This window comes from Oncorhynchus clarkii, chromosome 18 (assembly GCF_045791955.1).
Source record: "Oncorhynchus clarkii lewisi isolate Uvic-CL-2024 chromosome 18, UVic_Ocla_1.0, whole genome shotgun sequence".
NCBI lineage: Eukaryota > Metazoa > Chordata > Actinopteri > Salmoniformes > Salmonidae > Oncorhynchus > Oncorhynchus clarkii.
In genome coordinates, this window is record NC_092164.1 from 4,461,216 (window position 1) to 4,533,304 (window position 72,089).

Consider the following 72,089-nt stretch of genomic DNA (forward strand, 5'->3'; position numbering starts at 1 on the left):
CGTCCTCTCCTCTATCTACACTCTGACCCCGTCCTCTCCTCTATCTACACTCTGACCCCGTCCTCTCCTCTATCTACACTCTGACCCCGTCCTCTCCTCTATCTACACTCTGACCCCGTCCTCTCCTCTATCTACACTTTGACCCCATCCTCTCCATGTCCTCTCCTCTGGCTGTGACCCCGTCTTCTCCATGTCATCTCCTCTGGCTGTGACCCAGTCCTCTCCATGTCCTCTCCTCTGGCTGTGACCCCATTCTCTCTTTCTATCTACACTATCTACACTCTGACCCCGTCCTCTCCTCTATCTACACTCTGACCCCGTCCTCTCCTCTATCTACACTCTGACCCCGTCCTCTCCTCTATCTACACTATGACCCCATCCTCTCCTCTGGCTGTGACCCCATTCTCTCCATGTCCTCTCTTTCTATCTACACTCTGACCCCGTCCTCTCCATGTCATCTCCTCTGGCTGTGACCCCATTCTCCATGTCATCTCCTCTGGCTGTGACCCTGTCCTCTCCATGTCCTCTCTTTCTATCTACACTCTGACCCAGTCCTCTCCATGTCATCTCCTCTGGCTGTGACCCCATTCTCTCCATGTCATCTCCTCTGGCTGTGACCCCATCCTCTCCATGTCCTCTCTTTCTATCTACACTCTGACCCCGTCCTCTCCTTGTCCTCTCCTCTGGCTGTGACCCCGTCCTCTCCATGTCCTCTCTTTCTATCTACACTCTGACCCCATCCACTCCATGTCCTCTCCTCTGGCTGTGACCCCATTCTCTCCATGTCATCTCCTCTGGCTGTGACCCCGTCCTCTCCTCTGGCTGTGGAGAGAGTGATCTCTGGGATGAAGTTGACATGTTCTGTCCATTAGGGCTGGTATGACAGTCTGTCACAGCATCAGTATTGTCATGACTGTCTTGTGAGGATACAAATACAGTAGGTCAGATCAGCTTTGCAGAGGGGGACGAGGGAACTGGTTGGGGTTAACACCTCACACCCTGTTGTAAATCAAGTACAGGACATTCAGCATCTCCCTCTCCAATGTTCACCAGAGGAATGTGCCTTTGTTTTCAAATAAATCGTCTTCAGGATCCGACACTTTTTTAAAAATTTTCGCCTATCATGGCATACCCAAATCTAATTGCCTATAACTCAGGCCCTGAAGCAAGAATATGCATTTTCTTGGTATCATTTGAAAGGAAACACTTTGAAGTTTGTGGAAATGGTAAAGGAATGTAGGAGAATATAACACAGTAGATCTGGTAAAAGATAATACCAAGAAAAAAACAATCTTTCTTTTGTATTTTTTTTGTACCATCATATTTTAAATGCAAGAGAAAGGCCATAATGTATTATTCCAGTCCAGCTGCAATTTAGATTTTGGCCACTAGATGGCAGCAGTGTATGTGCAAAGTTTTAGACTGATCCGATGAACCATTGCATTTCTGTTCAGAATGTTGTATCAAGACCGCCCAAATGTGCCAAATTTGTTTATTAATAACTGTTCATGTTTAAAACTGTGCCTCTCCTCAAACAATAGCATGGTATTATTTCACTGTAATAGGTACTGGAAATTAGACAGTGTAGTTAGATTAACAAGAATTTAAGCTTTCTGCCAATATGAGATATTTTTTTATTTATTTAACCTTTATTTAACCAGGTAGGCTAGTTGAGAAAAAGTTCTCATTTGCAACTGTGATTCTGGCCAAGATAAAGCATAGCAGTTCGACACATACAACAACACAGAGTTACACATGGAATAAACAAAACATACAGTCAATAACACAGTAGAAAAAAAAGTACAGTGAGTGCAAATTAGGTCAAATAAGGGAGTTAAGGCAATAAATAGGCCATGGTGGCGAAGTAATTACAATATGGCAATTAAACACTGGAATGGTAGATGTACAAAAGATGAATGTGCAAGTAGAGATACTGTGGTGCAAAAGGAGCTAAATAAATAAATACAGTATGGGGATGAGGTAGATAGTCGGGCTGTATACAGATGGGCTATGAACAGGTGCAGTGATCTGTGATATGTCTATGTCCTGGGAAATGTTCTTGTTACATACAACCTCATGCTAATTGCATTAGCCTACGTTAGCTCAACTGTCCCGTGGAAGGTACACCGATCCTGAAGAAGAGGCGGTGGGGAGCGATGATATTGCAGATGACCTTCCGCGCTGTATCACAACCGGCCGTGATTGGGAATCCCATAGGGCGGCGCACAATTGGCCCAGGGTCGTCCGAGGTTGGCCAAGGTAGGCCGTCATTGTAAATAAGAATGTGTTCTTAACTGACTTACTGAGTTAAATATATATATATATTTAAATCCGACCTGCTCCTTAAAGTTTGCAGTTTTGTTTAAAAACAATTATTTGCTCAAAACGTATTGTTTTACCACTAAGTGTGTGTACATTACTGTAATTATACTTGGGATATTGTTTTACCATTAAGTGTGTGTACATTACTGTAATTATACTTGGGATATTGTTTTACCATTAAGTGTGTGTACATTACTGTAATTATACTTGGGATATTGTTTTACCATTAAGTGTGTGTACATTACTGTAATTATACTTGGGATATTGTTTTACCATTAAGTGTGTGTACATTACTGTAATTATACTTGGGATATTGTTTTACCATTAAGTGTGTGTACATTACTGTAATTATACTTGGGATATTGTTTTACCATTAAGTGTGTGTACATTACTGTAATTATACTTGGGATATTGTTTTACCACTAAGTGTGTGTACATTACTGTAATTATACTTGGGATATTGTTTTACCATTAAGTGTGTGTACATTACTGTAATTATACTTGGGATATTGTTTTACCATTAAGTGTGTGTACATTACTGTAATTATACTTGGGATATTGTTTTACCATTAAGTGTGTGTACATTACTGTAATTATACTTGGGATATTGTTTTACCAGTAAGTGTGTGTACATTACTGTAATTATACTTGGGATATTGTTTTACCATTAAGTGTGTGTACATTACTGTAATTATACTTGGGATATTGTTTTACCATTAAGTGTGTGTACATTACTGTAATTATACTTGGGATATTGTTTTACCACTAAGTGTGTGTACATTACTGTAATTATACTTGGGATATTGTTTTACCATTAAGTGTGTGTACATTACTGTAATTATACTTGGGATATTGTTTTACCATTAAGTGTGTGTACATTACTGTAATTATACTTGGGATATTGTTTTACCACTAAGTGTGTGTACATTACTGTAATTATACTTGGGATATTGTTTTACCATTAAGTGTGTGTACATTACTGTAATTATACTTGGGATATTGTTTTACCATTAAGTGTGTGTACATTACTGTAATTATACTTGGGATATTGTTTTACAACAAGAAAAGTAAATACATTGCTGGAAGTGTTTGGAAATGAAAGGCTTGTCTGAGGTGAGTCTGGCTGGGTGGTGGTGGTGTCAGGAGAATGAGACTGTCTGGGTGGTGGTGGTGTCAGGAGAATGAGACTGTCTGGGTGGTGGTGGTGTCAGGAGAATGAGACTGTCTGGGTGGTGGTGGTGTCAGGAGAATGAGACTGTCTGCCATGGAACAATGGATCTCTCAACGGGAGAATGAGACTGTCTACCATGGAATAATGGATCTCTCACCAGGAGAATGAGACTGTCTGGGTGGTGGTGGTGTCAGGAGAATGAGACTGGCTGGGTGGTGGTGGTGTCAGGAGAATGAGACTGTCTGGGTGGTGGTGGTGTCAGGAGAATGAGACTGTCTGGGTGGTGGTGGTGTCAGGAGAATGAGACTGTCTGGGTGGTGGTGGTGTCAGGAGAATGAGACTGTCTGCCATGGAACAATGGATCTCTCACCAGGAGAATGAGACTGGCTGGGTGGTGGTGGTGTCAGGAGAATGAGACTGTCTGGGTGGTGGTGGTGTCAGGAGAATGAGACTGTCTGGGTGGTGGTGGTGTCAGGAGAATGAGACTGTCTGCCATGGAACAATGGATCTCTCACCAGGAGAATGAGACTGTCTGCCATGGAACAATGGATCTCTCACCAGGAGAATGAGACTGTCTGCCATGGAACAATGGATCTCTCACCAGGAGAATGAGACTGTCTACCATGAAACAATGGATCTCTCACCAGGAGAATGAGACTGTCTGCCATGGAACAATGGATCTCTCACCAGGAGAATGAGACTGTCTGCCATAGAACAATGGATCTCTCAACGGGAGAATGAGACTGTCTACCATGGAATAATGGATCTCTCACCAGGAGAATGAGACTGTCTACCATGGAATAATGGATCTCTCACCAGGAGAATGAGACTGTCTACCATGGAATAATGGATCTCTCACCAGGAGAATGAGACTGTCTGGGTGGTGGTGGTGTCAGGAGAATGAGACTGTCTGCCATGGAACAATGGATCTCTCACCAGGAGAATGAGACTGTCTACCATGGAATAATGGATCTCTCACCAGGAGAATGAGACTGTCTGGGTGGTGGTGGTGTCAGGAGAATGAGACTGTCTGTGTGGTGGTGGTGTCAGGAGAATGAGACTGGCTGGGTGGTGGTGGTGTCAGGAGAATGAGACTGTCTGGGTGGTGGTGGTGTCAGGAGAATGAGACTGTCTGGGTGGTGGTGGTGTCAGGAGAATGAGACTGTCTGGGTGGTGGTGGTGTCAGGAGAATGAGACTGTCTGCCATGGAACAATGGATCTCTCACCAGGAGAATGAGACTGTCTGCCATGGAACAATGGATCTCTCAACGGGAGAATGAGACTGTCTGCCATGGAACAATGGATCTCTCACCAGGAGAATGAGACTGTCTACCATGAAACAATGGATCTCTCACCAGGAGAATGAGACTGTCTGCCATGGAACAATGGATCTCTCACCAGGAGAATGAGACTGGCTGGGTGGTGGTGGTGTCAGGAGAATGAGACTGTCTGGGTGGTGGTGGTGTCAGGAGAATGAGACTGTCTGGGTGGTGGTGGTGTCAGGAGAATGAGACTGTCTGCCATGGAACAATGGATCTCTCACCAGGAGAATGAGACTGTCTGCCATGGAACAATGGATCTCTCACCAGGAGAATGAGACTGTCTGCCATGGAACAATGGATCTCTCACCAGGAGAATGAGACTGTCTGCCATGGAACAATGGATCTCTCACCAGGAGAATGAGACTGTCTGCCATAGAACAATGGATCTCTCAACGGGAGAATGAGACTGTCTACCATGGAATAATGGATCTCTCACCAGGAGAATGAGACTGTCTACCATGGAATAATGGATCTCTCACCAGGAGAATGAGACTGTCTACCATGGAATAATGGATCTCTCACCAGGAGAATGAGACTGTCTGGGTGGTGGTGGTGTCAGGAGAATGAGACTGTCTGCCATGGAACAATGGATCTCTCACCAGGAGAATGAGACTGTCTACCATGGAATAATGGATCTCTCACCAGGAGAATGAGACTGTCTGGGTGGTGGTGGTGTCAGGAGAATGAGACTGTCTGTGTGGTGGTGGTGTCAGGAGAATGAGACTGTCTGGGTGGTGGTGGTGTCAGGAGAATGAGACTGTCTGGGTGGTGGTGGTGTCAGGAGAATGAGACTGTCTGCCATGGAACAATGGATCTCTCACCAGGAGAATGAGACTGTCTGCCATGGAATAATGGATCTCTCACCAGGAGAATGAGACTGTCTACCATGGAATAATGGATCTCTCACCAGGAGAATGAGACTGTCTACCATGAAACAATGGATCTCTCAACAGGAGAATGAGACTGTCTACCATGAAACAATGGACGAATGGATCTCTCAACAGGAGAATGAGACTGTCTACCATGAAACAATGGAAGAATGGATCTCTCAACAGGAGAATGAGACTGTCTGCCATGAAACAATGGAAGAATGGATCTCTCAACAGGAGAATGAGACTGTCTACCATGAAACAATGGAAGAATGGATCTCTCAACAGGAGAATGAGACTGTCTGCCATGAAACAATGGAAGAATGGATCTCTCAACAGGAGAATGAGACTGTCTACCATGAAACAATGGATCTCTCAACAGGAGAATGAGACTGTCTACCATGAAACAATGGAATAATTCACCTCTCAACAGGAGAATGAGACTGTCTACATGAAACAATGGAATAATTCACCTCTCAACAGGAGAATGAGAATGTCTACCATGAAATAATGGATCTCTCACCAGGAGAATGAGACTGTCTACCATGAAATAATGGAAGAATTCACCTCTCAACAGGAGAATGAGACTGTCTACCATGAAATAATGGAATAATGGATCTCTCAACAGGAGAATGAGACTGTCTACCATGAAACAATGGAAGAATTCACCTCTCAACAGGAGAATGAGACTGTCTACCATGAAACAATGGAAGAATTCACCTCTCAACAGGAGAATGAGACTGTCTACCATGAAACAATGGAACAATTCACCTCTCAACAGGAGAATGAGACTGTCTACCATGAAACAATGGAATAATTCACCTCTCAACAGGAGAATGAGACTGTCTACCATGAAACAATGGAATAATTCACCTATCAACAGGAGAATGAGACCGTCTGCCATGAAACAATGGAATAATTCACCTCAACAGGAGAATGAGAATGTCTACCATGAAACAATGGAAGAATTCACCTCTCAACAGGAGAATGAGACTGTCTACCATGAAACAATGGAATAATTAACCTCTCAACGGGAGAATGAGACTGTCTGCCATTAAACAATGGAACAATTCACCTCTCAACAGGAGAATGAGACTGTCTACCATGAAACAATGGAAGAATTAACCTCTCAACAGGAGAATGAGACTGTCTACCATGAAACAATGGAATAATTAACCTCTCAACGGGAGAATGAGACTGTCTGCCATTAAACAATGGAACAATTCACCTCTCAACAGGAGAATGAGACTGTCTACCATGAAACAATGGAAGAATTAACCTCTCAACAGGAGAATGAGACTGTCTACCATGAAACAATGGAATAATTAACCTCTCAACGGGAGAATGAGACTGTCTGCCATTAAACAATGGAGCAATTCACCTCTCAACAGGAGAGCTCAGTGTTTAGAAACAGGCTTGAAGTGGTATGAGGTGGCTGGTTGAGTGGAGTGGTACCAGGTGAAGGATACTTGTCTGTTGTAGTCTGAGTGGTTTGTGGAATGATTGCGTAGGTTTGCATTATATGGAACAATACCCCCATCCCTCTAAAGGCCAGAGAGAATGTTATGCTCAGTGGTTAGAAACACGACTGCAGTGGTAACTGATGGTGTCAGAGTGGTGTGTGGATGGATAGATAACACTGAAGCCTGCTGCACCCTACTGTCATAGATAACACTGAAGCCTGCTGGACCCTACTGTCAGAGTGGTGTGTGGATGGATAGATAACACTGAAGCCTGCTGCACCCTACTGTCATAGATAACACTGAAGCCTGCTGGACCCTACTGTCAGAGTGGTGTGTGGATGGATAGATAACACTGAAGCCTGCTGGACCCTACTGTCAGAGTGGTGTGTGGATGGATAGACAACACTGAAGCCTGCTGGACCCTACTGTCAGAGTGGTGTGTGGATGGATAGATGTCTGTCTGAGTGTATGGAACTAAACACTATTAAACTGGATAGATGTCTGTCTGAGTGTGTGGAACTAAACACTATTAAACTGGATAGATGTCTGTCTGAGTATGGAACTAAACACTATTAAACTAGATAGATGTCTGTCTGAGTGTATGGAACTAAACACTATTAAACTAGATAGATGTCTGTCTGAGTGTATGGAACTAAACACTATTAAACTGGATAGATGTCTGTCTCAGTATGGAACTAAACACTATTAAACTGGATAGATCTCTGTCTGAGTGTATGGAACTAAACACTATTAAACTAGATAGATGTCTGTCTCAGTATGGAACCAATCACTATTAAACTAGATAGATGTCTGTCTGAGTGTGTGGAACTAAACAGGAACTAAACACTATTAAACTAGATAGATGTCTGTCTGAGTGTATGGAACTAAACACTATTAAACTAGATAGATGTCTGTCTCAGTGTGGAACTAAACACTATTAAACTGGATAGATGTCTGTCTGAGTGTATGGAACTAAACACTATTAAACTAGATAGATGTCTGTCTCAGTATGGAACTAAACACTATTAAACTGGATAGATGTCTGTCTGAGTATGGAACTAAACACTATTAAACTAGATAGATGTCTGTCTCAGATGTAAACACTATTAAACTAGATAGATGGAACTAAACACTATTAAACTGGATAGATGTCTGTCTGAGTGTATGGAACTAAACACTATTAAACTAGATAGATGTCTGTCTGAGTGTATGGAACTAAACACTATTAAACTAGATAGATGTCTGTCTCAGTATGGAACTAAACACTATTAAACTAGATAGATGTCTGTCTGAGTATGGAACTAAACACTATTAAACTGGATAGATGTCTGTCTGAGTGTGGAACTAAACACTATTAAACTGGATAGATGTCTGTCTGAGTGTATGGAACTAAACACTATTAAACTGGATAGATGTCTGTCTCAGTGTGGAACTAAACACTATTAAACTAGATAGATGTCTGTCTCAGTATGGAACTAAACACTATTAAACTGGATAGATGTCTGTCTGAGTGTGGAACTAAACACTATTAAACTAGATAGAACTAAACACTATTAAACTGGATAGATGTCTGTCTGAGATGTAAATACTATTAAACTGTAGATGTCTGTCTGAGTGTGGAACTAAACACTATTAAACTAGATAGATGTCTGTCTGAGTGTATGGAACTAAACACTATTAAACTAGATAGATGTCTGTCTGAGTGTATGGAACTAAACACTATTAAACTAGATAGATGTCTGTCTGAGTGAGGAACTAAACACTATTAAACTAGATAGATGTCTGTCTGAGTGTATGGAACTAAACACTATTAAACTGGATAGATGTCTGTCTGAGTGAGGAACTAAACACTATTAAACTAGATAGATGTCTGTCTGAGTGTATGGAACTAAACACTATTAAACTGGATAGATGTCTGTCTGAGTGTATGGAACTAAACACTATTAAACTAGATAGATGTCTGTCTGAGTGTGGAACTAAACACTATTAAACTAGATAGATGTCTGTCTCAGTATGGAACTAAACACTATTAAACTAGATAGATGTCTGTCTGAGTATGGAACTAAACACTATTAAACTGGATAGATGTCTGTCTGAGTGTGGAACTAAACACTATTAAACTGGATAGATGTCTGTCTGAGTGTATGGAACTAAACACTATTAAACTGGATAGATGTCTGTCTCAGTGTGGAACTAAACACTATTAAACTAGATAGATGTCTGTCTCAGTATGGAACTAAACACTATTAAACTGGATAGATGTCTGTCTGAGTGTGGAACTAAACACTATTAAACTAGATAGATGTCTGTCTGAGTGTGGAACTAAACACTATTAAACTGGATAGATGTCTGTCTGAGTGTATGGAACTAAATACTATTAAACTGGATAGATGTCTGTCTGAGTGTGGAACTAAACACTATTAAACTAGATAGATGTCTGTCTGAGTGTATGGAACTAAACACTATTAAACTAGATAGATGTCTGTCTGAGTGTATGGAACTAAACACTATTAAACTAGATAGATGTCTGTCTGAGTGAGGAACTAAACACTATTAAACTAGATAGATGTCTGTCTGAGTGTATGGAACTAAACACTATTAAACTGGATAGATGTCTGTCTGAGTGAGGAACTAAACACTATTAAACTAGATAGATGTCTGTCTGAGTGTATGGAACTAAACACTATTAAACTAGATAGATGTCTGTCTGAGTGTGGAACTAAACACTATTAAACTAGAGAGATGTCTGTCTGAGTGTATGGAACTAAACACTATTAAACTAGATAGATGTCTGTCTGAGTGTGGAACTAAACACTATTAAACTAGATAGATGTCTGTCTCAGTATGGAACTAAACACTATTAAACTAGATAGATGTCTGTCTCAGTATGGAACTAAACACTATTAAACTGGATAGATGTCTGTCTGAGTGTATGGAACTAAACACTATTAAACTAGATAGATGTCTGTCTGAGTGTATGGAACTAAACACTATTAAACTAGATAGATGTCTGTCTGAGTGTATGGAACTAAACACTATTAAACTAGATAGATGTCTGTCTGAGTGTGGAACTAAACACTATTAAACTAGAGAGATGTCTGTCTGAGTGTATGGAACTAAACACTATTAAACTGGATAGATGTCTGTCTGAGTGTATGGAACTAAACACTATTAAACTAGATAGATGTCTGTCTCAGTGTGGAACTAAACACTATTAAACTGGATAGATGTCTGTCTGAGTGTATGGAACTAAACACTATTAAACTAGATAGATGTCTGTCTCAGTGTGGAACTAAACACTATTAAACTGGATAGATGTCTGTCTGAGTGTATGGAACTAAACACTATTCAACTAGATAGATGTCTGTCTGAGTGTGGAACTAAACACTATTAAACTGGATAGATGTCTGTCTGAGTGTATGGAACTAAACACTATTAAACTAGATAGATGTCTGTCTGAGTGTGGAACTAAACACTATTAAACTAGATAGATGTCTGTCTCAGTATGGAACTAAACACTATTAAACTGGATAGATGTCTGTCTGAGTGTATGGAACTAAACACTATTAAACTAGATAGATGTCTGTCTCAGTGTGGAACTAAACACTATTAAACTGGATAGATGTCTGTCTGAGTGTATGGAACTAAACACTATTAAACTAGATAGATGTCTGTCTGAGTGTGGAACTAAACACTATTAAACTAGATAGATGTCTGTCTCAGTATGGAACTAAACACTATTAAACTGGATAGATGTCTGTCTCAGTATGGAACTAAACACTATTAAACTGGATAGATGTCTGTCTGAGTGTGGAACTAAACACTATTAAACTGGATAGATGTCTGTCTGAGTGTATGGAACTAAACACTATTAAACTGGATAGATGTCTGTCTGAGTGTGGAACTAAACACTATTAAACTAGATAGATGTCTGTCTCAGTATGGAACTAAACACTATTAAACTGGATAGATGTCTGTCTGAGTGTGGAACTAAACACTATTAAAATAGATAGATGTCTGTCTGAGTGTGGAACTAAACACTATTAAACTGGATAGATGTCTGTCTGAGTATGGAACTAAAGTGAGGAACTAAACACTATTAAACTAGATAGATGTCTGTCTGAGTGTATGGAACTAAACACTATTAAACTGGATAGATGTCTGTCTGAGTGAGGAACTAAACACTATTAAACTAGATAGATGTCTGTCTGAGTGTATGGAACTAAACACTATTAAACTGGATAGATGTCTGTCTGAGTGTATGGAACTAAACACTATTAAACTAGATAGATGTCTGTCTCAGTATGGAACTAAACACTATTAAACTAGATAGATGTCTGTCTCAGTATGGAACTAAACACTATTAAACTAGATAGATGTCTGTCTGAGTGTGGAACTAAACACTATTAAACTAGATAGATGTCTGTCTGAGTGAGGAACTAAACACTATTAAACTAGATAGATGTCTGTCTGAGTGTGGAACTAAACACTATTAAACTAGATAGATGTCTGTCTGAGTGTGGAACTAAACACTATTAAACTAGATAGATGTCTGTCTGAGTGTGGAACTAAACACTATTAAACTAGAGAGATGTCTGTCTGAGTGTATGGAACTAAACACTATTAAACTAGATAGATGTCTGTCTGAGTGTGGAACTAAACACTATTAAACTAGATAGATGTCTGTCTCAGTATGGAACTAAACACTATTAAACTAGATAGATGTCTGTCTCAGTATGGAACTAAACACTATTAAACTGGATAGATGTCTGTCTGAGTGTATGGAACTAAACACTATTAAACTAGATAGATGTCTGTCTGAGTGTATGGAACTAAACACTATTAAACTAGATAGATGTCTGTCTGAGTGTGGAACTAAACACTATTAAACTAGAGAGATGTCTGTCTGAGTGTATGGAACTAAACACTATTAAACTGGATAGATGTCTGTCTGAGTGTATGGAACTAAACACTATTAAACTAGATAGATGTCTGTCTCAGTGTGGAACTAAACACTATTAAACTGGATAGATGTCTGTCTGAGTGTATGGAACTAAACACTATTAAACTAGATAGATGTCTGTCTCAGTGTGGAACTAAACACTATTAAACTGGATAGATGTCTGTCTGAGTGTATGGAACTAAACACTATTCAACTAGATAGATGTCTGTCTGAGTGTGGAACTAAACACTATTAAACTGGATAGATGTCTGTCTGAGTGTATGGAACTAAACACTATTAAACTAGATAGATGTCTGTCTGAGTGTGGAACTAAACACTATTAAACTAGATAGATGTCTGTCTCAGTATGGAACTAAACACTATTAAACTGGATAGATGTCTGTCTGAGTGTATGGAACTAAACACTATTAAACTAGATAGATGTCTGTCTGAGTGTGGAACTAAACACTATTAAACTGGATAGATGTCTGTCTGAGTGTATGGAACTAAACACTATTAAACTAGATAGATGTCTGTCTGAGTGTGGAACTAAACACTATTAAACTAGATAGATGTCTGTCTCAGTATGGAACTAAACACTATTAAACTGGATAGATGTCTGTCTCAGTATGGAACTAAACACTATTAAACTGGATAGATGTCTGTCTGAGTGTGGAACTAAACACTATTAAACTGGATAGATGTCTGTCTGAGTGTATGGAACTAAACACTATTAAACTGGATAGATGTCTGTCTGAGTGTGGAACTAAACACTATTAAACTAGATAGATGTCTGTCTCAGTATGGAACTAAACACTATTAAACTGGATAGATGTCTGTCTGAGTGTGGAACTAAACACTATTAAACTAGATAGATGTCTGTCTGAGTGTGGAACTAAACACTATTAAACTGGATAGATGTCTGTCTCAGTATGGAACTAAACACTATTAAACTAGATAGATGTCTGTCTCAGTATGGAACTAAACACTATTAAACTAGATAGATGTCTCTGTCTGAGTGTGGAACTAAACACTATTAAACTAGATAGATGTCTGTCTGAGTATGGAACTAAACACTGTGCAAAGAGGCAGAGCTAACACAGTTCTTTAGAAGTGCACCTGGTTTGTTTTTCCAAATGTGTTATTCTGCCTAAGGGAGAGACAGGATTAGAGAGGGAGAGACAGGAAGAGAGAGGGAGAGACAGGAAGAGAGAGGATGAGAGAGGGAGAGACAGGAAGAGAGAGGGAGAGACAGGAAGAGAGAGGGAGAGACAAGATGAGAGAGGGAGAGAGGATGAGAGAGGGAGAGACAGGATGAGAGAGGGAGAGAGGATGAGAGAGGGAGAAAACAGAGGGAGACAGGATGAGAGGGAGAGACAGGAAGAGAGAGGGAGAGACAGGATGAGAGAGGGAGAAAACAGAGAGGGAGAGACAGGATGAGAGAGGGAGAGACAGGATGAGAGAGGGAGAGACAGGAAGAGAGAGGGAGAGACAGGAAGAGAGAGGGAGAGACAGGATGAGAGAAGGAGAGACAGGATGAGAGAGGGAGAGACAGGATGAGAGAGGGAGAGACAGGAAGAGAGAGGGATAGACAGGAAGAGAGAGGGAGAGACAGGAAGAGAGAGGGAGAGACAGGAAGAGAGAGGGAGAGACAGGAAGAGAGGGAGAGACAGGATGAGAGAGGGAGAGACAGGAAGAGAGAGGGAGAGACAGGATGAGAGAGGGAGAGACAGGAGAGAGAGGGAGAGACAGGAAGAGAGAGGGAGAGACAGGAAGAGAGAGGGAGAGACAGGATGAGAGAGGGAGAGACAGGATGAGAGAGGGAGAGAGGATGAGAGAGGGAGAAAACAGAGGGAGACAGGATGAGAGGGAGAGACAGGAAGAGAGAGGGAGAGACAGGAAGAGAGAAGGAGAGACAGGATGAGAGAGGGAGAGACAGGGTGAGAGAGGGAGAGACAGGAAGAGAGAGGGAGAGACAGGAAGAGAGAGGGAGAGACAGGATGAGAGAGGGAGAGACAGGAAGAGAGAGGGAGACACAGGAAGAGAGGGAGAGACAGGATGAGAGAGGGAGAGACAGGATGAGAGAGGGAGAGACAGGATGAGAGAGGGAGAGGCAGGAGGAGAGAGGGAGAGACAGGATGAGAGAGGGAGAGACAGGAAGAGAGAGGGAGAGACAGGAAGAGAGAGGGAGATACAGGATGATAGAGACAGGATGAGAGAGGGAGAGACAGGATGAGAGAGTGAGAGACAGGATGAGAGAGGGAGAGACAGGATGAGAGAGGGAGAAAACAGAGGGAGACAGGATGAGAGAGGGAGAGACAGGATGAGAGAGGGAGAGACAGGATGAGAGAGGGAGAAAACAGAGAGGGAGAGACAGGATGAGAGAGGGAGAAAACAGAGGGAGAAACAGGATGAGAGAGGGAGAGACAGGATGAGAGAGGGAGAAAACAGAGAGGGAGAGACAGGATGAGAGAGGGAGAAACAGGATGAGAGACAGGATGGGAGAGGGAGAAACAGGATGAGAGAGGGAGAAAACAGAGGGAGAAAACAGGGAGAGACAGGATGAGAGAGGGAGAAAACAGAGGGAGAAACAGGATGAGAGACAGGATGAGAGAGGGAGAAACAGGATGAGAGAGGGAGAGACAGGATGAGAGAGGGAGAAACAGGATGAGAGAGGGAGAAACAGGATGAGAGAGGGAGAGACAGGATGAGAGGGGGAGAGAGGATGAGAGAGGGAGAAAACAGAGAGATACACTCCCCGAGGCTTTCCATGCAGGAGGCTGGTACTGTAACAGTGGTGCGTGCGTCTGTTTATCATTATATTCCTCCCCCCTCTTCTCCTCCCTCCATCCACCCTTCTCTCCATCATCATCTTCCCCTCTTACCTCCAGACCACCCACCACCCACACAGAGAGAGAACCACTTCATTTCACTTCCATTAGGGAGAATATTCATGAACACATTAACAATTACTGTTTTCTTCTTCTCTCACTCATTTTCCCCGCCTGAGGTAGATTTTGATAGCTTGTGAAAACCGGGGAAATAATGTTGTCTTTCTTTCTCCTGTGTGCGAAGCGTGTCGACGGACCAATTAAATGGAAATACGTTGAAATAATTGTTGTGGGTTTGAGTTGGGAAACAGGAGTCTGATAAGAGGGTGTTTTTCTGAGTAGCTGGCCAAGCCTTCTGGACTGAGACGATCTGGGAACCTATTATGATTGACAAGTGATGTGAATGGCTTTCTCCCCTCTAGGGAGAAACTCTATCTCTCTCCTGTCTCCCCTCTAGGGAGAAACACGTTCAAATAATTGTTGTGGGTTTGAGTTGGGAAACAGGAGTCTGATAAGAGGGTGTTTTTCTGAGTAGCTGGCCAAGCCTTCTGGACTGAGACGATTTGGGAACCTATTATGATTGACAAGTGATGTGAATGGCTTCGTCCCCTCTAGGGAGAAACTCTATCTCTCTCCTGTCTCCCCTCTAGGGAGAAACTCTATCTCTCTCCTGTCTCCCCTCTAGGGAGAAACTCTGTCTCTCTCCTGTCTCCCCTCTAGGGAGAAACTCTATCTCTCTCCTGTCTCCCCTCTAGGGAGAAACTCTGTCTCTCCCTGTCTCCCCTCTAGGGAGAAACTCTGTCTCTCTCCTGTCTCCCCTCTAGGGAGAAACTCTATCTCTCTCCTGTCTCCCCTCTAGGGAGAAACTCTATCTCTCTCCTGTCTCCCCTCTAGGGAGAAACTCTATCTCTCTCCTGTCTCCCCTCTAGGGAGAAACTCTGTCTCTCTCCTGTCTCCCCTCTAGGGAGAAACTCTATCTCTCTCCTGTCTCCCCTCTAGGGAGAAACTCTATCTCTCTCCTGTCTCCCCTCTAGGGAGAAACTCTGTCTCTCTCCTGTCTCCCCTCTAGAGAGAAACTCTATCTCTCTCCTGTCTCCCCTCTAGGGAGAAACTCTGTCTCTCTCCTGTCTCCCCTCTAGGGAGAAACTCTGTCTCTCTCCTGTCTCCCCTCTAGGGAGAAACTCTATCTCTCTCCTGTCTCCCCTCTAGGGAGAAACTCTATCTCTCTCCTGTCTCCCCTCTAGGGAGAAACTCTATCTCTCTCCTGTCTCCCCTCTAGGGAGAAACTCTATCTCTCTCCTGTCTCCCCTCTAGGGAGAAACTCTATCTCTCTCCTGTCTCCCCTCTAGGGATAAACTCTATCTCTCTCCTGTCTCCCCTCTAGGGATAAACTCTATCTCTCTCCTGTCTCCCCTCTAGGGAGAAACTCTATCTCTCTCCTGTCTCCCCTCTAGGGAGAAACTCTGTCTCTCTCCTGTCTCCCCTCTAGGGAGAAACTCTATCTCTCTCCTGTCTCCCAGGCACTTTCCCTCTCATTCTATATCTCTCTCCTGTCTCCCAGGCACTCTCTCTCTCATTCTATTCTCTCTCCTGTCTCCCAGGCACTCTCTCTCTCATTCTATTCTCTCTCCTGTCTCCCAGGCACTCTCCCTCTCATTCTATATCTCTCTCCTGTCTCCCAGGCACTCTCTCTCTCATTCTATTCTCTCTCCTGTCTCCCAGGCACTCTCTCTCTCATTCTATTCTCTCTCCTGTCTCCCAGGTACTCTCTCTCTCATTCTATTCTCTCTCCTGTCTCCCAGGCACTCTCTCTCTCATTATATTCTCTCTCCTGTCTCCCAGGCACTCTCTCTCTCATTCTATTCTCTCTCCTGTCTCCCAGGCACTCTCTCTCTCATTCTATTCTCTCTCCTGTCTCCCAGGCACTCTCTCTCTCATTCTATTCTCTCTCCTGTCTCCCAGGCACTCTCCCTCTCATTCTATATCTCTCTCCTGTCTCCCAGGCACTCTCTCTCTCATTCTATTCTCTCTCCTGTCTCCCAGGCACTCTCTCTCTCATTCTATTTCTCTCTCTCATTCTATTTCTCTCTCATTCTATTTCTCTCTCTCATTCTATTTCTCTCTCTCTCATTCTATTTCTCTCTCTCTCATTCTATTTCTCTCTCATTCTATTTCTCTCTCTCATTCTATTTCTCTCTCATTCTATTTCTCTCTCATTCTATTTCTCTCTCTCTCATTCTATTTCTCTCTCTCATTCTATGTTTCTCTCTCTCATTCTATTTCTCTCTCTCATTCTATTTCTCTCTCTCATTCTATTTCTCTCTCATTCTATTTCTCTCTCTCATTCTATTTCTCTCTCTCATTCTATTTCTCTCTTTCATTCTATTTCTCTCTCTCATTCTATTTCTCTCTCTCATTCTATTTCTCTCTCTCATTCTATTTCTCTCTCTCATTCTATTTCTCTCTCTCATTCTATTTCTCTCTCTCATTCTATTTCTCTCTCTCATTCTATTTCTCTCTCTCATTCTATTTCTCTCTCTTCTATTTCTCTCTCTCATTCTATTTCTCTCTCTCATTCTATTTCTCTCTCATTCTATTTCTCTCTCATTCTATTTCTCTCTCATTCTATTTCTCTCTCATTCTATTTCTCTCTCATTCTATTTCTCTCTCTCATTCTATTTCTCTCTCTCATTCTATTTCTCTCTCTCATTCTATTTCTCTCTCTCATTCTATTTCTCTCTCTCATTCTATTTCTCTCTCATTCTATTTCTCTCTCTCATTCTATTTCTCTCTCTCATTCTATTTCTCTCTCTCATTCTATTTCTCTCTCATTCTATTTCTCTCTCTCATTCTATTTCTCTCTCTCATTCTATTTCTCTCTCTCATTCTATTTCTCTCTCTTCTATTTCTCTCTCTCATTCTATTTCTCTCTCATTCTATTTCTCTCTCTCATTCTATTTCTCTCTCTCATTCTATTTCTCTCTCATTCTATTTCTCCCTCTCATTCTATTTCTCTCTCATTCTATTTCTCTCTCATTCTATTTCTCCCTCTCATTCTATTTCTCTCTCATTCTATTTCTCTCTCATTCTATTTCTCCCTCTCATTCTATTTCTCTCTCATTCTATTTCTCTCTCTCATTCTATTTCTCGTTCTTTCTCTCCAGAAGATAAAAAGAGTGAGGTCACATAAGTGACAAGAGGATAGAATGATAGAATGTTCTAATAACCAATTTCTGTGTTCATGCAAGTGACTGACTGAACGAATCCTCACTTACCAGTATCTGCAATTTGGCAGTAGGCACAGACCTTGTTTTGAGAAGGAAAGGTGTCTCCGTTTATAATCTCATTACAGAGGTACAGATCAGGGAGTCAGAGGGTTAATCCTCAGGGAGAAATCCCCACCATCCAGCAGACCCAATCTGGTGACGTGTGTTATTGGAGCAGGACAAAAACAAAGACAAGAAAACAAGAGCAGTACAACATCTCACTATCAATACACATCATCTCACTGGAGGTGGGAAAACTTCAGATCATGTGGAGTAACTGTCATCCATTACCAACATATTTTATTCCTTTTGCTGACAGGCATGTGAAGAAAACATTTAGCATATTTACCAAAGGGCCCCAGGGGACCGGTACTTCCCCCTTTGGACACATGACTCACATCATGATGGGTGGATAGAGAGAGAGGTGTCTTTGTAGAGCAGATGTCTCTATCTCCTGGTGGTTCTGGCTCCTATCTCCTGGTGATTCTGGCTGCTATCTCCTGGTGGTTCTGACTGCTATCTCCTGGTGGTTCTGGCTGCTATCTATCTCCTGCATGGTGGTTCTGTCTGCTATCTCTTGGTGGTTCTGGCTGCCATCTCCTGGTGGTTCTGTCTGCTATCTCCTGGTGGTTCTGTCTGCTATCTCCTGGTGGTTCTGACTGCTATCTCCTGGTGGTTCTGGCTGCTATCTCCTGCATGGTGGTTCTGTCTGCTATCTCCTGGTGGTTCTGGCTGCCATCTCCTGGTGGTTCTGGCTCCTATCTCCTGCATGGTGGTTCTGTCTGCTATCTCCTGCATGGTGGTTCTGGCTGCTATCTCCTGCATGGTGGTTCTGGCTGCTATCTCCTGGTGGTTCTGTCTGCTATCTCCTGGTGGTTCTGGCTCCTATCTCCTGGTGGTTCTGTCTGCTATCTCCTGCATGGTGGTTCTGTCTGCTATCTCCTGCATGGTGGTTCTGTCTGCTATCTCCTGCATGGTGGTTCTGGCTGCTATCTCCTGGTGGTTCTGTCTGCTATCTCCTGGTGGTTCTGGCTGCTGTCTGCTATCTCCTGGTGGTTCTGGCTCCTATCTCCTGGTGGTTCTGGCTCCTATCTCCTGGTGGTCCTGGCTGCTATCTCCTGGTGGTTCTGGCTGCTATCTCCTGGTGGTTCTGGCTCCTATCTCCTGGTGGTTCTGGCTCCTATCTCCTGGTGGTTCTGGCTCCTATCTCCTGGTGGTTCTGTCTCCTATCTCCTGGTGGTTCTGGCTGCCATCTAATGCATGGTGGTGAGAAACACACTAGAGTGGAAATGATGAATGCTTCATGGGAGCAGAGAGGAAGGAGGGAGGGGAGTAGAGGGGAGTAGAGGGGGAGGGGAGTAGAGGGGAGGGGGAGGGGAGTAGAGGGGGAGGGGAGTAGAGGGGGAGGGGAGTAGAGGGAGGGGAGTAGAGGGGAGTAGAGGGAGGGGAGTAGATGGGAGTAGACGGGAGTAGAGGGGGAGGGGAGTAGAGGGGAAGGAGGGAGGGGAGGGGAGCAGAGAGGACGGAGGGAATGGGAGGGGAGTAGAGGGGAAGGAGGGAGAGGGAGGGGAGTAGATGGGAAGGAAGAGAAGAGAGTTGTGAATGGGGAAGAGGCGGGAAGGGGAGGGGAGAGAGAGTGAGAGGGAAGGAGGAATTGGTGGATGGGAGGGAAGAGAGGGGTGGCAAGGTCAATGAACTACACTGTTGACAGTGAGGTAACATTGTACTGCATTTATCCTATATCTCTACTGTACTGTATAAATCCTATATCTCTACTGTACTGTATTAATCCTATATCTCTATTGTACTGTATTAATCCTATATCTCTACTGTTGATAGTGAGGTAATATTGTACTGTATTACTCCTAGATCTCTACTGTACTGTATTACTCCTATATCTCTACTGTACTGTATCAATCCTATATCTCTACTGTACTGTATTAATCCTATATATCTACTGTACTGTATTAATCCTATATCTCTACTGTTGACAGTGAGGTAATATTGTACTGTATTAATCCTATACAGTGCCTTGCGAAAGTATTCGGCCCCCTTGAACTTTGCGACCTTTTGCCACATTTCAGGCTTCAAACATAAAGATATAAAACTGTATTTTTTTGTGAAGAATCAACAACAAGTGGGACACAATCATGAAGTGGAACGACATTTATTGGATATTTCAAACTTTTTTAACAAATCAAAAACTGAAAAATTGGGGGTGCAAAATTATTCAGCCCCTTTACTTTCAGTGCAGCAAACTCTCTCCAGAAGTTCAGTGAGGATCTCTGAATGATCCAATGTTGACCTAAATGACTAATGATGATAAATACAATCCACCTGTGTGTAATCAAGTCTCCCTATAAATGCACCTGCACTGTGATAGTCTCAGAGGTCCGTTAAAAGCGCAGAGAACATCATGAAGAACAAGGAACACACCAGGCAGGTCCGAGATACTGTTGTGAAGAAGTTTAAAGCCGGATTTGGATACAAAAAGATTTCCCAAGCTTTAAACATCCCAAGGAGCACTGTGCAAGCGATAATATTGAAATGGAAGGAGTATCAGACCACTGCAAATCTACCAAGACCTGGCCGTCCCTCTAAACTTTCAGCTCATACAAGGAGAAGACTGATCAGAGATGCAGCCAAGAGGCCCATGATCACTCTGGATGAACTGCAGAGATCTACAGCTGAGGTGGGAGACTCTGTCCATAGGACAACAATCAGTCGTATAATGCACAAATCTGGCCTTTATGGAAGAGTGGCAAGAAGAAAGCCATTTCTTAAAGATATCCATAAAAAGTGTCGTTTAAAGTTTGCCACAAGCCACCTGGGAGACACACCAAACATGTGGAAGAAGGTGCTCTGGTCAGATGAAACCAAAATTGAACTTTTTGGCAACAATGCAAAACGTTATGTTAGGCGTAAAAGCAACACAGCTCATCACCCTGAACACACCATCCCCACTGTCAAACATGGTGGTGGCAGCATCATGGTTTGGGCTTGCTTTTCTTCAGCAGGGACAGGGAAGATGGTTAAAATTGATGGGAAGATGGATGGAGCCAAATACAGGACCATTCTGGAAGAAAACCTGATGGAGTCTGCAAAAGACCTGAGACTGGGACGGAGATTTGTCTTCCACCAAGACTATGATCCAAAACATAAAGCAAAATCTACAATGGAATGGTTCAAAAATAAACATATCCAGGTGTTAGAATGGCCAAGTCAAAGTCCAGACCTGAATCCAATCGAGAATCTGTGGAAAGAACTGAAAACTGCTGTTCACAAATGCTCTCCATCCAACCTCACTGAGCTCGAGCTGTTTTGCAAGGAGGAATGGGAAAAGGTCGCAAAGTTCAAGGGGGCCGAATACTTTCGCAAGGCACTGTATCTCTACTGTTGACAGTGAGGTAATATTGTACTGTATTAATCCTATATATCTACTGTACTGTATCAATCCTATATCTCTACTGTACTGTATTAATCCTATATCTCTACTGTACTGTATTAATCCTATATCTCTACTGTTGACAGTGAGGTAATATTGTACTGTATTTATCCTATATCTCTACTGTACTGTATTAATCCTATATCTCTACTGTTGACAGTGAGGTAATATTGTACTGTATTAATCCTATATCTCTACTGTTGACAGTGAGGTAATATTGTACTGTATTAATCCTATATCTCTACTGCACTGTATTAATCCTATATCGCTACTGTTGACAGTGAGGTAATATTGTACTGTATTACTCCTATATCTCTACTGTACTGTATTAATCCTATATCTCTACTGTTGACAGTGAGGTCATATTGTACTGTATTAATCCTATATCTCTACTGTACTGTATTAATCCTATATCTCTACTGTTGACAGTGAGGTAATACTGTACTGTATTAATCCTATATCTCTACTGTTGACAGTGAGGTAATACTGTACTGTATTAATCCTATATCTCTACTGTTGACAGTGAGGTAATATTGTACTGTATTACTCCTTTGTCTCTACTGTTTCTGATGGATGTATTGTAATGCTGTTTTAGAGATACATGCTGATAGAAATGTGAAAATGACAAACTCACTTCTTGGGACTCAATCACCACACAAAACACACAAGGCAGCCTCTTTTTAGTGAAAACATTTATTAGAAAAATCAGATCATGGTTTGCTTGATATTCCCTCTGTAATATGTGATCATTTGACTGTATGTGTACAGATGTAGGATCTTCATTTGAGCCAGTTTGCTACAGTATGAAATGAACCCTGCATCAACAGGAAATGTGAATTATTACGTGGATTTGAATGAATTTACATTTTTGTCGGGGTTGATAGATGTCTGACATTTCAAAGTGGAAATTAGAAACTTCAGAAGCCTTTTAAAACCTCAAATACACTACAAGTTGTATATTTCCTGCATTGCAGGAAAGTTGTCCTGCAACACGGTGATCAAATTAAGATCCTGCATCTGTATTTACAGTGATGTTTTAAAGCGTATATTTTTTTTTATCCCTGATGTTACGATTCTCTTTCAATCAGAGAGGAATAGAAATTCACCCACAAAGCGTGTATATATATGCGTGTTTGTGTGCGTGTGTGTGTGTCTATAGTTTCTGTGTGTTAACAGATCAGAAAGGTGTGCTTTGTTCAAGACCCTCGACATGTGATTGGAGCAATCATTTAGAGACGGACAAGACACACAGCGGGTCTTGTTGTTGTTGTTTTGTCGTGGTCAGAACAATGTCCTAGTCCCACTGCTACTGCTCTGCATTGTGTCTGTAATACACTGAGATTTCCTGTCCTGGGCTGTGACTCCTCAGGCAGTTACATGTACAGGGTCTATGTTCACACTTCAGATATAGTCAGATGATTGTCAGAAAGCCTTGGCAGGACACTGGGTGTGTCTGGACGCTGTAACCCTTCCTCCACCGGTGTAGATAAGTAGTGCACTACTCCCTATGGGCCCTGGTCTAAAGTAGTGCACTATCCCCTATGGGCCCTGGTCTAAAGTAGTGCACTATCCCCTATGGGCCCTGGTCTAAAGTAGTGCACTACTCCCTATGGGCCCTGGTCTAAAGTAGTGCACTATCCCCTATGGGCCCTGGTCTAAAGTAGTGCACTATCCCCTATGGGCCCTGGTCTAAAGTAGTGCACTATCCCCTATGGGCCCTGGTCTAAAGTAGTGCACTATCCCCTATGGGCCCTGGTCTAAAGTAGTGCACTATCCCCTATGGGCCATAGTCTAAAGTAGTGCACTATCCCCTATGGGCCCTGGTCTTAAGTAGTGCACTATCCCCTATGGGCCCTGGTCTAAAGTAGTGCACTATCCCCTATGGGCCCTGGTCTAAAGTAGTGCACTATCCCCTATGGGCCATAGTCTAAAGTAGTGCACTATCCCCTATGGGCCCCTGGTCTAAAGTAGTGCACTATCCCCTATGGGCCCTGGTCTTAAGTAGTGCACTATCCCCTATGGGCCCTGGTCTAAAGTAGTGCACTATCCCCTATGGGCCCTGGTCTAAAGTAGTGCACTATCCCCTATGGGCCCTGGTCTAAAGTAGTGCACTATATAGATAATAGGGTGCCATTTGGGTTTCAACCTTGATTGTTGTGTAAAAAGCAGTAGCCTCATGACTTAGAATCCTCAGAATGTGTTTGGTCACTTCGTGCTCTTCTTTTAGTGTGTTGGGTCATGGACTAGATCACATTCACTGATTCCTACATTTGTGCTCTTGTTCATTTGTGGGTTTTTTTCAGCTGACTACTGGTCTGGAAAGATAAGTGAAATCCCTCCAGAGTAGAATGCGTTCGGTACACCATGCTATAAAAGGGTGAAAGGTCGTAGGTAACCATGCTATAACAGGGTGAAAGGTCATAGAGAACCATGCTATAACAGGTGAAAGGTCAAAGTTCATAGGTAACAGGTCACTGTTTTGATGTTGTACGATTAGTATAAGTTAGAGGAACGTTGACAGGCTAGTGTGTGTGTGTGTGTGTGTGTGTGTGTGTGTGTGTGTGTGTGTGTGTGTGGCTCTAAGCTGAACCGGCTAGATCACCTTCTCATCGTCTCCATTTCAACGCGACAGTGCAAGTTGTCTCACACAGTTGTCTCGATCTTCTCAATAATCTCCACCATAGACTTGGACGGAGAGAGCAGAGAACACTCATCTTGATTCCACATACTTAGTGGACTAGACTCTCCATCACTACTTAACTCTTCATCCTCCTCCTCCACTTCCTCCTCGTCTTCCTCCTCTTCCTCAGAACCCTCGTCACATGACTCCATGTAATGGCCGCCCAGCGCATTTATCCCAGAATCCTCAGAGCTGGACGGGGAGGAGCAGTGGTCTATTTTGGGGGTGGTGACCTTGTCCCCCAGGGCACTGGGCTTGGTGCCCTGGGGGTGTGGTCTGGGCTGGGGGTGTGGGTGGTGTCTGGGGGTCCGTTGGGGGTGGGGTTTGGACCAGGGGTGAGGGGGATGTGATTGAGGCGGGCTGGGCATGGTCGAAGGTTGAGGTCTCTGGACATAGCACATCTTCCCATTGATGCGTTTCACCATGTAGTCGTCCACAAAGAGGTCTGAGATGATGCAGAACTTTGGCGACTCCAGGCAGGGCGGGGCTTGGAAGGCGGGGGCGGTCATGAGGAAGCGTTCGGCCAATGAGACTGTCAGGTCCATGGTATGGGGGTGGTCTGTGGGCGTGGCAGGCACTGGGGTGCTGGGGAGGCGGCACACGTTGGTCATCGGCTGGTACACATATTTACCTAGAGAAGGGAAGGGAGAGGGAGAGGGAGAGGGAGAGAGAAGGGGAGAGAGAGAGAGAGAGAGAGAGAGAGAGAGAGGAGAGAGAGAGAGAGAGAGGGGAGAGAGAGAGAGAGAGAGAGAGAGAGAGAGAGAGAGAGAGAGAGACAGAGAGAGAGAGAGAGAGAGAGAGAGAGAGAGAGAGACAGAGAGAGAGAGAGAGAGAGAGAGAGAGAGAGAGAGGAGGAGAGAGAGGTACAGAGACAGGGTTACTTTATGTAACAAATACAGAACTGAAATACGTGGGTATTCAATCACAAAGATAAAGGCATTACAAGGGAAGCAGTAAGAATGACAAGCCAGATACTCATATACAGCAGTATGAGGACACCCCTTCAAATGATACTCATATACAGCAGTATGAGGACGCCCCTTCAAATGATACTCATATACAGCAGTATGTGGACACCCCTTCAAATGATACTCATATACAGCAGTATGAGGACACCCCTTCAAATGATACTCATATACAGCAGTATGTGGACACCCCTTCAAATGATACTCATATACAGCAGTATGTGGACACCCCTTCAAATGATACTCATATACAGCAGTATGAGGACACCCCTTCAAATGATACTCATATACAGCAGTATGTGGACACCCCTTCAAATGATACTCATATACAGCAGTATGAGGACACCCCTTCAAATGATACTCATATACAGCAGTATGTGGACACCCCTTCAAATGATACTCATATACAGCAGTATGAGGACACCCCTTCAAATGATACTCATATACAGCAGTATGAGGACACCCCTTCAAATGATACTCATATACAGCAGTATGAGGACACCCCTTCAAATGATACTCATATACAGCAGTATGAGGACACCCCTTCAAATGATACTCATATACAGCAGTATGTGGACACCCCTTCAAATGATACTCATATACAGCAGTATGTGGACACCCCTTCAAATGATACTCATATACAGCAGTATGTGGACGCCCCTTCAAATGATACTCATATACAGCAGTATGTGGACGCCCCTTCAAATGAGTGGATTCCACTATTTCAGCCACACCCGTTGCTGACAGATGTATCAAATCGAGCACACCGCCATGCAATCTCTATAGACAAACATTGGCAGTAGAATGGCCTTACTGAAGAGCTGAGTGACTTTCAACGTGGCACCGTCATAGGATGCCACCTTTCCAACAAGTCAGTTTGTAAAATGTCTGCCCTGCTAGAGCTGCCCCCTAGTCAACTGTAAGTGCTGTTATTGTGAAAACATCTAGGAGCAACAACGGCTCAGCCGCGAAAGTGGTAGGCCACACAAGCTGAAGCGCGTAGCGCATAAAAATTGTCTGTCCTTGGTTGCAACACTCACTACCGACTTCCAAACTGCCTCTGGAAGCAACGTCAGCACAAGAACTGTTTGTCGGGAGCTTCATGAAATGGGTTTTCATGGTCGAGCAGCCGCACACAAGCCTAAGATCACCATGCGCAATACTAAGTGTTGGCTGCAGTGGTGTAAAGCTCGCCGCTATTGGACTCGGTAGCAGTGGAAACGCGTTCTCTGGACTGATGAATCACGCTTCACCATCTGGAAGCCCGACGGACAAATCTGGGTTTGGCGGATGCAAGGAGAACGCTACCTGCCCCAATGCATAGTGCCAACTGTAAAGTTTGGTGGATGAGGTCTGGGGCTGTTGTTCACGGTTCGGGCTACGCCTCTTAGTTCCAGTGAAGCGAAATCTTAATGCTTTTATTTACTTAATCCATTTTAGAATACGGCTGTAAAATATCAAAATGTGGAATATTCTGTCCACCCTACTGTGTGTTACCATGGGAATCTCCAGTATAACACGTTCTCCTCTTCCCTCCCTCATCTGCTCCCCTCCCTAACTCCCTCCCTCTCTCTCTTCCCTTTCTCTCCTTCCTTCCTCCCTCCCTCTCTCTCTCTCTCTCTTCCCTCTCTCCTTCCTCCCTCCCTCCCTCTACCCTATCTCTCTCTCCTTCCTCCTCTCCTCCACTGAGAACTGGAGCGTCACAAACACACAAGAGGATGAGATTCTACAAGAGGAGAATATTCTAGAGGAGGAGGAGATTCTACAGGAGGTGATTCTACAGGAGGAGGAGATTCTATAAGATGAGGAGTTCTACTGGAGGCGGAGATTCTACAGGAGCAGGATATTCTAGAGGAGATTCTACAGGAGGGGGATATTCTAGAGGAGGAGGAGATTCTACAGGAGCAGGATATTCTACAGGAGGAGGAGATTCTACAGGAGGGGGAGATTCTACAGGAGGAGGGGATAAAAGAGGGTAGAAAATATAGACTATATCCAATATCAAAGTCACTGTGATGTAGTTGGTACAGAAATTAAATGAAACGTGGGTACAGAGAACAGACAGGGGAAGTGGTAAAATCAAGGTTACAACATGACATCAAATCAAGGTTACAACATGACATCAAATCAAGGTTACAACATGACATCAAATCAAGGTCACAACATGACATCAGATCAAGGTCACAACATGACATCAGATCAAGGTCACAACATGACATCAGATCAAGGTCACAACATGACATCAGATCAAGGTCACAACATGACATAAGGACTCTTTTTCTCTCAGTATTTTCTTTAGTGAAGTGGCCCTCCTGGAGAGCTGTGCCTGTTTCAAGATGTATGTCCTTATGAGAGATCAGACTAGAAAAGAGAGTAGGGGAGGAGAGGGGCAGTGGGTAAGATTCTGCCTTCTAAAGATGTAAGGAAAAGAACATTAGAGAGCTTTAGCTTTTAGTCTCTGTAGCTAGAGAGAGAGAGTGAGAGAGAGAGAGACATAGAGAGATAGAGACACACACACAGAGAGAGATAGAGAGAGACACACACAGAGAGTAGTCTCTGTAGCTAGAGAGAGACAGGGGTTTGTCCTTTAGTCTCTGTAGCTAGAGAGAGACAGGGGTTTGTCCTTTAGTATCTGTAGCTAGAGAGAGACAGGGGTTTGTCCTTTAGTCTCTGTAGCTAGAGAGATACAGAGGTTTGTCCTTTAGTCTCTGTAGCTAGAGAGAGACAGAGGTTTGTCCTTTCGTCTCTGTAGCTAGAGAGAGAGACAGGGGTTTGTCCTTTAGTCTCTGTAGCTAGAGAGAGACAGAGGTTTGTCCTTTAGTCTCTGTAGCTAGAGAGAGACAGAGACTTGTCCTTTAGTCTCTGTAGCTAGAGAAATACAGGGGTTTGTCCTTTAGTATCTGTAGCTAGAGAGATACAGGGGTTTGTCCTTTAGTCTCTGTAGCTAGAGAGAGACAGGGGTTTGTCCTTTAGTATCTGTAGCTAGAGAAATACAGGGGTTTGTCCTTTAGTATCTGTAGCTAGTGAGATACAGGGGTTTGTCCTTTAGTCTCTGTAGCTAGAGAGAGACAGGGGTTTGTCCTTTAGTATCTGTAGCTAGAGAGAGACAGGGGTTTGTCCTTTAGTCTCTGTAGCTAGAGAGAGACAGAGGTTTGTCCTTTCGTCTCTGTAGCTAGAGAGAGAGACAGGGGTTTGTCATTTAGTCTCTGTAGCTAGAGAGAGACAGAAACTTGTCCTTTAGTCTCTGTAGCTAGAGAGATACAGGGGTTTGTCCTTTAGTATCTGTAGCTAGAGAGATACAGAGGTTTGTCCTTTAGTCTCTGTAGCTAGAGAGAGACAGAGGTTTGTCCTTTCGTCTCTGTAGCTAGAGAGAGAGACAGGGGTTTGTCCTTTCGTCTCTGTAGCTAGAGAGAGAGACAGGGGTTTGTCCTTTAGTCTCTGTAGCTAGAGAGAGACAGAGACTTGTCATTTAGTCTCTGTAGCTAGAGAGAGACAGAGACTTGTCATTTAGTCTCTGTAGCTAGACAGAGACAGAGGTTTGTCCTTTAGTCTCTGTAGCTAGAGAGAGAGAGAGACAGAGGTTTGTCCTTTAGTCTCTGTAGCTAGAGAGAGACAGAGGTTTGTCCTTTAGTCTCTGTAGCTAGAGAGAGACAGAGACAGAGCTGTGTCCTTTAGTCTCTGTAGCTAAAGAGAGACAGAGACAGAGGTTTGTCCTTTAGTCTCTGTAGCTAGAGAGAGACAGGGGTTTGTCCTTTAGTCTCTGTAGCTAGAGAGAGACAGAGGTTTGTCCTTTAGTCTCTGTAGCTAGAGAGAGACAGAGACTTGTCCTTTAGTCTCTGTAGCTAGAGAGAGACAGAGGTTTGTCCTTTAGTCTCTGTAGCTAGAGAGAGACAGAGGTTTGTCCTTTAGTCTCTGTAGCTAGAGAGAGACAGAGGTTTGTCCTTTAGTCTCTGTAGCTAGAGAGAGACAGAGGTTTGTCCTTTAGTCTCTGTAGCTAGAGAGAGACAGGGGTTTGTCCTTTAGTCTCTGTAGCTAGAGAGAGACAGAGGTTTGTCCTTTAGTCTCTGTAGCTAGAGAGAGACAGAGACTTGTCCTTTAGTCTCTGTAGCTAGAGAGAGACAGAGGTTTGTCCTTTAGTCTCTGTAGCTAGAGAGAGACAGAGGTTTGTCCTTTAGTCTCTGTAGCTAGAGAGAGACAGAGGTTTGTCCTTTAGTCTCTGTAGCTAGTGCCTGTTGGAGGGAATGCAGTTCATCCCTGCATCATCATGGTGAAGGGAGAGTGATTTTGATCCACTTGGAGAGATCGATAGAGCCAGCTTTGTAGTTACTGTATCTTAGTAGCTACAGTATCTTAGTAGTTACTGTATCTTAGTAGTTACAGTATCTTAGTAGTTACTGTATCTTAGTAGTTACAGTATCTTAGTAGTTACTGTATCTTAGTAGTTACTGTATCTTAGTAGTTACTGTATCTTAGTAGTTACTGTATCTTAGTAGTTACAGTATCATTGTAGTTACAGTATCTTAGTAGTTACTGTATTTTTGCAATATTAAATCGCTATCAGTTAGCATGTGGAACGTTCAAGGCCTCCACTAGTGAACCTTTGGACTGTAGTTGTAAATGTCATCATTCTGAAGGAGACATGGTGTAAGACAGACATTGTTACTCACTGTCCCACAGGCTACAGAGAGGTAATCATGATGTCACTGTCCCACAGGCTACAGAGAGGTAATCATGCTGTCACTGTTCCACAGGTTACAGAGAGGTAATCATGCTGTCACTGTCCCACAGGCTACAGAGAGGTAATCATGCTGTCACTGTTCCACAGGTTACAGAGAGGTAATCATGCTGTCACTGTTCCACAGGTTACAGAGAGGTAATCATGCTGTCACTGTTCCACAGGTTACAGAGAGGTAATCATGCTGTCACTGTCCCACAGGCTACAGAGAGGTAATCATGCTGTCACTGTTCCACAGGTTACAGAGAGGTAATCATGCTGTCACTGTCCCACAGGCTACAGAGAGGTAATCATGCTGTCCCCGTTCCACAGGCTACAGAGAGGTAATCATGCTGTCACTGTTCCACATGCTACAAAGAGGTAATCATGCTGTCACTGCTCCACAGGCTACAGAGAGGTAATCATGCTGTTACTGTCCCACGGGCTACAGAGAGGTAATCATGATGTCACTGTCCCACAGGCTACAGAGAGGTAATCATGATGTCACTGTCCCACAGGCTACAGAGAGGTAATCATGATGTCACTGTCCCACAGGCTACAGAGAGGTAATCATGCTGTCACCGTCCCACAGGCTACAGAGAGGTAATCATGCTGTCACCGTCAAACAGGCTACAGAGAGGTAATCATGATGTCACTGTCCCACAGGCTACAGAGAGGTAATCATGATGTCACTGTCCCAGGCTACAGAGAGGTAATCATGATGTCACTGTCCCACAGGCTACAGAGAGGTAATCATGATGTCACTGTCCCACAGGCTACAGAGAGGTAATCATGATGTCACTGTCCCACAGGCTACAGAGAGGTAATCATGATGTCACCGTCCCACAGGCTACAGAGAGGTAATCATGCTGTCACCGTCCCACAGGCTACAGAGAGGTAATCATGCTGTCACCGTCAAACAGGCTACAGAGAGGTAATCATGCTGTCACCGTCAAACAGGCTACAGAGAGGTAATCATGCTGTCACCGTCCCACAGGCTACAGAGAGGTAATCATGCTGTCACCGTCCCACAGGCTACAGAGAGGTAATCATGCTGTCACCGTCAAACAGGCTACAGAGAGGTAATCATGCTGTCACCGTCAAACAGGCTACAGAGAGGTAATCATGCTGTCACCGTCCCACAGGCTACAGAGAGGTAATCATGAGTTTGGCAGATGATTACAGATGGGTAATCATACAGGACTGTTTTACAAAGTTATTGAAAGCAGTAAATCAATGTACAGTGCATTGAAAAAGTATTCAGACCCCTTGACTTTTTCCACTTTGTTACATTAGTCTCATTCTACAATTGTTTACAATTATTTTTTTCCTCATGAATCTACACACAACCGATTTTTTGGTGCAAATGAAATACGTTATTTACATAAGTATTCAGACCCTTTGCTATGAGAAGCTAAATTGAGCTCAGGTGCATCCTGTTTCCATTGATCATCGTTGAGTTGTTTCTACAACTTGATTGGAGTCCATCTGTGGTAAATTCAATTGATTGGATATGATTTGGAAAGACACACACCTGTCTATACAAGGTCCCACAGCTGACAGTGCATGTCAGAGCAAAAACCAGGTGATGATGTCAAAGGAATTGTCCGTAGAGCTCAGAGACAGGATTGTGTCGAGGCACAGATCTGGGGGTACCAACATTTTTTGCAGCATTGAAGGTCCCCAAGAACAACTTGACCTCTATCATTCTTAAATGGAAGAGGTTTGGAACCACCAAGACTCTTCCTGGATCTGGCCTCTCAGTCAAACTGAGCAAATGGAGGAGAAGGGCCAATGGTCACTCTGACAGAGCTTCAGAGTTCCTCTGTGGCGATGGGAGAACGTTCCAGAAGGACAACCATCTCTGCAGCACTCCAAAAGTCCTTTATGGCAGAGTGGCCAGACAGAAGCCACTCCTCAGTAAAAGGCACATGACAGCCCGCTTGGAGTTTGCCAAAGCACCTAAAGGCATCTCAGACCATGAGAAACAACACTCCCCATCTAACCTGACAGAGCTTGAGAGGATCTGTAGAGAAGAATGGGAGAAACTCCCCGAATACAGGTGTGCCAAGCTTGTGGCATCATATCCAAGAGGACTCGAGGCTGTAATCACTGCCAAAGGTGCTTCAACAAAGTACAGAGTAAACGGTCTGAATGCTTATGTAAATTTGAATATATTTTCTTAACACATTTGCTCAAATTCCTTAAAACCTGTTTACGCTGTGTCATTATGGGGTATTGTGTATAGATTGAGGAGAAAAAAACTATTTAAATCAATTTTAGAATAAGGCAGTAACCTAACAAAATGTGCAAAAAGTCAAGGGGTCTGAATACTTTCCGAAGGCACTATATATCAATGACTTGGCCACTATTCTAGATAAATCCTCAGCCCCGTGTTAGTCTCCACAATTCAGAGGTTAAATGCCTGCTCTACCCAGATGCCCCGTGCCTGCTGTCACCCACAGCACATGGCCTACAGCAGAGCCTGGACCTGTCAGACCTGGACCCTGGTAGTAAATACCCACACACTACAATTACTCAGGTTTATAAAAGAAGCTCAACTGGAGACCTAAATTAGGCAGTAAATGAACAGAGAGAAAGCAAGCAGGGTATTCTACACCATTAAAACACAAATACAAATGAATAAACCTGGACAAATGTGGCTAAAACTAATTGCACTTTATGGCAGCGAGGTGTGGGGTCCACTTGCAAAACAAGATGTCACCCAATGGGACAAACACCCCATTGAAACCCTGCATGCAGAGTTCTGTAAGATTCTCCTACATGTCCAGAGGAAAACTACATAGAATGCATGCAGGGCAGAATTAGGCCAATATCCACCAATAATAAAGACTCAAAAAAGAGCAATTACGTTTTGGAAACATCATTACATCAAACGCTGTGATGAAACTGTCTCTCATCAGGACCGCCACAGGAAAGGAAGACCCAGAGTTACCTCTGCTATGATGAAACTGTCTCTCATCAGGACCGCCACAGGAAAGGAAGACCCAGAGTTACCTCTGCTGTGATGAAACTGTCTCTCATCAGGACCGCCACAGGAAAGGAAGGCCCAGAGTTACCTCTGCTATGATGAAACTGTCTCTCATCAGGACCGCCACAGGAAAGGAAGACCCAGAGTTACCTCTGCTGTGATGAAACTGGCTCTCATCAGGACCACCACAGGAAAGGAAGACCCAGAGTTACCTCTGCTATGATGAAACTGGCTCTCATCAGGACCACCACAGGAAAGGAAGACCCAGAGTTACCTCTGCTGTGATGAAACTGGCTCTCATCAGGACCACCACAGGAAAGGAAGACCCAGAGTTACCTCTGCTATGATGAAACTGTCTCTCATCAGGACCGCCACAGGAAAGGAAGACCCAGAGTTACCTCTGCTATGATGAAACTGTCTCTCATCAGGACCACCACAGGAAAGGAAGGCCCAGAGTTACCTCTGCTATGATGAAACTGTCTCTCATCAGGACCGCCACAGGAAAGGAAGACCCAGAGTTACCTCTGCTGTGATGAAACTGTCTCTCATCAGGACCGCCACAGGAAAGGAAGACCCAGAGTTACCTCTGCTATGATGAAACTGTCTCTCATCAGGACCGCCACAGGAAAGGAAGACCCAGAGGTACCTCTGCTGTGATGAAACTGGCTCTCATCAGGACCGCCACAGGAAGGGAAGACCCAGAGTTACCTCTGCTATGATGAAACTGTCTCTCATCAGGACCGCCACAGGAAAGGAAGACCCAGAGTTACCTCTGCTATGATGAAACTGTCTCTCATCAGGACCGCCACAGGAAAGGAAGACCCAGAGTTACCTCTGCTGTGATGAAACTGTCTCTCATCAGGACCGCCACAGGAAAGGAAGACCCAGAGTTACCTCTGCTATGATGAAACTGTCTCTCATCAGGACCGCCACAGGAAAGGAAGACCCAGAGTTACCTCTGCTATGATGAAACTGTCTCTCATCAGGACCGCCACAGGAAAGGAAGACCCAGAGTTACCTCTGCTATGATGAAACTGTCTCTCATCAGGACCGCCACAGGAAAGGAAGACCCAGAGTTACCTCTGCTATGATGAAACTGGCTCTCATCAGGACCGCCACAGGAAAGGAAGGCCCAGAGTTACCTCTGCTATGATGAAACTGGCTCTCATCAGGACCGCCACAGGAAAGGAAGACCCAGAGTTACCTCTGCTATGATGAAACTGTCTCTCATCAGGACCGCCACAGGAAAGGAAGACCCAGAGTTACCTCTGCTATGATGAAACTGGCTCTCATCAGGACCGCCACAGGAAGGGAAGACCCAGAGTTACCTCTGCTATGATGAAACTGGCTCTCATCAGGACCGCCACAGGAAAGGAAGGCCCAGAGTTACCTCTGCTATGATGAAACTGTCTCTCATCAGGACCGCCACAGGAAAGGAAGACCCAGAGTTACCTCTGCTATGATGAAACTGGCTCTCATCAGGACCGCCACAGGAAGGGAAGACCCAGAGTTACCTCTGCTATGATGAAACTGGCTCTCATCAGGACCGCCACAGGAAAGGAAGGCCCAGAGTTACCTCTGCTATGATGAAACTGGCTCTCATCAGGACCGCCACAGGAAAGGAAGACCCAGAGTTACCTCTGCTATGATGAAACTGTCTCTCATCAGGACCGCCACAGGAAAGGAAGACCCAGAGTTACCTCTGCTATGATGAAACTGGCTCTCATCAGGACCGCCACAGGAAAGGAAGACCCAGAGTTACCTCTGCTATGATGAAACTGGCTCTCATCAGGACCGCCACAGGAAAGGAAGGCCCAGAGTTACCTCTGCTATGATGAAACTGGCTCTCATCAGGACCGCCACAGGAAAGGAAGACCCAGAGTTACCTCTGCTATGATGAAACTGGCTCTCATCAGGACCGCCACAGGAAGGGAAGACCCAGAGTTACCTCTGCTATGATGAAACTGGCTCTCATCAGGACCGCCACAGGAAAGGAAGGCCCAGAGTTACCTCTGCTATGATGAAACTGTCTCTCATCAGGACCGCCACAGGAAAGGAAGGCCCAGAGTTACCTCTGCTATGATGAAACTGTCTCTCATCAGGACCGCCACAGGAAAGGAAGGCCCAGAGTTACCTCTGCTATGATGAAACTGTCTCTCATCAGGACCGCCACAGGAAAGGAAGGCCCAGAGTTACCTCTGCTATGATGAAACTGTCTCTCATCAGGACCGCCACAGGAAAGGAAGGCCCAGAGTTACCTCTGCTATGATGAAACTGTCTCTCATCAGGACCGCCACAGGAAAGGAAGGCCCAGAGTTACCTCTGCTATGATGAAACTGGCTCTCATCAGGACCGCCACAGGAAAGGAAGACCCAGAGTTACCTCTGCTATGATGAAACTGGCTCTCATCAGGACCGCCACAGGAAAGGAAGGCCCAGAGTTACCTCTGCTATGATGAAACTGTCTCTCATCAGGACCGCCACAGGAAAGGAAGGCCCAGAGTTACCTCTGCTATGATGAAACTGTCTCTCATCAGGACCGCCACAGGAAAGGAAGGCCCAGAGTTACCTCTGCTATGATGAAACTGTCTCTCATCAGGACCGCCACAGGAAAGGAAGGCCCAGAGTTACCTCTGCTATGATGAAACTGGCTCTCATCAGGACCGCCACAGGAAAGGAAGGCCCAGAGGTACCTCTGCTGTGATGAAACTGGCTCTCATCAGGACCGCCACAGGAAAGGAAGGCCCAGAGTTACCTCTGCTATGATGAAACTGGCTCTCATCAGGACCGCCACAGGAAGGGAAGACCCAGAGTTACCTCTGCTATGATGAAACTGGCTCTCATCAGGACCGCCACAGGAAAGGAAGGCCCAGAGTTACCTCTGCTATGATGAAACTGGCTCTCATCAGGACCGCCACAGGAAGGGAAGACCCAGAGTTACCTCTGCTATGATGAAACTGGCTCTCATCAGGACCGCCACAGGAAAGGAAGGCCCAGAGTTACTTCTGCTATGATGAAACTGGCTCTCATCAGGACCGCCACAGGAAAGGAAGGCCCAGAGTTACCTCTGCTATGATGAAACTGGCTCTCATCAGGACCGCCACAGGAAAGGAAGGCCCAGAGTTACCTCTGCTATGATGAAACTGGCTCTCATCAGGACCGCCACAGGAAAGGAAGGCCCAGAGTTACCTCTGCTATGATGAAACTGGCTCTCATCAGGACCGCCACAGGAAAGGAAGGCCCAGAGTTACCTCTGCTATGATGAAACTGTCTCTCATCAGGACCGCCACAGGAAAGGAAGACCCAGAGTTACCTCTGCTATGATGAAACTGGCTCTCATCAGGACCGCCACAGGAAAGGAAGGCCCAGAGTTACCTCTGCTGTGATGAAACTGGCTCTCATCAGGACCGCCACAGGAAAGGAAGGCCCAGAGTTACCTCTGCTATGATGAAACTGGCTCTCATCAGGACCGCCACAGGAAAGGAAGGCCCAGAGTTACCTCTGCTGCAGAGGATACGTTCATTAGAGTTACCAGCCTCAGAAATTGCAGCCCAAATGAATGCTTCACAGAGTTCAAGTAACAGACACCTCTCAACATCATCTGTTCAGAGGAGACTGTGAATCAGGCCTTCATGGTCAAATTGCTGCAAAGAAACCACTACTAAAGGAACCACTACTAAAGGAACCACTACCAAAGGACACCAATAAGAAGAAGAGACTTGCTTGGGCCAAGAAACATGAGCAATGGACATTAGACCGGTGGAGATCTGTCCTTTGGTCTGAGATTTTTTTAATTTTTGGTTCCAACCGCCATGTCTTTGTGAGACGAAGAGTAGGTGAGCAGATAATCTCTGCATGTGTAGTTCCCACTATAAAGCATGGAGGAGGAGGTGTGATGGTATGGGGGTGCTTTGCTGGTGACACTGTCTGTGATTTATTTAGGATTCAAGGCACACTATACCAGCATGGCTACCACATCATTCTGCAGCGATACGCCATCCCATCTGGTTTGAGCTTAGTGGGACTATCTTTAGTTTTTCAACAGGACAATGACCCAACATACCTCCAGGCTGTGTAAGGTCTATTTGACAAAGAAGGAGAGTTATGGAGTGCTGCATCAGATGACCTGGCCTCCACAATCACCCGAACTCAACCCAATTGAGATGGTTTGGGATGAGTTGGACTGCAGAGTGAAGGAAAAGCAGTGCTCAGCATATGTGGGAACTCCTTCAAGCCTGTTGTAAAAGCATTCCAGGTGAAGCTGGTTGAGAGAATGCCAAGTGTGTGCAAAGCTGTCATCAAGGCAAAGGGGTGGCTACTTTGAAGAATCTAAAATATATTTAGATTTGTTTAACACTTTTTTGGTTACTACTTAATCCCATGTGTGTTATTTCATAGTTTTGATGTCTTTGATGTCTACAATGTAGAAAATGGTTTAAAAAAATGAAGAAAAACCTTTGAATGAGTCGGTGTGTCCAAACCTTATGACTGGTGCTGTACATCGTTACGGCATGCCAATAAAACAATTTGAATTGAAAAGAAATTGAGCGAGAGAGCTCATGTCTGTCAGCACGACTGCCCACCATGTTGTCCCCAGTCCACCTGGCCGTGCTGCTGCTCCAGTTTCAAATGTTCTGCCTGTGGTTATTATTATTCGACCATGCTGGTCATTCATGAACATTTGAACATCTTGGCCATGTACTGTTATAATCTCCACCCGGCACAGCCAGAAGAGGACTGGCCACCCCACATAGCCTGTTTCCTCTCTAGGTTTCTTCCTAGGTTCCTCTCTAGGTTTCTTCCTAGGTTTTGGCCTTTCTAGGGAGTTTTTCCTAGCCACCGTGCTTCTACACCTGCATTGCTTGCTGTTTAGGGTTTTAGGCTGGGTTTCTATACAGCACTTTGAGATATCAGCTGATGTACGAAGGGCTATATAAATACATTTGATTTGATTTTGATTACTGTACCAGTACCTCATGCACAGTCACACTCACTGCCCACATGTTAACATTATGTGTGAGAGCAGCACACGTCTGGCTGACTGGCTGGCTGATTGGATGACTGGCTGATTGGCTGGCTGATTGGCTGGATGACTAATTGTCTGGCTGACAGATTGGCTGACTGACTGGCTGGCTGGCTGGCTGACTGACTAGCAGCACAGTGATACAATCACACCCACCCTTCTCTAGCCTGATCTATTGTAAAAAATAAATAAGATTCAAATTCAATTAAATAAAAAGTATTTCAAGGCCTGAATCCCCAAAATAATGTATTTCCCATCCATCCATGCACTCGGTGTGAGGATGGCCCTCTCAGGGATTTTCCTCTGACAGGAAGCTCCAAGGCTGGGACTGTTTCAGTGACCACTGTTTGTGTTGAAGGACAAGGCATGGAGATGTTTGTGTGTTATTGTACTGTATAGTGTGGAAGGTTGTTAATGTACTGTATATTGTGGAAGGTTGTTAATGTACTGTATATTGTGGAAGGTTGTTAATGTACTGTATATTGTGGATCTGTGTGGAAGGTTGTTAATGTACTGTATATTGTGGAAGGTTGTTATTGTACTGTATATTGTGGAAGGTTGTTAATGTACTGTATATTGTGGAAGGTTGTTAATGTACTGTATATTGTGGATCTGTGTGGAAGGTTGTTAATGTACTGTATATTGTGGAAAGTTGTTAATGTCCTGTATATTGTGGAAGGTTGTTAATGTACTGTATATTGTGGAAGGTTGTTAATGTACTGTATATTGTGGAAGGTTGTTAATGTACTGTATATTGTGGATCTGTGTGGAAGGTTGTTAATGTACTGTATATTGTGGATCTGTGTGGAAGGTTGTTAATGTACTGTATATTGTGGAAGGTTGTTAATGTACTGTATATTGTGGATCTGTGTGGAAGGTTGTTAATGTACTGTATATTGTGGAAGGTTGTTATTGTATTGTATATTGTGGAAGGTTGTTAATGTACTGTATATTGTGGAAGGTTGTTAATGTACTGTATATTGTGGAAGGTTGTTTATGTCCTGTATATTGTGGAAGGTTGTTATTGTACTGTATATTGTGGAAGGTTGTTAATGTACTGTATATTGTGGAAGGTTGTTAATGTACTGTATATTGTGGAAGGTTGTTTATGTCCTGTATATTGTGGAAGGTTGTTAATGTACTGTATATTGTGGAAGGTTGTTAATGTACTGTATATTGTGGAAGGTTGTTAATGTACTGTATATTGTGGAAGGTTGTTAATGTACTGTATATTGTGGATCTGTGTGGAAGGTTGTTAATGTACTGTATATTGTGGATCTGTGTGGAAGGTTGTTAATGTACTGTATATTGTGGAAGTTTGTTAATGTACTGTATATTGTGGAAGGTTGTTATTGTACTGTATATTGTGGATCTGTGTGGAAGGTTGTTAATGTACTGTATATTGTGGAAGGTTGTTAATGTACTGTATATTGTGGATCTGTGTGGAAGGTTGTTAATGTACTGTATATTGTGGAAGGTTGTTAATGTACTGTATATTGTGGATCTGTGTGGAAGGTTGTTATTGTACTGTATATTGTGGAAGGTTGTTAATGTGCTGTATATTGTGGAAGGTTGTTAATGTACTGTATATTGTGGATCTGTGTGGAAGGTTGTTAATGTACTGTATATTGTGGAAGGTTGTTAATGTACTGTATAGTGTGGAAGGTTGTTAATGTACTGGATATTGTAGATGTGTGTGGAAGGTTGTTATTGTACTGTATATTGTGGAAGGTTGTTAATGTACTGTATATTGTGGAAGGTTGTTAATGTACTGTACATTGTGGATCTGTGTGGAAGGTTGTCAATGTACTGTATATTGTGGAAGGTTGTTAATGTACTGTATATTGTGGATCTGTGTGAAAGGTTGTTAATGTACTGTATATTGTGGATATGTGTGGAAGGTTGATAATGTACTGGATATTGTGGAAGGTTGTTAATGTACTGGATAGTGTGGAAGGTTGTTAATGTACTGGATAGTGTGGAAGGTTGTTAATGTACTGGATATTGTGGAAGGTTGTTAATGTACTGGATATTGTTAATGTACTGGATAGTGTGAAAGGTTGTTAATGTACTGTATATTGTGGATATGTGTGGAAGGTTGATAATGTACTGTATAGTGTGGAAGGTTGTTAATGTACTGGATATTGTGGAAGATTGTTAATGTACTGGATATTGTGGAAGGTTGTTAATGTACTGGATAGTGTGGAAGGTTGTTAATGTACTGGATAGTGTGGAAGGTTGTTAATGTACTGGATATTGTGGAAGGTTGTTAATGTACTGGATATTGTTAATGTACTGGATAGTGTGGAAGGTTGTTAATGTACTGGATAGTGTGGATGTGTGTGGAAGGTTGTTAATGTACTGGATATTGTGGAAGGTTGTTAATGTACTGGATATTGTGGAAGGTTGTTAATGTACTGTATATTGTGGATGTGTGTGGAAGGTTGTTAATGTACTGGATATTGTGGAAGGTTGTTAATGTACTGGATAGTGTGGAAGGTTGTTAATGTACTGTATATTGTGGAAGGTTGTTAATGTACTGGATAGTGTGGAAGGTTGTTAATGTACTGGATAGTGTGGAAGGTTGTTAATGTACTGGATAGTGTGGAAGGTTGTTAATGTACTGTATATTGTGGATGTGTGTGGAAGGTTGAAGACTGGCTTTTCGCTCCACTTTGCAAATGTCCTCGTCTGGGCTGAATGTGCTGCGACGTTTCAGGGTTGCTGCTGTGTGTGTGTGTGTGTGTGTGTGTGTGTGTGGTTTCAGGGCTGTAGAGTAGCTGTAAGATGGATGAAAGGCTAAAACACTAGTTTACCAGGATCAGAGTCAGTCACACACAGAGAGACACGGATGGCAGGCAGGCAGGCAGGAAGGAAGGAAGGAAGGCAGCATTCCAGGGTCTTAGCCTCAATTCATATAAGTTGAGATGGGATGTAAAGGTTGGATATGAAGTTTGGGTTTCAGCACTATAGGAAGACTCATAGCCTGCTAAAGAAGCATTTCAGATGGTTCACTGAAGACTTCCTGAGGCTGTTTCAGTGTTGTTAGCTTAGCTACACTTTAGCCTTCAAAAGGGCTTTTAACCCACATAAAGGGGTGCATGGCTAGCGATGTAATACATGATATAACATCCTAATGTCATACTAAAGACACTACATACAGAGACAGTTCCCCTAAACAGGGAGTTTCCTGGTCGTCAACCTCCCTCCCACCTGATTGGATGTTATGTCATGAATAATGAATTCACAGAGATGCTGTGAAGAGATGCATCATGGGGACTGGTGGTATTTAGAGACATTTACAGATGATTAGGCTGAGCTCTCAAGCACAGCTGGGAATCTACCTCTGCTAATCACACGCACACGCCAATAAACTTTGATTCAACACATACATACGCACTCTCGAATGAGAGATGACATACATTATTGGCTCTGGCAGCGACATTAAACAGATAAGTCCCAGTAATATGCAGATCTGGTGACATGACTAACACCACTAGCTGGGACTGATTGTCCCTTTTCTATCTAACACCACTGTCTGTGACTGATTGTCCCTTTCTAGCTAACACCACTAGCTGTGACTGATTGTCCCTTTCTAACACCACTAGCTGTGACAGATAGAAAGGGGACAATCAGTTACAGCTAGTGGTGTCAGATAGAAAGGGGACAATCAGTCACAGCTAGTGGTGTTAGATAGAAAGGGGACAATCAAACACCACTAGCTGTGACTGATTGTCCCCTTTCTATCTGACACCACTAGCTGTAACTGATTGTCTCTTTCTATCTAACACCACTAGCTGGGACTGATTGTCCCTTTCTAACACCACTAGCTGGGACTGATTGTCCTGTTCCATCTAACACCACTAGCTGGGACTGATTGTCCCTTTAACACCACTAGCTGTGACTGATTGTCTCTTTCTATCTAACACCACTAGCTGGGACTGATTGTCCCTTTCTAACACCACTAGCTGGGACTGATTGTCTCTTTCTATCTAACACCACTAGCTGGGACTGATTGTCTCTTTCTATCTAACACCACTAGCTGTGACTGATTGTCTCTTTCTATCTAACACCACTAGCTGTGACTGATTGTCTCTTTCTATCTAACACCACTAGCTGGGACTGATTGTCTCTTTCTATCTAACACCACTAGCTGTGACTGATTGTCCCTTTCTAACACCACTAGCTGTGACAGATTGTCTCTTTCTATCTAACACCACTAGCTGGGACTGATTGTCCTGTTCCATCTAACACCACTAGCTGGGACTGATTGTCCCTTTCTAACACCACTAGCTGTGACTGATTGTCTCTTTCTATCTAACACCACTAGCTGGGACTGATTGTCCCTTTCTAACACCACTAGCTGGGACTGATTGTCCTTCACCAATGGTCCCTTTCCATCTCAGCAACAGTCATGAACATTTCACAACATATTAAGTTGTGGAGGAAACACCTCTGGAGCGCATGTAGAGACAGAACGTATTGTATGTCATATTGTAGAGTACAAACAGTATAAGAATACTTACGATACTGTCAGAATTGTCGCATCATACAGGTTTCATAAAACTACAGTTGTGTAGCGACTGTTTTCAGGATGAAAAACATTTCAGCTACTAATGTAAAATGAGGCCACTGGTTTTGAAGAGGGGTAGAAAACCTGTTTTCAGAATGAAACATGTCAGCCACTCTGATGTAAAATGAGGCCACTGGTTTTGAAGAGGGGTAGAAAACCTGTTTTCAGAATGAAACATTTCAGCCACTCTGATGTAAAATGAGGCCACTGGTTTTTTTGCATTTTTAATAAAAAATTCACAAAAACCACGAGTGCCAAATCCATTCCTATTTTCAGCCCTATTTTCACTTCCTGTCCCTCTGAGTAATCACAGAGGAGAACGTGCATAGTACCACTCCAACCCAGCCTCCAGGGACTAATAAGGAAACAGACATACACTGCATGAATATATTTCTATTTGATCATACAGTTGTAGTTCTCAGGGTGTATCTCTCAGGTTATAGTTCTCAGGGTGTATCTCTCAGGTTATAGTTCTCAGGGTGTATCTCTCAGGTTATAGTTCTCAGGGTGTATCTCTCAGGTTATAGCTCTCAGGGTGTATCTCTCAGGTTATAGTTCTCAGGGTGTATCTGTCAGGTTATAGCTCTCAGGGTGTATCTCTCAGGTTATAGTTCTCAGGGTGTATCTCTCAGGTTATAGCTCTCAGGGTGTATCTCTCAGGTTATAGCTCTCAGGGTGTAGCTCTCAGGTTATAGTTCTCAGGGTGTATCTCTCAGGTTATAGCTCTCAGGGTGTATCTCTCAGGTTATAGTTCTCAGGGTGTATCTCTCAGGTTATAGTTCTCAGGGTGTATCTCTCAGGGTGTATCTCTCAGGTTATAGTTCTCAGGGTGTATCTCTCAGGTTATAGTTCTCAGGGTGTATCTCTCAGGTTATAGTTCTCAGGTTATAGTTCTCAGGGTGTATCTCTCAGGTTATAGTTCTCAGGGTGTATCTCTCAGGTTATAGTTCTCAGGGTGTATCTCTCAGGTTATAGTTCTCAGGGTGTATCTCTCAGGTTATAGTTCTCAGGTTATAGTTCTCAGGGTGTATCTCTCAGGTTATAGTTCTCAGGGTGTATCTCTCAGGTTATAGTTCTCAGGGTGTATCTCTCAGGTTATAGTTCTCAGGGTGTATCTCTCAGGTTATAGTTCTCAGGGTGTATCTCTCAGGTTATAGTTCTCAGGGTGTATCTCTCAGGTTATAGTTCTCAGGGTGTATCTCTCAGGTTATAGTTCTCAGGGTGTATCTCTCAGGTTATAGCTCTCAGGGTGTATCTCTCAGGTTATAGTTCTCAGGGTGTATCTCTCAGGTTATAGCTCTCAGGTTGTAGCTCTCAGGTTATAGCTCTCAGGTTATAGTTCTCAGGGTGTATCTCTCAGGTTATAGTTCTTAGGGTGTAGCTCTCAGGTTATAGTTCTTAGGGTGTAGCTCTCAGGTTATAGTTCTTAGGTTATAGTTCTTAGGGTGTAGCTCTCAGGTTATAGCTCTCAGGTTATAGTTCTTAGGGTGTAGCTCTCAGGTTATAGTTCTCAGGGTGTATCTCTCAGGTTATAGTTCTCAGGGTGTATCTCTCAGGTTGTAGCTCTCAGGTTATAGTTCTCAGGGTGTATCTCTCAGGTTGTAGCTCTCAGGTTATAGTTCTCAGGGTGTAGCTCTCAGGCTACAGTTCTCAGGTTGTAGCTCTCAGGTTATAGTTCTCAGGGTGTATCTCTCAGGTTATAGCTCTCAGGTTATAGTTCTCAGGGTGTAGCTCTCAGGTTATAGTTCTCAGGTTGTCGCTCTCAGGTTATAGTTCTTAGGGTGTAGCTCTCAGGTTATAGTTCTCAGGGTGTATCTCTCAGGTTATAGTTCTCAGGTTGTCGCTCTCAGGTTATAGTTCTTAGGGTGTAGCTCTCAGGTTATAGTTCTCAGGTTATAGCTCTCAGGTTGTATCTCTCAGGTTATAGTTCTCAGGGTGTATCTCTCAGGTTGTAGCTCTCAGGTTATAGTTCTCAGGGTGTAGCTCTCAGGTTACAGTTCTCAGGTTGTAGCTCTCAGGTTATAGTTCTCAGGGTGTATCTCTCAGGTTATAGTTCTCAGGGTGTATCTCTCAGGTTGTAGCTCTCAGGTTATAGTTCTCAGGGTGTAGCTCTCAGGCTACAGTTCTCAGGTTGTAGCTCTCAGGTTATAGTTCTCAGGGTGTAGCTCTCGGGGTGTAGCTCTCGGGGTGAGTTTCAGGTTGAAACTCTCAGGTTGGGTTCAAGCCCACCTCTGAAGTGGTGTCAACCATTTCCCCCATCCCTAGCGAACACAGCTGATTAAACTAACTGCATTCTTAACTGAAGATCATGATTAGGTGATTATTGGAGTCAGGTGTGTTAGCTGGGGCAAAAGTGTGACACCAATCAGGCCCTGGAGGACTGGAGTTGCCCATCCCTGTCCTAGGTTCTCTGGGTAATTCCCTTGGTAATCCCTTGGTTTTGGGTCAGTGTGGACAGAGCAGTCTCTCTGTCTGTTCAATAATTCATACTTCCTACACTAGCAGTCAGGTAGCTCCTCTCAAGACAGAGCATCTAGAACGGATGTTAAAACAGTGTCTACCAGGACTAGACTACATACAGTATCTACCAGGACTAGACTACAGTATCTATCAGGACTAGACTACATACAGTATCTACCAGGACTAGACTACATACAGTATCTACCAGGACTAGACTACATACAGTACAGTATCTACCAGGACTAGACTGCATACAGTATCTACCAGGACTAGACTACAGTATCTACCAGGACTAGACTACATACAGTATCTACCAGGACTAGACTACACACAGTATCTACCAGGACTAGACTATATACAGTACAGTATTTACCAGGACTAGACTACATGCAGTATCTACCAGGACTAGACTACATACAGTATCTACCAGGACTAGACTACATGCAGTATCTACCAGGACTAGACTATATACAGTATCTACCAGGACTAGACTACATACAGTATCTACCAGGACTAGACTACATACAGTATCTACCAGGACTAGACTACATACAGTATCTACCAGGACTAGACTACATACAGTATCTACCAGGACTAGACTACATACAGTATCTACCAGGACTAGACTACATACAGTATCTACCAGGACTAGACTACATGCAGTATCTACCAGGACTAGACTACATGCAGTATCTACCAGGACTAGACTACATACAGTATCTACCAGGACTAGACTACATACAGTATCTACCAGGACTAGACTACATACAGTATCTACCAGGACTAGACTACAGTACAGTATCTACCAGGACTAGACTACATACCGTATCTACCAGGACTAGACTACATACAGTATCTACCAGGACTAGACTACATACCGTATCTACCAGGACTAGACTACATACAGTATCTACCAGGACTAGACTACATACAGTATCTACCAGGACTAGACTACATACAGTATCTACCAGGACTAGACTACAGTACAGTATCTACCAGGACTAGACTACATACAGTATCTACCAGGACTAGACTACAGTACAGTATCTACCAGGACTAGACTACATACAGTATCTACCAGGACTAGACTACATACAGTATCTACCAGGACTAGACTACAGTACAGTATCTACCAGGACTAGACTATATACAGTATCTACCAGGACTAGACTACATACAGTATCTACCAGGACTAGACTACATACAGTATCTACCAGGACTAGACTACAGTATCTACCAGGACCAGACTACAATACAGATATATATATACATATATATAGAGGATGACAGTTACATGTAGAGTAAAGGATGACAGGTACATGTAGAGTAGAGGATGACAGGTACATGTAGAGTAGAGGATGACAGCTACATGTAGAGTAGAGGATGACAGGTACATGTAGAGTAGAGGATGGCAAGTACATGTAGAGTAGAGGATGGCAAGTACATGTAGAGTAGAGGATGACAGGTACATGTAGAGTAGAGGATGACAGGTACATGTAGAGGATGACAGGTACATGTAGAGTAGAGGATGACAGGTACATGTAGAGTAGAGGATGACAGGTACATGTAGAGTAGAGGATGACAGGTACATGTAGAGTAGAGGATGACAGGTACATGTAGAGTAAAGGATGACAGGTACATGTAGAGTAGAGGATGACAAGTACATGTAGAGGATGACAGGTACATGTAGAGGATGACAGGTACATGCAGAGGATGACAGCTACATGTAGAGGATGACAGGTACATGTAGAGGATGACAGCCACATGTAGAGGATGACAGGTACATGTAGAGGATGACAGGTACATGTAGAGGATGACAGGTACATGTAGAGGATGACAGGTACATGTAGAGGATGACAGCCACATGTAGAGGATGACAGGTACATGCAGAGGATGACAGCTACATGTAGAGGATGACAGGTACATGTAGAGGATGACAGCCACATGTAGAAGATGACAGGTACATGTAGAGGATGACAGCCACATGTAGAGGATGACAGGTACATGTAGAGGATGACAGGTACCCCCACTCCACACACATTATTATTATTCGACCCTGCTGGTCATTTATGAACATTTGAACATCTTGGCCATGTTCTGTTATAATCTCCACCCAGCACAGCCAGAAGAGGACTGGCCACCCCTCATAGCCTGGTTCCTCTCTAGGTTTCTTCCTAGGTTTTGGCCATTCTAGGGAGTTTTTCCTAGCCACCGTGCTTCTACACCTGCATTGCTTGCTGTTTGGGGTTTTAGGCTGGGTTTCTGTACAGCACTTTGAGATATCAGCTGATGTACGAAGGGCTATATAAATACATTTGATTTGATTTGATTTGACATACACTCCCCTCCACTTTTGACCAGAGTCATTTGGGATGACGACATACAGAGACTGTGGTTTTAAGCCTGTAGATGCAAGCAGGAAGTAGTACATTTCCTGCTCCCCCAGAGGACATCATGTCTCTTCCTGTTTATTATCACATTACTTCTCAGACTGTTAATTCATAATTTATTATTCATGACCTCTATTAACTATAACCCTGTCTAATTTACACTTCCTGTTTATTATTCATGACCTACATTAACTATAACCCCTGTCTAATTTACACATCCTGTTTATTATTCATGACCTATATTAACTATAACCCCTGTCTAATGTACACTTCCTGTTTATTATTCACTATTATTTATTCATGACCTATATTAACTATAACCCCTGTCTAATTTACACTTCCTGTTTATTATTCACTATTTATTATTAATGACCTATATTAACTATAACCCCTGTCTAATTTACACTTCCTGTTTATTATTCATGACCTATATTAACTATAACCCCTGTCTAATTTACACTTCCTGTTTATTATTCATGACCTATATTAACTATAACCCCTGTCTAATTTACACTTCCTGTTTATTATTCATGACCTATATTAACTATAACCCGTCTAATTTACACTTCCTGTTTATTATTCACTATTATTTATTCATGACCTATATTAACTATAACCCCTGTCTAATTTACACTTCCTGTTTATTATTCATGACCTATATTAACTATAACCCCTGTCTAATTTACACTTCCTGTTTATTATTCATGACCTATATTAACTATAACCCCTGTCTAATTTACACTTCCTGTTTATTATTCATGACCTATATTAACTATAACCCCTGTCTAATGTACACTTCCTGTTTATTATTCATGACCTATATTAACTATAACCCCTGTCTAATGTACACTTCCTGTTTATTATTCATGACCTATATTAACTATAACCCCTGTATAATGTACACTTCCTGTTTATTATTCATGACCTATATTAACTATAACCCCTGTCTAATGTACACTTCCTGTTTATTATTCACTATTATTTATTCATGACCTATATTAACTATAACCCCTGTCTAATGTACACTTCCTGTTTATTATTAAGGACCTATATTAACTATAACCCCTGTCTAATGTACACTTCCTGTTTATTATTCACTATTATTTATTCATGACCTATATTAACTATAACCCCTGTCTAATGTACACTTCCTGTTTATTATTCACTATTATTTATTCATGATCTATATTAACTATAACCCCTGTCTAATGTACACTTCCTGTTTATTATTAAGGACCTATATTAACTATAACCCCTGTCTAATGTACACTTCCTGTTTATTATTCATGACCTATATTAACTATAACCCCTGTCTAATGTACACTTCCTGTTTATTATTCACTATTATTTATTCATGACCTATATTAACTATAACCCCTGTCTAATGTACACTTCCTGTTTATTATTAAGGACCTATATTAACTATAACCCCTGTCTAATGTACACTTCCTGTTTATTATTCATGACCTATATTAACTATAACCCCTGTCTAATGTACACTTCCTGTTTATTATTAAGGACCTATATTAACTATAACCCCTGTCTAATGTACACTTCCTGTTTATTATTCATGACCTATATTAACTATAACCCCTGTCTAATGTACACTTCCTGTTTATTATTAAGGACCTATATTAACTATAACCCCTGTCTAATGTACACTTCCTGTTTATTATTAAGGACCTATATTAACTATAACCCCTGTCTAATGTACACTTCCTGTTTATTATTCATGACCTATATTAACTATAACCCCTGTCTAATGTACACTTCCTGTTTATTATTCATGACCTATATTAACTATAACCCCTGTCTAATGTACACTTCCTGTTTATTATTCACTATTATTTATTCATGACCTATATTAACTATAACCCCTGTCTAATGTACACTTCCTGTTTATTATTAAGGACCTATATTAACTATAACCCCTGTCTAATGTACACTTCCTGTTTATTATTCATGACCTATATTAACTATAACCCCTGTCTAATGTACACTTCCTGTTTATTATTAAGGACCTATATTAACTATAACCCCTGTCTAATGTACACTTCATACTCTTCATATAATATTATGCATAACAACGGCGGCATCGGTGGGAGAACTATAGACACTTCATATAATATACACAGTGGAGGTGATGGAAACATGGCTGTAACAGCCTCAGCAATGTTTGTTTCCATAGGAGGAGGAGGAGAGAGAGAGAGCTGTTGCCATACCTCCATCCCCCCAGAGGGATACCTCTGTTAATGCTGCCAGCAGGGTCTGAATCATCTAGGATGGGAGGAGAGGGAGGTTGGGTGTGGGGGGATCACAAATGGCAACGGGCCAGATGGTTTGATAAGGTTTGACGGACCAGAGAGGTCAAGTGGCAGCTGAACTATAACCTCTGAGAGTGACCCCTCTCTGCCTGTTCTCTCAGTGATCAGTCAGCCCAGAGTCAGTCAGCCCAGAGTCAGTCAGCCCAGAGTCAGTCAGCCCAGAGACCGTCAGCCCAGAGACGGTCAGCCCAGAGACGGTCAGCCCAGAGACGGTCAGCCCACAGACGGTCAGCCCACAGACGGTCAGCCCAGAGACGGTCAGCCCAGAGACGGTCAGCCCAGAGACAGTCAGCACACAGACAGTCAGCCCAGAGACAGCTGTGTGTTGGTGTTCTGTGTATAACATTAGTGTGTTCAGGCTATAGAATACAGTCTGACTATGATATACTTTTTGAAATGCCATCCTCTGTCACTTCAGCTTGACACAATAACAATGTTGTTTTGGGGTCCGGCCCGGAGACACAGGACTGCTTGACTTTACCCATCACAATAACAATGTTGTTTTGGCGGCCGGCCCGGAGACACAGGACTGCTTGACTTTACCCATCACAATAACAATGTTGTTTTGGGGTCCGGCCCGGAGACACAGGACTGCTTGACTTTACCCATCACAATAACAATGTTGTTTTGGGGTCCGGCCCGGAGACACAGGACTGCTTGACTTTACCCATCACAATAACAATGTTGTTTTGGGGTCCGGCCCGGAGACACAGGACTGCTTGACTTTACCCATCACAATAACAATGTTGTTTTGGGGTCCGGCCCGGAGACACAGGACTGCTTGACTTTACCCATCACAATAACAATGTTGTTTTGGGGTCCGGCCCGGAGACACAGGACTGCTTGACTTTACCCATCACAATAACAATGTTGTTTTGGGGTCCGGCCCGGAGACACAGGACTGCTTGACTTTACCCATCACAATAACAATGTTGTTTTGGGGTCCGGCCCGGAGACACAGGACTGCTTGACTTTACCCATCACAATAACAATGTTGTTTTGGGGTCCGGCCCGGAGACACAGGACTGCTTGACTTTACCCATCACAATAACAATGTTGTTTTGGGGTCCGGTCCGGAGACACAGGACTGCTTGACTTTACCCATCACAATAACAATGTTGTTTTGGGGTCCGGCCCGGAGACACAGGACTGCTTGACTTTACCCATCACAATAACAATGTTGTTTTGGGGTCCGGCCCGGAGACACAGGACTGCTTGACTTTACCCATCACAATGACAATGTTGTTTTGGGGTCCGGCCCGGAGACACAGGACTGCTTGACTTTACCCATCACAATAACAATGTTGTTTTGGGGTCCGGCCCGGAGACACAGGACTGCTTGACTTTACCCATCACAATAACAATGTTGTTTTGGGGTCCGGCCCGGAGACACAGGACTGCTTGACTTTACCCATCACAATAACAATGTTGTTTTGGGGTCCGGCCCGGAGACACAGGACTACTTGACTTTACCCATCACAATAACAATGTTGTTTTGGGGTCCGGCCCGGAGACACAGGACTGCTTGACTTTACCCATCACAATAACAATGCAGCAAACGGAGAATGGAGGAGCATTACAGAGGATGTAGGCTGACAGACACGCAGCTACCAGTTACTGAACAGTACTGTGAAGACAAGAGTCGGGACAGATGACTGTGTTACTGATACAGAAAAGGAAACTGACTGACAACACATTTCACAGGCGTTTCTAGGGTCTCACTTCTCCAAAACGTACAAACATATGGACAAAGACGCAACGGCACACACACACACACACACACGTCAAACCCTTGGTCCCTGGTTAACCACAGGGCTTTATGATCCCTGGTTCACTACAGGGCTTTATGATCCCTGGTTCACTACAGGGCTTTATGATCCCTGGTTCACTACAGGGCTTTATGATCCCTGGTTCACTACAGGGCTTTATGATCCCTGGTTCACTACAGGGCTTTATGGTCCCTGGTTCACTACAGGGCTTTATGGACCCTGGTTAAACACTCCCTCTTCCTCCCTTCCCTTTTCCTCCCCTCTCCCTCCCTCTCTCCCTCCCTCTCTCCCTGATGATTAGGTTTAGTGGGGATGTCGGGCACACAAACACACACACTCTCTATATATCCCTCAGCATTGGCTTGGTCTTCTATCACCTGTTTTCACCACGTGTAACCTGGTCAGACAGTGAGGAAGTGAGCCTGCCCTCTACTGGTGGCTGAGTGTAACTTGGTGTTGTGGTGTTGTATTACATTATTAACAATGTAAGGATACCTTCATCATAACCCAGCTGTTGTAGTGCAGAGAAACCAGATATTACCTTCATCAATGTCTGTTGTAGTGCAGAGAAACCAGATAATACCTTCATCAATGTCTGTTGTAGTACAGAGAAACCAGATAATACCTTCATCACAACCCAGCTGTTGTAGTGCAGAGAAACCAGATAATACCTTCATCACAACCCAGCTGTTGTAGTGCAGAGAAACCAGATAATACCTTCATCACAACCCAGCTGTTGTAGTGCAGAGAAACCAGATAATACCTTCATCACAACCCAGCTGTTGTAGTGCAGAGAAACCAGATAATACCTTCATCAATGTCTGTTGTGGTGCAGAGAAACCAGATAATACCTTCATCAATGTCTGTTGTGGTGCAGAGAAACAAGATAATACCTTCATCAATGTCTGTTGTAGTGCAGAGAAACCAGATAATACCTTCATCAACGTCTGTTGTAGTACAGAGAAACAAGATAATACCTTCATCAATGTCTGTTGTAGTGCAGAGAAACCAGATAATACCTTCATCAATGTCTGTTGTAGTACAGAGAAACAAGATAATACCTTCATCAATGTCTGTTGTAGTTCAGAGAAACCAGATAATACCTTCATCAATGTCTGTTGTAGTGCAGAGAAACAAGATAATACCTTCATCAATGTCTGTTGTAGTGCAGAGAAACCAGATAATACCTTCATCACAACCCAGCTGTTGTAGTGCAGAGAAACCAGATAATACCTTCATCAATGTCTGTTGTAGTGCAGAGAAACCAGATAATACCTTCATCAATGTCTGTTGTAGTGCAGAGAAACAAGATAATACCTTCATCAATGTCTGTTGTAGTGTAGAGAAACCAGATAATACCTTCATCAATGTCTGTTGTAGTGCAGAGAAACCAGATAATACCTTCATCAATGTCTGTTGTAGTGCAGAGAAACCAGATAATACCTTCATCACAACCCAGCTGTTGTAGTGCAGAGAAACCAGATAATACCTTCATCAATGTCTGTTGTAGTGCAGAGAAACAAGATAATACCTTCATCAATGTCTGTTGTAGTGTAGAGAAACCAGATAATACCTTCATCAATGTCTGTTGTAGTGCAGAGAAACCAGATAATACCTTCATCAATGTCTGTTGTAGTGCAGAGAAACCAGATAATACCTTCATCAATGTCTGTTGTAGTACAGAGAAACCAGATAATACCTTCATCACAACCCAGCTGTTGTAGTGCAGAGAAACCAGATAATACCTTCATCACAACCCAGCTGTTGTAGTGCAGAGAAACCAGATAATACCTTCATCACAACCCAGCTGTTGTAGTGCAGAGAAACCAGATAATACCTTCATCACAACCCAGCTGTTGTAGTGCAGAGAAACCAGATAATACCTTCATCAATGTCTGTTGTGGTGCAGAGAAACCAGATAATACCTTCATCAATGTCTGTTGTGGTGCAGAGAAACAAGATAATACCTTCATCAATGTCTGTTGTAGTGCAGAGAAACCAGATAATACCTTCATCAACGTCTGTTGTAGTACAGAGAAACAAGATAATACCTTCATCAATGTCTGTTGTAGTGCAGAGAAACCAGATAATACCTTCATCAATGTCTGTTGTAGTACAGAGAAACAAGATAATACCTTCATCAATGTCTGTTGTAGTGCAGAGAAACCAGATAATACCTTCATCAATGTCTGTTGTAGTGCAGAGAAACAAGATAATACCTTCATCAATGTCTGTTGTAGTGCAGAGAAACCAGATAATACCTTCATCACAACCCAGCTGTTGTAGTGCAGAGAAACCAGATAATACCTTCATCAATGTCTGTTGTAGTGCAGAGAAACCAGATAATACCTTCATCAATGTCTGTTGTAGTGCAGAGAAACAAGATAATACCTTCATCAATGTCTGTTGTAGTGTAGAGATACCAGATAATACCTTCATCAATGTCTGTTGTAGTGCAGAGAAACCAGATAATACCTTCATCACAACCCAGCTGTTGTAGTGCAGAGAAACCAGATAATACCTTCATCACAACCCAGCTGTTGTAGTGCAGAGAAACCAGATAATACCTTCATCACAACCCAGCTGTTGTAGTGCAGAGAAACCAGATAATACCTTCATCAATGTCTGTTGTAGTGCAGAGAAACCAGATAATACCTTCATCAATGTCTGTTGTAGTGCAGAGAAACCAGATAATACCTTCATCAATGTCTGTTGTAGTGCAGAGAAACAAGATAATACCTTCATCAATGTCTGTTGTAGTACAGAGAAACCAGATAATACCTTCATCAATGTCTGTTGTAGTGCAGAGAAACCAGATAATACCTTCATCAATGTCTGGTGTGTCTGTTGTAGTGCAGAGAAACCAGATAATACCTTCATCAATGTCTGGTGTGTCTGTTGTAGTGCAGAGAAACAAGCTTGTTGCCTAAAAACATATGTTGGTGTAAGGAGAGCCAACTGTAGTTTATAACCTCAAGGTCCAGACAATGATCCTCAATACTCTAGTCTGGCAGTCCTGTCTGAATTCTTGGAGACTTGGTCATGAGATTCCTATAGATTGTAAGACAGTGTAGTCTATTTAGTCATCTCAGTAGCCAACTGCTGAGGCTGAGCTGCAAGACAGACATGGTCTGTTGATGAATAAGAGGTTGAATGAATTCACTGTCTTTAACATCATTCATTCTCTCTCTATCAGCAGCTTCCAGCTGTGAGGGTGACAGTCCATGAATGGTACACTGGTGGAGGTTCATCATACTGTGTGTGTGTGTGTGTGTGTGTGTGTGTGTGTGTCTGTCTGTCTGTCTGTCTGTCTGCACCACTGAGCCAACATTGAATAACTAGTAACAATATTCTAGCCTGCTACTGGTTTTATCAGCTGAATGTAGGCTCTGTGTTTAGATATGTAGTCTATCACATCAGAATGTCTGTGTTGACTTGTCCCATCCAGCTAAGAGGATGTATGTCTGGTTTCCAACAAGCCAACAAAAACGGAAGAGGGCTATTCTGCCCTACCAAGCAAAAAGGCAGTAATTGCTCATTTGGTTGAAAATGAGTTAGTCATTTTTGCTAGAATTAAAGACATGCATGATCATGTGGACAAGTATCCTGTCTCTATTATAATTGTGTTCAGGATAAAATAGGGGTCATGTTAGCAGTAACTGTATAAAGTTACTATGAAACCAACGTAAATAAAAGCCATTTTCTCAGTTCCAAGCTATGAGCAGTTACTGCCTTTTTGCTTGGTAGGGCAGTAGAATTGTCTGAAGTCAAACAATAGGCTGCTATTCTTGTAAACATTCGCATATAACAGGCTATTTATAGACATTCATTGAATTTCTCCTTCCAACCAGGGAGTGAGCGGAGAGCACAGCTAAGCACATGGAGAACCCAGAGAATGGTGAGACATCGACGGTCTTTAAGCAAGGCTACTTACAGTGACACCATCCCAAGTGGCAACACCAGTGGAGCTTGAAGCACTTCCCGTGGCTGTGTGTTGCGCAGATGGACAGTCCGTCGCACGGGAGAAAGTCCGGTCTCCCCGCGCAGCTCCGGGCCAACGCCTGTGCCTCGTCCAACTTCTCGCTCTTCCGTCCGCCCGACGCGGCCATCGCGCAGCACACACCCCAGGATCAAACGCACGCCATGTAACCCATCGGAGAACGCAGTTTTAGCCCACCAGCCAAAAATGGTCTGGAATTTCGGTTTTGGTCTCAAAACCTCAGCAAACGACAAATGTCTAACCAGGGAGGAAACTCCAAAGCGTGACGCAAACGAGTTAAATGTGGCACCGTTGTAGCCACCCCCCCAAGCAGCACAGAGAGAATCAAAATGCGATGAAAGTTCCAGTTCCAAGAATACGATTGACAGCTTGTTTTACGTAAACATCTGGATCTCCAGCCGCTGGAATGATTTTCTGTAAACGTCGACGAGGTTATCTCAGCCAGAGAGATTTCCGTGGCGTATCCCGTGTCAGGCTTTCATTTGATATAGCCAGCCTTCTATCAGCCTGACAAGAGACTCCCCTGTCTGTTGATGAAGCCCTCGCCGTTTCCTTCCTCTTAGGCTATCCCCTCCTCCTCCTCCTCTCTTTCTCTCTCTCTCTCTCTCTCTCTCTCCCCCCCCCCCCCCCCCCCCCCCCCCCCCAGTTCGGTTCAGCCATAAAGGAAGTCCGATATTTGGTCTATTGTCCTCATTTCTGGCTTTAATAGCCTTTCCTCCGAAATCATAACTGATTCAGATGAAAGTAATCATGTAAACAAAGCCTATAATTTGAATCATTAGCAACCTTTTTCAAGATAAATAAACAATAAACGGTAACGGATCCTTCATTTTTTTATTTTTTTATTTTATTAATTTAAACTTTATTTAACTAGGCCAATCAGTAAAGAAAAAATTCTTATTTACAATGACCGCGTACCAAAAGAGGAAACAAAATATAGGACAAATCACACATCATGATCAGAGAGACACCACAATCCTACATAAAGAGAGACCTAAGACAACAGCATAGCATGGCAGCAACACATAACACGGCATGGTAGCAACACAACATGACAACAACATGGTAGCAGCACAAAACATGGTACAAACATTATTGGGCACAGACAACAGCACAAAGGGCAAGAAGGTAGAGACAACAATACATCACGTGAAGCAGCCACAACTGTAAAAGTGTCCATGATTGAATCTTTGAATGAAGAGATGGAGATAAAACTGTTCAGTTTGAGTGGTTTTGCAGCTCGTTCCAGTCACTAGAGGAGCGACCCAGAGATGTGTGTGCTTTGGGGACCTTTAACAGAATGTGACTGGCAGAACGGATGTTGTATGTGGAGGATGAGGCCTACAGTAGGGGGGAGTGAGGCCTACAGTAGGGGGGAGTGAGGCCTACAGTAGGGGGAGTGAGGCCTACAGTAGGGGGAGTGAGGCCTACAGTAGGGGGGGGTGAGGCCTACAGTAGGGGGGAGTGAGGCCTACAGTAGGGGGGAGTGAGGCCTACAGTAGGGGGAGTGAGGCCTACAGTAGGGGGAGTGAGGCCTACAGTAGGGGGGATTGAGGCCTACAGTAGGGGGAGTGAGGCCTACAGTAGGGGGAGTGATGCCTACAGTAGGGGGGAGTGAGGCCTACAATAGGGGTTGTGAGGCCTACAGTAGGGGGAGTGAGGCCTACAGTAGGGGGAGTGAGGCCTACAGTAGGGGGGGGTGAGGCCTACAGTAGGGGGGAGTGAGGCCTACAGTAGGGGGGAGTGAGGCCTACAGTAGGGGGGAGTGAGGCCTACTGTAGGGGGAGTGAGGCCTAGAGTAGGGGGAGTGAGGCCTACAGTAGGGGGGGGTGAGGCCTACAGTAGGGGGGAGTGAGGCCTACAGTAGGGGGGAGTGAGGCCTACAGTAGGGGGAGTGAGGCCTACAGTAGGGGGAGTGAGGCCTACAGTAGGGGGGATTGAGGCCTACAGTAGGGGGAGTGAGGCCTACAGTAGGGGGAGTGATGCCTACAGTAGGGGGGAGTGAGGCCTACAATAGGGGTTGTGAGGCCTACAGTAGGGGGAGTGATGCCTACAGTAGTGGGAGTGAGGCCTACAGTAGGGGGGAGTGAGGCCTACAGTAGGGGGGAGTGATGCCTACAGTAAGAGTGTTTTATAAATAGTATCAACCAGTGGGTCTTCAACGGGTCTCCAGAGATGACCAGTTTAGAGAAGAGTATAGTTTACAGGGCTCCCGAGTGGCGCAGCGGTCTGAGGCACTGTATTTCAGTGCTTGACACGTCACTGTAGGCCTCACAAACAGCCGGGATTGGGAGGCCCATAGAGTGGCAGACAATTGGCCCAGCGTTGTCCGGGTTTGGCCGGTGTAGGCCATCATTGTAAATAATAATTTGTTCTTGCCTAGTTAAATAAAGGTTCAATTAAAAAAAATATATATATATATATATATAAATATATATATATATATATATAGTGCAGTGATGTGTCCTTTAATTAAGGAGCATTGGTGGCAAATCTGATGTCCGAGTGGTGAAGAACATCTAGCTGCTCGAGAGCACCCTTATTCATTTGACCCTGAAATTCCAGGTAATAAGAACTACAAAATAATATATGGACACATCTACTAATTCCAGGGTTTTACTTTATTTTTACTATTTTCAACATTGTAGAATAAAAAATCAAAATAAATCTCCCGGAGTGTGCAAAGCTGTCATCAAGACAAAGGGTGGCTACTTTGAAGAATCTCAAATATAAAATATATTTTGATTTGTTTAATTTTGGTTACTACATGATTCCATGTGTGTTATTTCATAGTTCTGATGTCTTCACCAATATTCTACAATGTAGATACATAGTAAAAATAAAGGAAAACCCTGGAATGAGTCGGTGTCCAACCTTGTGACTGGTACTGTATATATATATATTTTACTATGTCATTTCATTGAGAGTAATTAAATGCTGAAATCCTTTATTTCTAGTAATAATGAAAAATACTACTACACACATGCACACACATGCACACACATGCACTCACATGCACACTCACACACATAGCATAGAGTGAGCCATTAATTCATTAATGGGCCATTTATAATAACATAAATAAAAAGTAGCAACAGAAATGCTGTGTTCAAGCCAGCATGATTTAAGAAACATGAAAGAGACCAGTGATATGGAAGAAACCCTCAAAGGAATAGAAAGGAGATCTGGCCAATATTCTGGTACTGCTCTGTGCTTCAAAAGGCTTCCTTGTACAACACTGTATCATATTCATATCACATGATTTCCCTGTGTGTGTTGTTCGTGTGTGTGCTGTTTGTGTGTTGTTCGTGTGTGTGTTGTTCGTGTGTGTGTTGTTTGTGTGTTGTTTGTGTGTGTGTTGTTTGCTTGTTGTTCGTGTGTGTGTTGTTTGTGTGTGTGTTGTTTGCTTGTTGCTCGTGTGTGTGTTGTTTGTGTGTGTGTTGTTTGCTTGTTGTCCGTGTGTTGTTCGTGTGTGTGTTGTTCGTGTCTGTGTGTTGTCTGTGTTGTTCGCGTCTGGGTGTGTGTTGTTTGTGCATGTTGTTTGTGTGTGTGTGTGTGTGTGCGTGCGTGTGTGTGTGTGTCTATCCCCCCTTCCCACAACACATCTGATGATCTGTTTATTTTAATATTATTTTTATTTTTTTGTAGTTCACAAATCTTCTGGTTTCTGTAATATTTATTTATTATTATTATTTTATTCATAATACAAAACAAAACACAGGAATTAACAAGAAAATACTAAAACATGCCAAAAATATCAATATAATAATTAAAAAAATTATAATTGTAGTGCAATTGTATTAACGCTGAAAACATCTTATTATAATGATTCAGGAAGATGTTGTTCTTGTTGTTATTCACTGGGGATGATGTCTTAACCAGATAATTATATTCAATCAAAAATATGTGTCATTTTGTTGTAGAATTCTGGAATTTTTGCTCATGTATAAAGTATTTGGAAACAAGAATTTAAAAAAATTAAATGGTCTTGTTATCATTGCAATAGTAACATATTATATCCTCCATGTAAAACATGGGTAGTGTTCATAATGGTAACATATTATATCCTCCATGTCAAAAACATGGGTAGTGTTCATAATGGTAACATATTATATCCTTCATGTCAAAAACATGGGTAGTGTTCATAATAGTAACATATTATATCCTCCATGTCAAAAACATGGGTAGTGTTCATAATGGTAACATATTATATCCTTCATGTCAAAAACATGGGTAGTGTTCATAATAGTAACATATTATATCCTCCATGTAAAACATGAGTAGTGTTCATAATGGTAACATATTATATCCTTCATGTCAAAAACATGGGTAGTGTTCATAATAGTAACATATTATATCCTTCATGTAAAACATGAGTAGTGTTCATAATGGTAACATATTATATCCTCCATGTAAAACATGGGTAGTGTTCATAATAGTAACATATTATATCCTTCATGTCAAAAACATGAGTAGTGTTCATAATGGTAACATATTATATCCTTCATGTCAAACATGAGTAGTGTTCATAATGGTAACATATTATATCCTCCATGTAAAACATGGGTAGTGTTCATAATGGTAACATATTATATCCTCCATGTAAAACATGGGTAGTGTTCATAATGGTAACATATTATATCCTCCATGTAAAACATGGGTAGTGTTCATAATGGTAACATATTATATCCTTCATGTCAAAAACATGAGTAGTGTTCATAATGGTAACATATTATATCCTTCATGTAAAACATGGGTAGTGTTCATAATGGTAACATATTATATCCTCCTTGTAAAACATGGGTAGTGTTCATAATGGTAACATATTATATCCTTCATGTCAAAAACATGAGTAGTGTTCATAATGGTAACATATTATATCCTCCATGTAAAACATGGGTAGTGTTCATAATGGTAACATATTATATCCTCCATGTAAAACATGGGTAGTGTTCATAATGGTAACATATTATATCCTTCATGTCAAAAACATGGGTAGTGTTCATAATGGTAACATATTATATCCTTCATGTCAAAAACATGAGTAGTGTTCATAATGGTAACATATTATATCCTCCATGTAAAACATGAGTAGTGTTCATAATGGTAACATATTATATCCTCCATGTCAAAAACATGGGTAGTGTTCATAATGGTAACATATTATATCCTCCATGTCAAAAACATGGGTAGTGTTCATAATGGTAACATATTATATCCTCCATGTAAAACATGAGTAGTGTTCATAATGGTAACATATTATATCCTCCATGTCAAAAACATGGGTAGTGTTCATAATGGTAACATATTATATCCTCCATGTCAAAAACATGGGTAGTGTTCATAATGGTAACATATTATATCCTCCATGTAAAACATGGGTAGTGTTCATAATGGTAACATATTATATCCTCCATGTAAAACATGGGTAGTGTTCATAATGGTAACATATTATATCCTCCATGTAAAACATGGGTAGTGTTCATAATGGTAACATATTATATCCTTCATGTAAAACATGAGTAGTGTTCATAATGGTAACATATTATATCCTCCATGTAAAACATGGGTAGTGTTCATAATAGTAACATATTATATCCTTCATGTAAAACATGAGTAGTGTTCATAATGGTAACATATTATATCCTCCATGTAAAACATGGGTAGTGTTCATAATAGTAACATATTATATCCTTCATGTCAAAAACATGAGTAGTGTTCATAATGGTAACATATTATATCCTTCATGTCAAACATGAGTAGTGTTCATAATGGTAACATATTATATCCTCCATGTAAAACATGGGTAGTGTTCATAATGGTAACATATTATATCCTCCATGTAAAACATGGGTAGTGTTCATAATGGTAACATATTATATCCTCCATGTAAAACATGGGTAGTGTTCATAATGGTAACATATTATATCCTTCATGTCAAAAACATGAGTAGTGTTCATAATGGTAACATATTATATCCTTCATGTAAAACATGGGTAGTGTTCATAATGGTAACATATTATATCCTCCATGTAAAACATGGGTAGTGTTCATAATGGTAACATATTATATCCTTCATGTCAAAAACATGAGTAGTGTTCATAATGGTAACATATTATATCCTCCATGTAAAACATGGGTAGTGTTCATAATGGTAACATATTATATCCTCCATGTAAAACATGGGTAGTGTTCATAATGGTAACATATTATATCCTTCATGTCAAAAACATGGGTAGTGTTCATAATGGTAACATATTATCTCCTTCATGTCAAAAACATGAGTAGTGTTCATAATGGTAACATATTATATCCTCCATGTAAAACATGGGTAGTGTTCATAATGGTAACATATTATATCCTCCATGTAAAACATGGGTAGTGTTCATAATAGTAACATATTATATCCTTCATGTCAAAAACATGGGTAGTGTTCATAATGGTAACATATTATATCCTCCATGTAAAACATGAGTAGTGTTCATAATAGTAACATATTATATGCTCCATGTAAAACATGGGTAGTGTTCATAATGGTAACATATTATATCCTCCATGTAAAACATGGGTAGTGTTCATAATGGTAACATATTATATCCTCCATGTAAAACATGGGTAGTGTTCATAATGGTAACATATTATATCCTCCATGTAAAACATGGGTAGTGTTCATAATGGTAACATATTATATCCTCCATGTAAAACATGGGTAGTGTTCATAATGGTAACATATTATATCCTCCATGTAAAACATGGGTAGTGTTCATAATGGTAACATATTATATCCTCCATGTAAAACATGGGTAGTGTTCATAATGGTAACATATTATATCCTCCATGTAAAACATGGGTAGTGTTCATAATGGTAACATATTATATCCTCCATGTAAAACATGGGTAGTGTTCATAATGGTAACATATTATATCCTCCATGTAAAACATGGGTAGTGTTCATAATGGTAACATATTATATCCTCCATGTAAAACATGGGTAGTGTTCATAATGGTAAATAAGTATTCTGCAATGTTTTCACAAAATGATGACATACATTTACATTCAAAGAACAAGTGAAGACGCAGACATCCTCAATAGCCACAAATTTGGACAACATAGAATTACATGGATGTATCTTATGTAGAATTTTGAAATGCACTTCCTTAAATTTGTCTGGTATACAATATTTGTAAGGCCTTAAAACTTATTTGGGAACAGGGGGCAGTATTGAGTAGCTTGGATGAATAAGGTGCTCAGAGTAAACTGCCTGCTGCTCAGGCCCAGAAGCTAAAATATGCATAGAAAACACTCTAAAGTTTCCAAAACTGTTAAAATAATGTCTCTGAGTATAACAGAACTTATATGGCAGGCAAAAACCTGAGAAAAATCCAACCAGGAAGTGGGAAATCTGAGTTTTGTAGTTTTTTAAAGTGATTGCCTATCTATGGGGTCAGATTGCACTTCCTAAGGCTTCCACTAGATGTCAACAGTATTTAGAACGTTGTTTGAGGCTTCTACTGTGAAAGGGGAGTGAATAAGAGCTGTTTCAAACAGTGGTCTGGCTGAAAGCCTTTAGCTAAGTCTCGCGTGCGGCCGTGAGCACGAGCTCCGTTCCTTTTCCTTTCTAATGAGAAAGGAATTGTCCGTTTGGAATATTATTGAAGATTTATGATAAAAACATCGTAAAGATTGATTATATACATCATTTAACATGTTTCTACGAACTGTAAAGGAACTTTTTGGACTTTTCATCTGGACTAAACGCGCAAACAAAAAGGAGGTATTTGGATATAAAGATTAACTTTATCAAACATTTATTGTCGAACATGGAGACCTCATAAATCTGGGAGTGCCATCAGATGAAGATCATCAAAGGTAAGTGATTAATTTTAACGCTATTTCTGACTTTTGTGACACCTCTCCTTGGTTGGAAAATGGCTGTATGGTTGCATTAAGGAGAAGTTTATCTTTAATCGTATGTTTAACACTTGTATCTTTCATCAATGTTTATTATGAGTATTTCTGTAATTTGATGTGGCTTTCTGCACTTTCACTGGATGTTTGTTTGAGACAATGCATTTCTGAACATAACACACCAATTTCAAATTAGGTTTTTGGACATAAAGAGGAACTTTATCGAACAAAACACACATTTATTGTCTAACATGGAGTCCTGGGAGTGCCATCCGGTGAAGATCATCAAAGGTTAGTGATTCATTTTAACTCTATTTCTGTCTTTTGTGACACCTCTCCTTCTTTGGAAAATGGCTGTATGGTTTTCTGTGGCTAGGCGCTGACCTAACATAATCGCAAGGTGTGCTTTCGCCGTAAAGCCTTTTTGAAATCAGACACTGTGGCTGGATTAACAAGAAGTTTATCTTTAAAATGGTGTATAATACTTGTATGTTTGAGGAATTTAAATTATGACATTTCTGTTGTTTTGAATTTGGCGCCATGCAATTTCACTGGCTGTTGGCGAGGTGGGACGCTATCGTCCCTCAAATCCCAGAGAGGTTTTAACCAAGCTTTTTGTTCCAGACAATGTCAGGAATAAGCATGTTTCATAAACATTTTCCTCTAGGCGTAAGTTGGTTCTGTGAATGGAGAATTTGTCTTATATATTTATTACAACAAGATTTCTCAAGTAAGCCCACGCCTTCCAATCTGAGTTCTGGATAAACTTTGTGATCATCACCAAAGCTAAGATGAGTTTTCATTAGTGTAGTTAGACCACTGGGAACGGCTCTGAGTTCTGGATCAACTTTGTGATCATCACCAAAGCTAAGATGAGTTTTCATTAGTGTAGTTAGACCACTGGGAACGGCTCTGAGTTCTGGATCAACTTTGTGATCATCACCAAAGCTAAGATGGGTTTTCATTAGAGTAGTTAGACCCCTGGGAACGGCTTTGATCACAGAAATAAACTCTCTGAAAGGTATTGGAAACTCTTTCAATGTTTTAAACTGTTCATATGTGAGAATATTACCCCTGTTGTCAAAAACATCAAGAACAAAGTCGTTATTCCTCTCATGCCAGCTGGGGTAGAACAATGACTTATTCCTTACAGTTATGTCTGAATTATTCCACAAAAGAGCTTTATGTGGGAAAAACTGCGCAGGAAACATTTTCCAGGCCATTAAAGCTTGTTGATGAAACCTAGCCAATTTAGCAGGTAATCTTCCAGAAATATATTTAAGTTTCAGTAAAAATTGAAGACCTCCCAACTTATTAAACACATTATTTGTAATGAAATACCATATTGAATCAGTATTGTTCAAACATATTTTCAACCAGTTGATCTTGAAAGTGTCAACAAAGTCCAACACTTCCAGACCTCCTTCAGCTCTTTTATTAGGGAGGACTGACTCTTTTAGTTTGTGAGATTTATTTTTCCAGATGAAGTCAAGAAAGGTCTTGTTGATCTCTTTACAAGTAGAGGGATTTACAAATAAATATAATGAGGGGTACACAAAGTCCCTCTGCCTTGGACAGAATCACTCTCCCAAGTATAGAAAGAGCCCGTTGGAGCCAATTATAAAATATATTTTTGGTTTTCTTAATTTTAGGAGAGAAATTCCTATGTTGTCTGACAGATGTATTCCTAAATATTTAACACAGTCCTTTACAAGAATATTTTCTAATTCTTTATCATCAGAGTCATATGAACATAAGATTTCACATTTAGAAACATTCAGTTTTAACCCTGATGCAATAGAGAATGCAGAGTTAGCATTAAGGACAACCTGGTCTTTGTCTCTTAAGAAAAGAGTAGTATCATCAGCCAGTTGGGGCATGTTGATTTCTCTGTTAAAAATGGTTAAGCCATACAGATTTGCATTATTCAGAATATCTAGAGATAGAAGTTCCACAACCAAAATGAACCAAAATGGCGAAATCGGGCACCCCTGTCGTACACTTCTGTTGATACTAAACCTTAGTATATCCAAAAGATTCAGTAACACAGAACTATTTATATCTTTGTAAAACATGCAAATGACTTTGATACAATTTTCACCGAAGCCAGACGGTTTAAGTGACCTAAAGAGAAATTCATGTTCAATTGTGTCAAAGGCTTTACAGAAGTCCAAAAATAAGACAACCGCATCTGAGTCAATTGCATCTGAATAATCTATAATGTCTAAGACTAAACGAATGTTAGAGCTGATGTGACGGCCCTTCATAAATCCTGTTGGAGTCTCATTTATAATGGTATCTATTCCTTTCTTTAATCTTTTGGCATGAAGCAGAGCAATCAATTTGTAATCAGTATTTAATAAAGTAATTAGTCTCCAATTGTCAATGAGAGAAGTGTCTTTATCAGGCTTCGGGATCAGTGAAATAAGGCCCTGTTTCATAGTTTCATTTCCCCATTTTCAATGAAATCTTGAAACATATTAAAAATAGGGTCTTCTAGTAACTCCCAAAACTGTCTATAGAATTCAACTGACAGGCCATCAGGGCCAGGTGATTCCCCCTTTTTCATTGAATTCAGAGCCTCTCTAATTTCTTCAATTGACACAGGTGAATCGCAAACTGAGTGGAAATCATCCTCAATTACAGGGACATAACCATCTTCCTGAAATTGTGAGTTGTGAAGGTTTTCATAAAAGGAATTGACAAATGTTGACATTGCAATGGGATCTTTGCATAACACATCATTCATTTTGAGTGCAGTTATAGATTTTCTTCTGTAGTTTCTCTTTTCAAGTAACCAGTGTTTCTTTCCCCTCTTCAATCCATTTGGCTCTTGACCTGACAAAGGCCCTCTTTGATCTGTGTAAAGCAGTTCTAATTCTAGTTGTAAAGATTTAAATACAGACTCTTCTTCTTGAGATAGATGATCTTTCTTTAGAAAACTATCAAGCTTGCTCATCCACTATTTTTCTCTAAGGTTCTTTTTAAGTGCAATCAGCTCTTTGGCACATTTAATGACTCTGACTTTACATTTGAAAAATTCCCATCTACTTCCATCACACATGTCTTTTCTTGTAAAAAATATCTTTGGCTAACGATTTGATGTTTCCAATGACAATAGGATCTTTAAGAAGTGTGTTGTTTAATTTCCAATATCCTCGAGTACCTTTTAGATTTTGTTAGTAGCTTGTAAATTCAGGGAAATCAAGTGATGATCAGAAAAGGGGCCAACTGATGATCTACAGCTATAACAAATTCTAACAAAACGGGTGAATTAGGAATCTGTTTTGTGGGTATAACCCTTAGCATCCGGATTGAAATAATGCCAGGCGTGGTAATGTTAATGTTAATGTTTTTGAGGGCTTTGACTCGTTCTAGGAGGAAAACGATCAGCAGATGCATCAGGTGTTTCATTAAAATCTCCGGAAATGATTAGAAAAGCCTCAGAGTATATGTTGTTTAAATCCTGTACTTTTCTGGTAAATTGGGTAAAAAGGGTCTTATTAGGAGCATGTGAGTTATGTCCATATACATTACAGATGATGAAAATAGCATTGTCAAGTTTAACAGTTACTATGACCCATCTCCCGTCCTGTGAAGATGTGGATTCTAGAATGTCACCTTTAAACTTGTGAATATGTGGATTCTAGAACGTCATCTTTAAACTGTGAAGATGTGGATTCTAGAACGTCACCTTTAAACTGTGAAGATGTGGATTCTAGAACGTCACCTTTAAACTGTGAATATGTGGATTCTAGAACGTCACCTTTAAACTTGTGAATATGTGGATTCTAGAACGTCACCTTTAAACTTTTGAATATGTGGATTCTAGAACGTCACCTTTAAACTTGTGAATATGTGGATTCTAGAACGTCACCTTTAAACTTGTGAATAAGTGTCAAAACACCAGCAGAATGATTTGATCCATGACTGAAATAGGCCATGTGTCTCCCCATTGTGATTTACAACATCTCAAATCACTTTCACACGAATGAGTTTCCTGAAGAAGGACAAAATCTGCGTTACTGCTTTTACTAGATAAAAAATAAGGCTTTCCTTTTAGTAAGATCTCTCAAACCCCGAGCATTCAGACTAACGATATTGAGTGAGTTGAAAACAAAGTAGTAACGTGAACAATAAAACAAACATTGAAGCAGAGGATTACTCTGACGGAAAACTACCCTCAGCTGAGGTAGCGGTGGTTAACAGAATAACACATCTCTTTTTCCCCCTTTGTTAGTTGGCAAGTGTTCATAAATTGTAGTTCACACGGTGCATTAACTCATGGCAGTACATTAAATGTAGTCTTGGCAGTACTCACAGTTCCAGTATGGTTCATGTCAACAGAGTTACCCAGTAATCATTCTTCCTTGGATAAACGCGCATGGGCCCTTGAACCCAGCCTTCTTTCCCTCTCGTTGTGCCTTCTGTATAAGCGGCCACAGTTTCTCCCTGGCAGTCTGATCCTGCGCTATCAGAACCTCTTTGATGCGGAGCTTCTTCTCGTCCAGAAACTTGTTCCCCTGGGCCATTCTCCAGATGATGTCCCTGTAAGTGTTCCCCTGGGCCATTCTCCAGATGATGTCCCTGTAAGTGTTCCCCTGGGCCATTCTCCAGATGATGTCCCTGTAAGTGTTCCCCTGGGCCATTCTCCAGATGATGTCCCTGTAAGTGTTCCCCTGGGCCTCCAGATGATGTCCCTGTAAGTGTTCCCCTTGGCCATTCTCCAGATGAAGTCCCTGTAAGTGTTCCCCTTGGCCATTCTCCAGATGATATCCCTGTAAGTGTTCCCCTTGGCCATTCTCCAGATGAAGTCCCTGTAAGTGTTCCCCTTGGCCATTCACCAGATGAAGTCCCTGTAAGTGTTCCCCTTGGCCATTCTCCAGATGATGTCCCTGTAAGTGTTCTCCTTGGTCATTCTCCAGATGATGTCCCTGTAAGTGTTCCCCTTGGCCATTCTCCAGATGATGTCCCTGTAAGTGTTCTCCTTGGCCATTCTCCAGATGATGTCCCTGTAAGTGTTCCCCTGGGCCTCCAGATGATGTCCCTGTAAGTGTTCTCCTTGGCCATTCTCCAGATGATGTCCCTGTAAGTGTTCCCCTGGGCCTCCAGATGATGTCCCTGTAAGTGTTCCCCTGGGCCTCCAGATGATGTCCCTGTAAGTGTTCCCCTGGGCCTCCAGATGATGTCCCTGTAAGTGTTCCCCTTGGCCATTCTCCAGATGATGTCCCTGTAAGTGTTCCCCTTGGCCATTCTCCAGATGATGTCCCTGTAAGTGTTCCCCTTGGCCATTCTCCAGATGATGTCCCTGTAAGTGTTCCCCTTGGCCATTCTCCAGATGATGTCCCTGTAAGTGTTCCCCTGGGCCTCCAGATGATGTCCCTGTAAGTGTTCTCCTTGGCCATTCTCCAGATGATGTCCCTGTAAGTGTTCTCCTTGGCAATTCTCCAGATGATGTCCCTGTAAGTGTTCCCCTGGGCCTCCAGATGATGTCCCTGTAAGTGTTCCCCTGGGCCATTCTCCAGATGATGTCCCTGTAAGTGTTCCCCTTGGCCATTCTCCAGATGATGTCCCTGTAAGTGTTCCCCTGGGCCTCCAGATGATGTCCCTGTAAGTGTTCCCCTTGGCCATTCTCCAGATGATGTCCCTGTAAGTGTTCCCCTGGGCCTCCAGATGATGTCCCTGTAAGTGTTCCCCTTGGCCATTCTCCAGATGATGTCCCTGTAAGTGTTCACCTGGGCCATTCTCCAGATGATGTCCCTGTAAGTGTTCCCCTTGGCCATTCTCCAGATGATGTCCCTGCAATGGCGCATAGTTAAGCGCAAGATGATATTGCGAGGGGGTCCTTCAGATCTTCGTTTCCCAAGTCGATCACGTCTCTCAGCTTGTCTTTGATGCACGGAGACACCTTTCCCAGGATATTAATGACTGCTTCTCTAATATCCTCTCCCTCTATCTCTTTTACACCTTGGATTTTCAGATGCCACCTGCGAGAGTACCTTTGAAGTTCAGCTACATTCTCACACAGCTCATTATGTTTGTTTCTTCAGCTCATTCTCACACAGCTCATTATGTTTGTTTCTTCAGCTCATTCTCACACAGCTCATTATGCTTGTTTCTTCAACTCATTCTCACACAGCTCATTATGTTTGTTTCTTCAGCTCATTCTCACACAGCTCATTATGTTTGTTTCTTCAGCTCATTCTCACACAGCTCATTATGTTTGTTTCTTCAGCTACATTCTCACACAGCTCATTATGTTTGTTTCTTCAGCTCATTCTCACACAGCTCATTATGTTTGTTTCTTCAGCTACATTCTCACACAGCTCATTATGTTTGTTTCTTCAGCTACATTCTCACACAGCTCATTATGTTTGTTTCTTCAGCTCATTCTCACACAGCTCATTATGTTTGTTTCTTCAGCTACATTCTCACACAGCTCATTATGTTTGTTTCTTCAACTCATTCTCACACAGCTCATTATGTTTGTTTCTTCAGCTACATTCTCACACAGCTCATTATGTTTGTTTCTTCAGCTCATTCTCACACAGCTCATTATGTTTGTTTCTTCAGCTACATTCTCACACAGCTCATTATGTTTGTTTCTTCAGCTACATTCTCACACAGCTCATTATGTTTGTTTCTTCAGCTACATTCTCACACAGCTCATTATGTTTGTTTCTTCAGCTCATTCTCACACAGCTCATTATGTTTGTTTCTTCAACTCATTCTCACACAGCTCATTATGTTTATGATTCTTCAACTCATTCTCACACAGCTCATTATGTTGTGATTCTTCAACTCATTCTCACACAGCTCATTATGTTGGGATTCTTCAGCTCATTCTCACACAGCTCATTATGTTGGGATTCTTCAGCTCATTCTCACACAGCTCATTATGTTTGTTTCTTCAGCTCATTCTCACACAGCTCATTATGTTTGTTTCTTCAGCTACATTCTCACACAGCTCATTATGTTTGTTTCTTCAGCTACATTCTCACACAGCTCATTATGTTTGTTTCTTCAACTCATTCTCACACAGCTCATTATGTTTGTTTCTTCAGCTACATTCTCACACAGCTCATTATGTTTGTTTCTTCAGCTCATTCTCACACAGCTCATTATGTTTGTTTCCTCAGCTACATTCTCACACAGCTCATTATGTTTGTTTCTTCAGCTCATTCTCACACAGCTCATTATGTTTGTTTCTTCAACTCATTCTCACACAGCTCATTATGTTTATGATTCTTCAACTCATTCTCACACAGCTCATTATGTTGTGATTCTTCAACTCATTCTCGCACAGCTCATTATGTTGGGATTCTTCAGCTAATTCTCACACAGCTCATTATGTTGGGATTCTTCAGCTCATTCTCACACAGCTCATTATGTTGGGATTCTTCAGCTCATTCTCACACAGCTCATTATGTTTGTGATTCTTCAGCTACATTCTCACACAGCTGATTATGTTTATGATTCTTCAGCTCATTCTCACACAGCTCATTATGTTTGTTTCTTCAACTCATTCTCACACAGCTCATTATGTTTGTTTCTTCAGCTACATTCTCACACAGCTCATTATGTTTGTTTCTTCAGCTCATTCTCACACAGCTCATTATGTTTGTTTCTTCAGCTACATTCTCACACAGCTCATTATGTTTGTTTCTTCAGCTACATTCTCACACAGCTCATTATGTTTGTTTCTTCAGCTACATTCTCACACAGCTCATTATGTTTGTTTCTTCAGCTCATTCTCACATAGCTCATTATGTTTGTTTCTTCAACTCATTCTCACACAGCTCATTATGTTTATGATTCTTCAACTCATTCTCACACAGCTCATTATGTTGGGATTCTTCAACTCATTCTCACACAGCTCATTATGTTTGTTTCTTCAACTCATTCTCACACAGCTCATTATGTTTATGATTCTTCAGCTACATTCTCACACAGCTCATTATGTTTGTTTCTTCAACTCATTCTCTAGGAACGTAATCTTTTCCTTGTTCTCGCTCACAATTTTGTGAAGCTGATTGACAGTTTCTGACAAATTATCGATATTCTTTGATGTTTCTTTGGTAGCCCGCTCTATAATGGACACGTTGGAGAGCACGGCGTCTTGTTTAGTAGACAGGGACTGGATTGCAGAGAAAAGTTCAAACATAGAAATGTTCTCTCTCACTTTTTTCCCCGGTGGATTTTTAATTGGGGTCTGAGGTAAATAGGTTACAAGCATTTCATCCAGGTCAGGTTTGTTCTTTCTCTTGATGGAGCTCGCGGCATCTTGTTGCTGCTCTGGCTCTCGTTGTAGCTAGCTAGCATGCCTGTCGTCTTCTGTGAGACTTGGATATTCCGTCTACTGTTGTCTTCCTGTCCTGTTTTTTCCATTAAACTTGACAAAAACAAACTCTAAACTTGTCCTATGTCGCTAAAACAAGTTCTAGTTAGTTTATTTCAACATTGATGGCCAATATTAGACTGTTAACCACCTAACCCTCAATGTCGCTTTGACAAGCGAGAAAACACTACCTCTCACAACGACGCAATCTTGGCTCTTTCTCACATCTGATGATCTGTCTGACACCCCTATCCAGCTGTCATGACCTCTAGATTCAATCCACTAAGGCTCCGCCTCCTGCCCAAAGGCCTCGCGTGCCATT

The 72,089-nt window shown here is 42.3% G+C and overlaps 1 protein-coding gene across 1 annotated transcript; it reads right to left on the reverse strand.

The window, feature by feature from the left end:
* Positions 1-22,308: 22,308 nt before the first annotated feature.
* LOC139372238 (UPF0524 protein C3orf70 homolog A-like) lies at positions 22,309-56,024 on the reverse strand. The gene is made up of 2 exons (XM_071111999.1): positions 55,455-56,024; positions 22,309-24,942 (listed from the first exon to the last, which is right to left on the reverse strand). The coding sequence occupies exons 1-2, from the start codon at positions 55,627-55,629 to the stop codon at positions 24,275-24,277; spliced, it is 843 nt and encodes a 280-aa protein (XP_070968100.1). The 5' UTR covers positions 55,630-56,024; the 3' UTR covers positions 22,309-24,274.
* Positions 56,025-72,089: the final 16,065 nt, after the last annotated feature.

Bases quoted from the DNA above. Each gene is read 5' to 3' on its own strand.
- LOC139372238 (XM_071111999.1), bottom strand. From the start codon at position 55,629: ATGGCCGCGTCGGGCGGACGGAAGAGCGAGAAGTTGGACGAGGCACAG. The intron at 24,943-55,454 runs GTAAGTAGCCTT...TCCCTTCTCTAG, and splicing joins CCACTTGGGATGGTGTCACT to GTAAATATGTGTACCAGCCG.